At 53.2% G+C, this 64,158-nt stretch overlaps 3 protein-coding genes across 4 annotated transcripts; all 3 read left to right on the top strand.

Annotated features, from left to right (window-relative positions):
- Positions 1-4,211: 4,211 nt before the first annotated feature.
- On the top strand, positions 4,212-8,951 carry CYP2D82 (cytochrome P450 family 2 subfamily D member 82). The gene is made up of 9 exons (XM_023631038.2): positions 4,212-4,611; positions 5,322-5,493; positions 6,296-6,448; positions 6,540-6,700; positions 7,029-7,205; positions 7,391-7,532; positions 7,757-7,944; positions 8,460-8,601; positions 8,699-8,951. The coding sequence occupies exons 1-9, from the start codon at positions 4,423-4,425 to the stop codon at positions 8,875-8,877; spliced, it is 1,503 nt and encodes a 500-aa protein (XP_023486806.2). The 5' UTR covers positions 4,212-4,422; the 3' UTR covers positions 8,878-8,951.
- A 20,157-nt stretch (positions 8,952-29,108) lies between these two features.
- Positions 29,109-33,934, top strand: CYP2D84 (cytochrome P450 family 2 subfamily D member 84). The gene is made up of 9 exons (XM_023631032.2): positions 29,109-29,774; positions 30,472-30,643; positions 31,312-31,464; positions 31,556-31,716; positions 32,063-32,239; positions 32,420-32,561; positions 32,788-32,975; positions 33,444-33,585; positions 33,683-33,934. The coding sequence occupies exons 1-9, from the start codon at positions 29,586-29,588 to the stop codon at positions 33,859-33,861; spliced, it is 1,503 nt and encodes a 500-aa protein (XP_023486800.1). The 5' UTR covers positions 29,109-29,585; the 3' UTR covers positions 33,862-33,934.
- Positions 33,935-46,649: 12,715 nt separating this feature from the next.
- On the top strand, positions 46,650-54,485 carry CYP2D86 (cytochrome P450 family 2 subfamily D member 86). Of its 2 annotated transcripts, none has more exons than XM_070253759.1 (10): positions 46,650-46,846; positions 47,717-49,158; positions 49,869-50,040; positions 50,843-50,995; positions 51,087-51,247; positions 51,599-51,775; positions 51,946-52,087; positions 52,314-52,501; positions 53,017-53,158; positions 53,256-54,485. In XM_070253759.1, the coding sequence occupies exons 2-10, from the start codon at positions 48,970-48,972 to the stop codon at positions 53,432-53,434; spliced, it is 1,503 nt and encodes a 500-aa protein (XP_070109860.1). In that variant the 5' UTR covers positions 46,650-46,846; positions 47,717-48,969; the 3' UTR covers positions 53,435-54,485. The 2 variants fall into 2 exon arrangements, 1 of the variants encoding a protein (XP_070109860.1); XR_011433473.1 differs by lacking the exon at positions 46,650-46,846 and adding an exon at positions 52,793-52,917 and having other exon boundaries at positions 48,855-49,158.
- Positions 54,486-64,158: the final 9,673 nt, after the last annotated feature.

Genomic DNA, 64,158 nt, shown 5'->3' with positions numbered 1-64,158 from the left:
CATCCACGTCTTTTCAAGGCTTGATGTCTCATTTCTTTGGGTCCTGAAGAATAGTCCATTGTCGGGATGTGCCACAGTTTATCCATTCACCTCCTGAAAGGCGTCTTGGTTCCTTCCGAGGTCTGGCGATTATGAGCACAGCTGCTGTCAACATCCGTGTGCAGGTTTTCTGTGGACAGAAGTTCTGAGCTCCTTTGAGTCAATATCAAGGAGCCTGGTTGCTGGGTCACGTGGTGACAGCGTCGAGTTTGTAAGGAACCGCCAAACCGACTCCAGAGGGCTGTGCGGGTTTGCGTTCTCACAGGCGATGTATGACACTTCCTGTTGCTCCAGGTTCTACTCAGCACTCGGTGTTCTCAGTGTGCTGGATTTTGACCATTCTCATAGGTCAAATGTAGGGCAGATGTATATTGTTTTAGTAATTCTTATATCATGGTATAAAAAAACACAACAAAATTTGCCATCTCAACCACTGAGTTACTCGTTCAGTAGTAAGTAGATTCACATTGTTGCGCGGCGGGTCCCCACAACCTTTTCATCCCACCAAGCCCAAGCCCAGGACCCATTAAGCAGCTCGGGGAGGCGGGCCCCGCCCAGCGCCCTCCCGCCCCCGTTCCCTCCTCGGCCGCGGCCCCCGGCGCCCCCCGGCGCCCGCCTGCGGAACTGCAGCCGCGGCCGCCCCGCCGGCGCCTCCGCCTGGATCCTGCGCTGCGAGGGCGGGTCCGCACGGAGCCAGGCGGGGCGGCCAGGCCCGGGGCCCGCAAGCTGCGCTCGGCTTCCGCTCTTCCTCTCGGTCCCCAAGGAGGAGCGGGAATGGGGGTTTCCCCAGGGCGCTGCATGCCGCGGGGGGAGGGGCAAGGCCAACAAAATGCCCCCGACTTTCCCAGCGCCCGGGCTGGGGCTGCAGCTCCCTACCTGATTCTAGGGCGCTCGCCCGGGGTTTGCCCCGCATCGCGTTGGGGACCCCGGGCCCCGGTTCCGTGCTTGGGGGACCAGGGCCAGGCGTTTCGTAGTTCCCCAGCGTGCTGACGTCTCCCCTGGATCCTAAGTCCCAGGTCGCAGTGTCCAGAGGACCCTTCCGGGCACGGGTGAACATCTGTGACACGGGTGGACCCTGGGGGCGCTCACCCCTCCACCCCAGCAGCTTCACCAGAGCACAAGCCCCGGGAGGGCGGGCTGAGTGTGTTTCTGAGACGATAAATCTCAGTAACTTACACGGACAGCAGTAGCTCAGAGCCTGCGTTTTGAAATGGCCCCAACTACTCCTCTGTGACTTTGACCTCCTGACGTGACCCCTGAGACTCAGTCTCCTCCATGCCTTTGGGACCATAAAGCCACCTGCCTTCCAGGGCTGTGGGGGGACACGCAGAGTGAGCAGCAGTGCCTGGCACACAAGTGCCTCGTCAGTGGGAGCTGCAATTGCACAATGATTGCAAAGGCTGTTGGCCTCACAGTTGTTCCATGTGCTCATTGTACTCATGAGGTTTCCTCAAGGCTGCTCCGTCCTGGACAACAGGCCCCTAGTGTCAGGGGCCTCTGCCTGAATTACAGGCATGTCGGTCCCTGCCCTTCGTGTCCACATTAGGGTAACTGCTTGGGAGGGCATGACACATCCAAAACAAAGGGTGGATAAAGACACTTTATCCAGAGCCACTGTGTGACCAACACTCACACCATCCTGCCTCCCCCCCTCCCCCGCTAACACCACCTGATTCTCTGACAGTCCTGGGTAGAGAGGTGCTGCCCACAGGACAGGACACTCAACTGGCCAATGACCCAGAGGCCAATGAGAGGCCACAGGCTGAATCCAGGAAGGCCCCACAGTGCCCATGGGTCTTCCTTCTGGTCTGTTTTGATGTCAAAAATGATCTCCCTGCCTCCTGGAGGCCCAGGGACCCCAGCTCCCCACAGTCCAGTCCTCAGCCAGACTTGCAAAGCTGCCTCCTCCCGCTGCCCCTCACCCTCATGCACAGGACTCTGTTGTGGCCCTTTGGTCCCACTGCCACATCACCTTCAACTGTGGTGCCAAGTCAGTCAAAGTCCTCCAGGTTGGTTTCCCAGAGAGTCCTGCTGCAGCCTGGGGCAGTGTCCCCACGACCCTCAGAGCAGTCCCCGCACTGCTGGCCTGGCCTGTCAGCTCTCTGCCTTCCTGCTCCTCCTCTTGGCATGAGCACCTTGGAGCAGGGGCACACCATTGTGTCCCCGCCAGGCTGCGAGTGCCCCGCCAGCACCCAGCACGTGGGACGTCCAGCGGGGCTGGAACACAGTCCAAGGCCTGAGCAAGGAAAGATGCAGGGAAAGCCAGGTAAACTGAGGAAGGCCCACTGGGCCCCAGCCCGCTACACCCTCTGGCCCTGGGCCCTGCAGGAGAGTGGGGCTGCGGGCATTCAGAAGGGGAGGAGCAGCTTTCACAGGCCAAGCAGGAACTGCAAACCTTGAAAGCCAAGAGCAAGAGGCCCCGGCCCCAGGGAGCCATCTCTGGGTGGGGGATATCCAGAGGCTCCCTGGGAAGAAGCTGGTCCTCTTACTCTTGGGGAGGGAGGGAGGGAGAGAACTAGGGGGAGATGGGCGTGAGGAGTGCCCCCTGCAGGCCCTGCTCCATCTGGGGGAGAGAATTCTCCAGCTGGTTCCAGGATGAGAGCTGGCCTCACATACCCCTGGGATGGGGGAGGGGGCCTGACCCCTCCCAGGAAATGCCCCTTCCCCACCCTCTGGGCTCCTGCCCCTTCCCACCTGAGTGGGTTTTGGCTTCAGAGTTCCCATCAGCATCACCGATTTAAAAACTCAGCCTCAAATCCCACCCCTCTTCCTGTTGACGAAGGAGGGTACAGAGGCCGGTGGGCAGCAGCCCTGCCCTGGCATCATGTGGTCACACCCCTGCTTGGAGGGGGCGAGAGGATGAGCAAGAGGGAGGGCCTGGGAGCCACAGTTCCAGCCACGAGGTGGCACACAAAGGGGCAGGGTGGTGCTGAGGTTCGCATCTTTCCTTGAGGGACCACAGAGCCAGAGTGGGAAGGGATGGGGCTGGAAGAGAAAGGACGTGGCCCAGGGAGAGGGAGGTGGCTGGCTAAGGGGAGGCCCTGGAATCCATTCCGTGTGGTCCTCAGCAGGCCTGTGAGGGTGTAAAGAAATTACATCCGCCCCACTTGTTTCTATCCCCTTGTCTTTCCAGAAAGAGTTTCAGCAGCTGATGTTCAAGGACAAACTATACTGAGGAAGAAGCAGGCCCACTCCTCTGGGGACAGGGTGACATCCTATGCTAGGACACCCTGGTACGCTGAGCTTCCTGGCAGCTCAGTCAAGAAGAGCAAGGGATCACCCCGCATTTCTCTGAGTCAGGAAAGTGGACACAGGCTCGAGGAGATTCATCACCTGGGTGGCCTCAGGAGCTGGGAGGTCAAGGACCAGTTTGTAATCCACTTAGGAAGGGTCTCCTGTCCTCTGAACTGGCTGCTTGGGTGAGTAGGGAGCTCAGAAAACAATGCTGCTGCCTCCCCACCCCCAGAGTCAGTCATGCGATGCTCACAACCACGGGGAAACAGCGGAAGCTGAGCCAGCCCGCAGCCAGCTGAGGGTCCTCAGCATCCCTGCCAGCTGCCTTGAGGTGGGGAGGGTGGGGGTCGGGTACAGACCACCAATGAGAACAGGTGCTCTGTGTGTGTGTGTATGTGTGTGTGTCAGTGGTGCAAGTATCAATGTGTGTGTGTCTGTGATTTTGTGGGTGTGTAACTGTGTGTGCAGGTCCTATGTGTCAGTATGTGTGTGGGTAACATCTGATTGTGTGAGTGGTTTGTGAGTGTGTGATCAGTGTCTGTGTGTATATTGAGTGTCACAGTGTGAAGTGAGGGACACGGAGAACTTCATCCCTCGCCCCCACCCAAGGTCCCTCTGATCACGTGACCTCCCTACAGCAAATGCCAGTGACAAACCTCAGAGTTGAAGGTCACTCAGGAGGAGGCAGGTGAGATACGGGGAGGTGAGGATGTGTTCCGGGGATGAGGCTGTGACCCCATTAGGGAGGGTGAGGCTAAGGTGAAAGGTGAGTGACAGGATCAAGTCCAAAGACCCCGGGTTCTTCCTGGGAGCCTGCACAATGCTGGCAGTCAGGCTGGGGTTGGGGACTTCGCTTTTTTCCTTCCCCAGCCAGGGTAAGCACCTGCAGAGGGCAGCAGGGTCAGGAGTTCTGTGCCACCCCTGCACTGACCTTCGCCGTCCCCTCCCTGCACCCTCTGGCAGCACAGTCACGCCAACAGGCAGGCTCAGAGCAGAGGACAAAGGCCAGTCTCAGCTCCTTTATAAAGGGGCCCAGGCTCATCAAACCCTCAGAGTGGGTGAGAGAGCCCTGCCAGGTCTGGTCCTGGTGCCTGGTGTGGTGAGGGGCCCCAGTGTGTCCAGAGGAGCGCAGTGTACACTGAGGCAGCCATGGGACTGCTGACCGGGGAGACACTGGGGCCGCTGGCCGTGGCCGTGGCCATCTTCCTGCTCCTGGTGGACCTGATGCACCGGCGCCAACGCTGGGCCCCACGCTACCCCCCAGGCCCCATGCCCCTGCCTGGGCTGGGCAACCTGCTGCATGTGGACTTCCAGGACACGGTTTGCAGCTTTACTCGGGTGAGGAACGTGGGGGAGGGAGCAGCAGAGGTCCTGGGGACCCCACATAGCAGCAGACGGTGGTGGTGAAGCCACAGGCTGCACAAGGAGCTGGTGGAACGGAGGAGGCAGGCATGAGAGGCCTCCTGGGGGAGGGCAGCTGGGTAGGGCCTGGGGGACAGTTTGAATTTTCCCATCAAAGGTCAGAGAGGGCAAAGGCCTGGAGGGGGTGGGCCTTGGCAGAGGGTTTGGGATGCAGTGGGACCGAGCATAAGTTCTGTGAGCCTGAGTCCCTTCTGAGGACATCAGGAGGAAAGGTCCTGAGATTGGAGAGAGGAGGCTGGGCATGAGCCCCACTGAAATCAGGAAATCGAGGTTGACAGGGGACAGTGACCAGGTTCAAATCTGTTGCTGCTGTGAGATCTTGGGCCTCCCTGCTCACCTCCCTGAACCTGTTTCGTCACTTATAAAATGGGATGCTAACTTGGCCTACTGACAATGTTGGTGACCTTTGCAAAGTCATACCTGGGTGGTCTTATCCAACGTGAGGTCCTCAACCATACAAGTTGTGACCCCCAGCGTCACCAAGCCGGATAAAGTCCTTCCATTCCCCCACTCCCCAATTTCCCCGTCTGGCGGCCCAGGGGTCCCAGAAGGCTAGGACCAGGAGACTGTGGCCAGGAGCCTGGCGAGGGTGGGGCTTGTCGAACGCCTTAACCCCTGGCCTGCAGCTGCGGCGCCGCTTCGGGGACGTGTTCAGCCTGCAGCTGGCCTGGACGCCCGTGGTCGTGCTCAACGGGCTGGCGGCCATGCGCGAGGCGCTGGTGCACCGCGGCGAGGACACCTCCGACCGCCCACCTGCGGTCGTCTATGAGCACCTGGGCTACGGGCCACACGCAGAAGGCAAGCGGACAAGGGGGAACCGCGGCCCAGAGGGGACTGTGCCCACAGTGACCCGAGACTGGGCTGGGCCAAGCTGCGTCGGGGGGCTGTAGGGGGAGATCTGCGGTGCAGGGAAGAGTCAGCGTACTGGAAGGGGCGGCAGGTGGAGGAAGGAGCCTGCGACCAGGGTGCGGAGGTGGACGTGCGCGGGCGGAGGGCGGGGCCTCACAGGGAGTGGGCGGAACACAGGCCACCCGGAGCTGGTAGGGAACGTCTGAGAGGCGGGAATGAGGAGGAGGAGTCAGTGTGGGCGGGGCTGGGGGCGGGCCGAGAGCTTCCTTGAACTGGAAGGCGGTCACAGAGGCTAGAGGTAAGGTTGGGGACAAGACTTGCCCTGAGTGGGGAGGGCTGGCGAACGATGTCTCCGGGCCGAGGGTTGGACGTGTCTCCAGGCAGAAGATGGTGTAAAGTGGGCAGGACTTGGTGGTGTTACTCGTGCAGAAAGAGGTTCGTGTAGGTGAAGCAGGGGGCGTGGCAGTGGGAGCAGGGTAAGGGGCGGGGCCTGTAAGGAGCAGGCGAGGATGTGAGGGAGTAGAGGGTGACCTGTGCTCGCCAGAAGCGGGTGTCAGAGGGGGCGGGGATGGTGGGACTGAGAACCAGCTTAGAGGGAGCAGAACAGGGAGCGGAGCTCCGCGGGCCGGGGGCGGGGCCGGGGCGGGACGCCGGCGTAGACGGAAGGGCGTGCGAGCCTGTGAGCAAGGTGTGCGCGCAGAGGCGGGGCGAGGTCACAGCCGAGCCACGCCCGTGCCCGCCCCGCCCCCAGGGGTGATCCTGGCACGGTATGGGCGCGCTTGGCGGGAGCAGCGGCGCTTCTCCCTGTCCACCCTGCGCAACTTCGGCTTGGGCAAGAAGTCCCTGGAGCAGTGGGTGACCGAGGAGGCCTCGTGCCTCTGTGCCGCCTTCGATGACCAGGCCGGTGAGTGCTGGGCTGAGGGACAGGAGACAGGGGTGGAGGCTGGGGAGGAGGAGCTGGAGGCGACCCCCTGGCCTACACCGTCCCCTCCCAGGACGGCCCTTCAGCCCTGACGCCCTCCTGAATAAAGCGGTGACCAACGTGATCGCCTCCCTGACCTTCGGGCGCCGCTTCGAGTACAACGACCCGCTCTTCCTCAAGCTCCTGGACCTAACAGAGGACTTGGTGAAAGAGGAGTCAGGCTTCCTCCGCCAGGTGCGGGGTGGAGGACGACAAGGAGGGCGCCTCCGCCCTGCACTGGGCCTCCGCGGAGGAGGATTTGTACAGAGGGGTGTTGGGTCAGCGGCCCCCAGGAGGGAGCTAAGGAATCTCTACTTCCTTCATTGGAAGCCTCTGGAACCCGTGAGATGGAGATGTTAGATTTATCCTGCTGTGGCCCAGGCCAGGCGAGAGGGTTGAGGTCTGAAGTTAGGGAGGAACCAGGTCAATGGTGGGGACACCCTGGAGTCGACTGGGACCTGACAGGTGGAGGTGAACACCTGAGCACTGGGAACTGAGGGCCTCACATCTGTGGCCTGCACAGGTGCTGGAAGCGATCCCCGTGCTCCTGCACATCCCGGGGGTGGCTGCCAAGGTCTTTCCTGGGCAGAGGGCCTTCATGGCCCAGCTGGATGAGCTGCTTGCTGAGCACAGGATGACCCGGGACCCGACGCAGCCTCCCCGAGACCTGACTGACGCCTTTCTGGACGAGGTCGCGAAGGTGAGCCCCCAGGGCCAGGGCCAGTGACAGAGGCTGTGGGTTGAGGGCCTTTGATGGAAGCCAAGGCAGGGGGAGCTCTATGTATTCCCCAGTGATCAGGCCCCCGGGCTGATGGGTGCAGAGTGGGAGGCCATTGCGGGGCTTTCTCCTCCTTCCCCTGAGCCCACCCTCTCTGCATGGCACAGGCCAAGGGGAGCCCTGAGAGCAGCTTCAGTGATGACAACCTGCGCCTGGTGGTGGCTGATCTTTTCACTGCCGGGATGGTGACCACCTCGACCACCCTGGCCTGGGCCCTCCTGCTCATGATCCTGCACCCGGATGTGCAGCGTGAGCCCAGCCTGGCAGCCTGGTGGGATGGGCTGGGGTGGAGGGGGACAGGCTGGGGGCCCTGAGCTTGGTTTGGCCACCAGGAGCTCTGAGCAGAGGCTGGGCCCTGCTCACAGGTCAGAGTGACCTTCTCCTCCACATGGGCACAGCCCCTGAACAGGAGTCAGGAGGTTGGGGTGCAACTCCCTATGTTCTGACCACTGTGGGGACGCTTGTCTGTCCAGGCCGTGTCCAACAGGAGGTCGATGAGGTGATAGGGCAGGCGCGGCGACCAGAGATGGGGGACCAGGCCTGCATGCCCTTCACCATGGCCGTGGTCCACGAGGTGCAGCGCTTTGGGGACATCATCCCACTGGGCTTGACCCACATGACATCCCGTGACATTGAAGTGCAGGGCTTCCTCATCCCCAAGGTAGGCCTGCGGCCCTCCTCAGCCCAGCCCAGCTCCACGTGCACCCTGGGAGCCCCAGCATTACCATTGCCAGGTGGGGCCAGGATGGAACCCAAGCCACCTAATCCTCATTTCCACAGGCACTGACTGTAGAGGGTGTGACCTGCCCACAGCCAGAGGGAGTGTCAAAGTGGGCGGGTGTAGGGGTGGGTGTGGGGATGAAGCAGAGGCAGGGCTGGCCCCCCTCCACGCAGAGACCCAGCAGGGAGCCAGAGGGGGAGACAAAATAAAATATGCCCCATCGTGTTGCAGTAGCCCATGCATGGAGTGACAGTTGGTAGGCATGGAACCCAAGAGGCAGGTCACTTGGCCCTGCGATGGGAGCAGGGAGGGTGCCAGGAAGCTCTTTGGGCTGAGACTGACTTGAAAGAGTCCCTGTGTGTGCCAGGCAGAGAGTATGGCCCATGCATGTTTGGTGGCAGGGGTCCAGGGTTCCCCCAGCCTGGATCTCACTCATGCCCGGCGTCTCCTGCCAGGGGACCACGCTCATCACCAACCTGTCGTCGGTGCTCAAGGATGAGACCGTCTGGAAGAAGCCCTTCCGCTTCCACCCCGAGCACTTCCTGGACGCCCAGGGCCGCTTCGTCAAGCAGGAGGCCTTCATGCCCTTCTCAGCAGGTGCCTGTGGGGAGCCCGGCTCGCTGCCCCTCCTGGGGAGTCTTGGAGGCGTGGAGCCCAGGCCCCCAGGCTCGCTGACCCCCATCCCCACCCACAGGCCGCCGCTCGTGCCTCGGGGAGCCCCTGGCCCGCATGGAGCTCTTCCTCTTCTTCACCTGCCTCCTGCAGCGCTTCAGCTTCTCGGTGCCCGCTGGGCAGCCCCGCCCCAGCGATCATGGTGTCTTTGGCGTCCTGGTGACCCCGTCCCCCTACCAGCTCTGCGCTGAGCCCCGCTAGAGGGGGGACACCAAGCCTCGAACCCACTCCTCGTGGAGGCGCTGATGACCAATAAACCAGTCTGATGGCTCCAACCTGGCTTGAGTCCCACCTGAGCCCCCTGAGCAGAGATGCAGCCTCAGCAGCCTCCCCAGGGCAGCCACTTCCCCTGCCTGATCCAGCTCACCAGGCATTTGACCCCATTTGAGAGACAGGTTTACTTAGGCTCAGAAGCTGACAGCTTACCCCCTAGTCACCCATGCAGACCCAACAGTGGCTGCCCTGGTTGGTGACTAAGTCCATGTAGGCCTTGACTCCTGAGTGTCAGGGGGCGGGAGGAGTGTGAATGGGCTTCTGATGGAATCAGCCCAATCCTGGGCTGGGGGAGCGCCCTCAGGTTCAGGGATTCACTGCGAGGACTCAGGGGAGTCAGAACAGCTGTTATACTCACGGTTATGGTTTTCCAGAGAAAGGATCCAGGCAGAATCAGCAGTGGTCAAAGGCACATGGGTGGAGTTCAGGAAGAGCAGGCACAAGCTTCCAGCTGTCGCTCTGAGGACTCGTACAGACAGTGCTCAGTTCTGCCAGCAGTGATGTGTGACACAAGCAGAGAGTTTGCTCACCAGGGAGGCTGCCCCGAGTCTGGGTGTCCAGGGATTTTGTTGGAAGTCAGTCACTTAGACTCGGAGAGCCCCATGGCTCACCCTGACGGCAGTTACTCAGTCCCCAGCCTCTCTCAAGGTCAAACAGTGTGGCCCCTGGTCCCGCCATCAATCACATTGTTGACATCAACTGTGTGGTGTGACCCAGGGCCACAGCTACAGAGACACTTGTCAGGCAGGTCATCCTAAGGGTGAAGGGGGTGTTTCCCAGGAGCTTTCAGGGGCCAGGCAGTTTTCTGGACTGTGTACGGACTGAAATCCCAAACCTGCTGAGTAAACTTTTCACCTCACAGGGCATACCCCTGGTTTTTGTCTCCTACAGCTAAATGGTCATATTTGTGAATATCTTCAATGTGTGTGTGTGGGAGTGAAAATACACACAACATAACACTTGCCATCTCATCATTTTCGAGTGTGCAGTTCAATGCTGTTAAATTCTCGTATCGTGGAACCATCACACCATCCATCCCAGAACTCTTTCATCCTGCAAAACTGAAACTCTGTCCCCGTGAGACAACAACTCCCCATGGCCCCTCCCTGTGGCCCCTGGCAACCACCATTCTACTTTCTGTCTCTGTGAATTTGACTCCCCTAGGGACCTCACATAGGTGGCATCATATGGTATTTGTCTTCTTGTGACTGACTTATTTCGCTAAGCATGGTGTCCTCAAGGTTCATCCATGTTGTGACATGTGTCTGGATGTCCTTCCTTTTTTAGGCTGAATAAGACTGCGTTTTATGTAGAGACCACGTTTTGCTTTTCCTTCATCCATTCACGGACACTTGGGTTCCTTCTCTCTTTGAGCTACTGTGAATAACGCTGCTGTGAACATGGGGTACAAATACCTCTTTGAGACTGTGCTCTCGATTTGTGGATATGGAACCACGGGATTGTTGTCCCACAGCAGCTGCGCCATTTTACACTCCCACCGGCAGTGCGCATGGTTCCGATTCTCCATGTCCTCGCCACCACTTGCCATTTTCTGTTTTGATGCTGGTAGCCATTCTCATGAGTGTGAGGTGGAATTTCACGGTGATTTGGATCTGCGTTTCCCTAGTGATGGGTGACTTTGATATGCAAAAGTCCATTTGTATATCTTCTTTTAGAAATGTCTGTTCAAGTCGTCTTCCCATTCTAAAACTGAGTTGTGTGTCTTGTTATTGTTGTTGTTTTTGAGTTTTAGGTGTTCTCTATATATTCTAGATATTAATCCTCCTCCAATAAGTCATGCGCTGCATCACGACCTTTTGGTGAACAACGGAGCGCACATACAAGGGTGGTCTCCTAAGGTTAGTACCATACAGCCTAGGGGTGCAGCAGGCTATCTCATCTAGGTTTGTGTAAGTGCACTCTGTGATGTTCCCACAACAATGATACTGCCTAACAGCACATTTCTCAGAACGTGTCCCGATGGTTAAGTGAAACGTGACTGTATATGATTTGCAAATATTTTCTCCCCTTGTCTACTTCGTCTTTTGACTCTGTTGATAGCATCTTTTGATATGCAACATTTTCTAATTTGCATGAAGTCCAATTTGTCTACTTTTTCTTTTGTTGCTATGCATTTGGTGTCACATCCAGAAATCACTGCCAAACCCAATGTTGAGAACTTTTTGTCCTATGTTTTCTTCTAAGCATTTTCTAGTTTTAATTCTTACCATTTAAGTCTTTGATCTATTTTGAATTAATTTTTGTATATGGTGCTAGGTGAGGGTCCAGCTTCACTCTTTCGCATTAAGATACCCAGATTTCGGGGCCAGCCTGGTGGCCCAGCGGTTAAGTGCACACGTTCTGCTTTGGTGGCCCTGGTTCGCTGGTTCAGATCCCAGGTGTGGACATGGCACTGCTTGAGAAGCCATGCTGTGGTAGGCATCCCACGTATAAAGTAGAGGCAGATGGGCATGGATGTTAGCTCAGGGCCAGACTTCCTCAGCAAAAAGAGGAGGATTGGCGGCAGTTAGCTCAGGCCTAATCTTCCTCAAAAAGAAAAAAAAACAAAAAAGATATCCAGATTTCCCAGAACCATTGGTTGAAAATGTTTCCAAACCTGAAGTGAGTTTGCTCACCCGTTGGGCAGCAAGCCAATCTCTGACACCGGGGGTGGTGGAAGAAAGCAGGAATTTTATTTTTGCACAGCGCTCAGCAAGGAGAGAGGGCAGCTAACGCTGAAATCCCAAACTCCCCAAAAAGCTAAAAGGAAGGGTTTTTATTTGGGGTTTTAGGTAGGGGAGGGGGAGCATATGGCCTTGCTGGTCGGAGCTTTCCCACCAGCCTGTATCTCTTTGCGGGAGGAGATAGTCCAGGTGCTTGTCCTTGACAGTGTCTGTCTCCATGGAGGATAGTGGATTCTGGAGCCAGGAAGCCAGAGAGTAAGCAGGGAATGAGTGTTTTGGTTTTAACCCCATATATGCTGGGTTTAATGTGGGGAAACTGATATCAGGGTCGGTATCAAAAAGACTGTCCTTTCTCCATTGAATGGTCTTGGCTCCCGTGTCAAAATCATTGGACTGCCTGTTTCTGGGCCTTCTGTTCTCTTCCGTTGGTCTATATCTCTGTCTTTATGCTGCTACCACAGTGTGTTGATTACTATAGCTTTGTAGTAAGTTTTGAAATAAAAACGTGTGAGTTTTGGGGCCGGCCTGGTGGCGCAGTGGTTAAGTCTGCACGTTCTGCTTCGGCGGCCCGGGGTTCGCCAGTTGGGATCCTGGGTGCAGACATGGCACTGCTTGACAAGCCATGCTGTGGTAGGCATCCCACATGTAAAGTAGAGGAAGATGGGCGTGGATGTTAGCTCAGGGCTAGTCTTCCTCAGCAAAAAGAGGAGGATTGGCAGCAGATGTTAGCTCAGGGCTAATCTTCCTCAAAAAAACAAAAAAAAAAGTATGAGTTTTATTCTTCTTTTTTCAACATTGTTTTGGCTATTTGGGGTCTGTTGAGATTCCATATGAATTTTAGGTTGATTTTTGTATTTCTGCATAAAGTCATTGAGATTTTGATAGGAAATGCATTAACTCTGGAGATCACATTGAGTGGTCTTGGCGTCTTTATAATATTAAATCTTCCAATCCATGAACATAGGATGCCTTACAGTTTCCTTGTGTCTTCTTTCCTTTCTTTCAGCAACGTTTTGTTGTTTTCATGGTACGTGTCTTTCACCTCTTTGGTTAGGTTAATTGCTAAGTATATTATTCTTTTTGATGCTATCGTCAATCCAAGTGTTGTCTTAATTTCATTTTTGGATTGTTCATTGTTAGTGTAGAGAAATACAGCTGATTTTTATGCATTGATTTTGTATCCTGATACTTTGCTGAATTTGTTTGTAAGTTCTAACAATTTTTTTTGGCATCTTTAGGTTTTTCTACATAGCAGATCATATCATCTGCAAACAGAGATAATGTTCTTTCTTTCCAAATTGGATGCCCTTTATTTCTTTTTCTTTCCTAGTTGCTCTGACTAGAACTTCCAAAACTATGATGAGTGGAAGTGGGAAAAGTGGGCATCCTTTCTTTGTTTCTGATGTTAAAGGAAAAGTTTTCAGTTTTTTCGCCATTGAGCATCATGGTGGTTGTGGCTTTTTCATATATGGCTTTGGTTGTGTTGAGGTAGTTTCCTTCTATTCCTAGTTTGTTGAGTGTTTTTAACGTGAAAGAGGCTTGAACTTTGTCAAATGCTTTTTCAGCATCAATTGAGATGGTCATGTAGTTTTTGTTCTTCATCTGTTAACGTGGTGTATAACATGGATCAGTTTTCATATGTGGAATCATTCTTGAATTCCATTCATAGACCCCACCTGGCCATAGCACTGTCCCACTTGTATAATCCTTTTAATATGCTGCTCAATTTGGTTTGCTGGTATTTTCTTGAGGATTTTTTGCATCAATGTTCGTAAGAGATACTGGTCTGTAGTTTTCTTTTCCTGTCGTGTCTTTGTCTGGCTTTGAAATCGGGGTGATGGGGGCCTCCTAGAATGCGTTAGGAAGTGTTCCCTCCTCTTCCATTTTGTGGAAATGTTTGAGTAGGATTAGTGTTAGTTCTTTAAATGTTTGGCAGAATTCAACAGAGAAGGCATAAGGTCTAGAGTATTGCTTTTTTCTTTATTAAATTTATTTAATTAATTAATTATTTGATTGAGGTCATATTGGTTTATAACATTGTGAAATTTCAGGTGTACATTATATTTATCAGTCTCTGTATGACTGGATCATGCTCACTGCCAATAGTCTAAGTTTTATCCATCACCATACATATACGCCCCTTTACCCCTTTTGCCCTCCTCCCAAGACCCCTCCCCTCTGGTAACCACTAATCTGTCCTCTTTGTCCGTGTGTTTGTTTATCTTCCACGTATGAGTGAAATCAGGCGGTGTTTGTCTTTTTCTGTCTGACTTATTTTGCTTAACGTAACACCTCTAGGGTATTTCTTTGTCAGGGTATTTTTGATTCTTTATTCCATCTCCTTATTATTTAAAGGTCTATTCAGATTTCCTATTTCTTTATGATTCATTCCTGGTAGGTTTTGTGTTTCTAGGAACGTGTCCATTTCATCAATAGGTTATTCAGTTTGTTGACATACAGTTGTTCACAGTACTCTCTTATAATGCTTTAGATTTCTGTAGCATCAGTAGTAATGTGCCCACTTTCCTTTCTGATGTTAGTAATTTGAGTCTTCTCTCTTTTTTTCTTAGTCCATCTAGGTAAATGTTTGTCAGATTTGTTGATCTTTTTGAGGAAATAACTTTAGGTTTCATTGGTTTTCTCTATTCTTTATCCAGCCTCCACTTCATTTCTCTCTGCTCCATAATATTTCCTGTGTTCTCCTAGCTTTGGGTCTAGTTCACTCTTCTTTTTCTAGTTCTTTAAGGTGTAGAGTTAGGTAATTGATTTGCTATCTGTATTCGTGTAGGCATTTAGACTTCTCTCTGAACATGACTTTTGCTGGATTCCATAAGTTTTGGTATATTGTGCTCATTTTCATTCATCTCAAGCTATTTTCTACTTTCTCTTATGATTTCTTCTTTGACCCGTTGGTTGTTTAAGAGTGTGCTGTTTAGGTTCCACATATATGTGAAATTTCCAGTTTTCCTTCTGGTACTAATTCCTAAGTTGTGGAGGACAAGTGTCCTGATCACTCTCAAGATGGTCCATCATGGCTAGCATGCACAAGCAGCATGTCAACTGCTTCATCTGGAAAGTTCCACATGGCATGTAAAGGAGGGGAAGAATAATCCCCTTTCTCCGGTTAAAGGAAAGTTTTCAGTAGTTTCCTGATTTTGCCCTACCCCCTCTTGGACTATCAGAAGTCATAGAGGTGACCATAACTCAGAACAGATGAAATGCCAGCTTGGTGCAGTGTCAGCATCTACCTACACCCTCTCTTAATGATTGAAATTAGTTCATTTTAGCTAATTACATACCGCAATACTATAGGATTATATATTAGCCTCTTATTTGGAGTTGCCTTTTCTTTTAATTGCATTTCCTTACACATCTAGTGAGCTAACGCCTCGGAGCTTAGCGCTATCATTTCCCAGTTCCATGGGCGACTTCTAACTCCAGTAACAGAGCACAGTGCAGCTGCCGCCTCATGTGATGAGCGATGCAGAAACCATTCAGGTAGAGGGGTGGTCTACCACCATCCCCTATTCTTCATTTTCCCAAGCTCTGCCTTCACCACGTCCAGAGAGTCACGATTATTCTAGAAAATGCCATTGTTGAAGCTAACTGTGTCGGGGGTCCCAAGGACCATCATAGATGCAATATCTGCTGGGGTCCACACAGACCTCAGAAATGCTGTTATATTCACGGTTACTGCCCCAGTCTTTTTGGGATGCTAGCGTAAAATACCATAGAATGAAGAGCTTATAAACAACAAACGTTTATTTCTCACAGCTCTGGAGTCTGAGAAGTCCAAAATCAAGGCTCTTGCCGTTTTGATATCTGCTGAGGGCCCACTTTCTAGTTCATAGACGGTCACCTTTTCACTGTGTCTTCACCAGGCAGAAGGGTCAAGGGATCTCTCTGGCTTCTCTTTTATAAGGGCATCAATCCCATTCATGAGGATTCCATCCTCATGACCTAATCAGCTCCCGAAAGCCCCGCTAACAAATATGATCATGCTGGGGATAAGTTTCCCCATGTGAATTTAGGGGAGACATACACTTTCCATCTACAGCAGCTGTGGTTTATTACAGTGAAAGGAGACAGATTAAATCAACAAAGGCAAAAGACACCTAGGACAGACACACAGGAGAGCCCGGCATAGTTTTCCATTTGTCCTCTTCCAGGGGACTCATAGGGACAGCACTTAATTCCCCAGCAACAATGAGTGACACACACAGAGTATTTCCAGTCAGGGAAGCACAACCGAGCCTCAGTGTCCAGGATTTTATTGGAGTTGGTGTCATAGGCATGGAGCACCTGTGTGGCTGATGGGGTGACTAAGTCATCAGCCCCTCCAGAGGCCAGACTGATGATACAGGGAGATGCAGGGTCCTCACCCCACATGTCACACTGTTGGCATGAATGATCTGGTGTGGCCTGAGGCTCCAGGAAAACAATGACATGGGGATCTGGCGGAATATTCTCAGAGCTTAAAGGTCATCTCCCAAGGGGTGGTCAGGGGCCAGTCACTGCTTTACAAGGTGCAGGATTGGAAGCCTTCAAACCTGCTGACTTTACCCTTTACTGCAAAGGACTCACTCGGCCTGGATGCCCACATCCCAGGCCCAACTCCACCCACCCCACCACGGGCCAGCAGCTCAGCCAGCACCATCAAGTCTGCTGCCCACTTCATCTATGACACTCCAATAAGAGGGGAACTCAGGGATGGCTGCAAAGGCATGTGCCAGGTTAACACGCAGACTCAGTCTTCAGGTGCCAGCGCCCTCCCTGGGAAGCCTGATGGCAGTCCTGGAGTGAGCACCTCCTTGACCCTCTCAGTCACCCCAGGATAAGATGGTCCCCCTTTCCCAGCCCCTCAGAAATGGTAATAGGCAGGTGCCCAGTGGGAGTTCCTCATGGCCAAGCTGTAGCTGCAGGTGGACACTGGTCTGAGCTCCGACACAGGGTATGGTCTTCTGAGTGGCCTGTGAAGGCCAGCCTCTCAGGAGGCTTGGCCAGGGGCAGGGAATAGCCCTGTGGGCCACAGGCATGCCCTCGGGCAGGAGTCAACCTTAAATCCATATGACAGTGAGATGGCCAGAGGATAAGGAGGTTGCATTGGGATCTTGGAGGAGGACACCCTGTCTCTCCTCCTTGCTCTCCCAGGACACTCTGTGACCCTGGGCCACTCCCTCCTTGCCCTGGACTTCTGTTTCCCCTTCAGCCAATGAGATGGTTGTACCAGATGGCAGCTGGGTCCTGTCTTCCTGCTCTAACTCTGCGGCTGTGACCACTTTCGCCTGGAGCCCCAGCTGAGGGCAGACACTGCCATCCTCCACCTGTCCCCAACCCCACAGTTCACTGGCTCAGGACTGAGCACACCAGCACTGCCCAAGGGTTCCTAATGACTGTCTGCTTACCCAAGTCTTGGGCAGACCCCCTGGTACATTTAGGTAACAGCTTGGGAACCACTGACACTCAGGGCAGACTCTCACCCAACAACATCCCTGACAGAGGTCCCACCAGCATCTTCCAGGTGCCCTCATGACAGGCAGCTCCCAGCTCTCAGCACTCAGGGAAGTTCGTGTGTCCCTTGGCACTGAGTCAGAAAGCCAGCAGGGCCTCTTCAGCCTCTCCAGAGTATCTATTGTCGTGTCAGGTCTTGGTGGCACGAGGGGGTGTTTCTGCAGCTTGTCAGGACAGGGAGTGTGGATGGGGCCACACTGGGTTTGTGAAGACATGAAGCCCCAGAGAGGAGGCAGGCGAGTCTGCAGAAGCAGCCACTCTGTGGATTTACTGATACTTCGTCATTCGTGGTTCTGAGTCTCGGGGACGTCAGAGGCTGGGAACCAGCCCAGCCACAGCTTCCTCAGGAGCTGGGGGACCCTACCCACGGGCCTTTCCTGCTTGCTCTCCACCTCAGAGGCCTCTGAAAAGTGTAAGCAGGCAGGCCCTGTGGGTCCCTTGCTGGGAGGACCTTTCCCGAGGGCCCGGGGTCCCTGATGGAAGGGGAGTAGGTCAGCATTGATAAAAGGCTAGGAATTCCTCCAGCCCAAGGGGAGTGGCCTCGAGTTGCTGCCAAGCAGGAAGGAAGCAGGAGGCAAGGGAAGCTCATATAGGAAAGTTGGGGCTTCTGGCTATGTGGGCTTCATCTCCACTCTGAGGTGTTTGATGTTTGACTCTGAGACCTTTTAAGCATCACCTCTGTCTCTTCCTTTGTCCCCCACATCTGGACCAGCTGATCAGACATCCCTGGTGCTCTCTCCTTTGGTCCTTATTAGAGTTTCAAATCATCAGGGTGCTACCCACACAAGTGAGGCCTCACCCCAGCCCATCACCAAACAACAGTAAATATCCAGGCCAGTCTCCTTTCCTGGCTCTTTCAAGCCATTATGGACCTGCTTGAGAGGTCCTGCTCTGCCCAGAGACCTCAATGATGCAAGTAGTAAAGCTTTATACCCTCTTGATGTCATCAGTCAACATCCAAATCAAATTTTGTGTGTGGGATTTCTCTTGCTTTTGCAGGGTGACCATAACAAGAAACTACAGACTTACAGAGTTATAAAGAAGAAAGAAGTCTCAGTTTTAGGAATTCAACTAACATCAGACTTCTCAACCCCAATGCTTGAGGAAGAAGGCAATGAGAAATGTCTTTACAATTCCATGGGAAAGTTATTTCCAATCTAGAATTCTATACCCAGCTGAACTGTTACTCAAGGATGAGTGGAGACATTTTAAGACATCTAAGTTCTCATAAACAATCTCAGGAGAGCAGCGATGTCAGCAAAAATGGCAGAGCTTTGAACATAGGCCACTCCAGAAGAGCAGTGAAAAAACTGGCAAAATGATCAGATACATTTTTCAGAAGTCTGGGAATGAACCAAAAGCTCACAGCTACTCAGGAGCACTTTTGTCAAGGCAGATGGCTGAATCTCAGAATGAGCAGAAAGCTCTGTGGTGCTCCCACTTGTCTGGTCCTATCCCCCACTCTCCAGCTCAGCAGCAGCCTTGAAAAGAAACACCCACACTCCCAGGGAGGCCTCCTGAGGGAGCACTTGGAACTGGAGCATTTTCAAAGTCTTGTTCTGAAAGAATTGTCACTATTTGACCCAGCTGGGGGTTCCCTGGTGGACCCCATGTGGCAGGGCTGTCTGCATTTGCCCTGAGAGCTGCCCTAGTGCAAACAGCATTTTCCTTAGGAGAGTTTGTTGAAAGTAATCAGAGGTCACTGTTGAAAATCAAAGCTGCCAGAGGCAAAGGTTAACAGCTGGAGCAAGTGATACACTAACCACAAACTTTACAAGGAGAAGCTGGAGCATGAGTCATCCACAGGGGCTTTGAAGAGCTCTGTCACATTCCTGGGATCTAAGAGGCCATGCACGTGTGTAGGGCTGTGTGGAGCTATGTGCAGGCTCAGGAAAGACCTCATGGGTCTCTAAGCTCTCCCCTCTGACTGACTTTGAGGTTCTGTGCAAACAGGAAGTGAAGGCAGTGGGGAAGTTGTAAACTCTAAATCCAGCGCCCGGCTGAGTGTTGAAAGACTGGGAGAGTTACTGGTTCCAGACATTTAAGGAAATCTCTAACCCATCATTAGCTGACCAGCAAGCCAACTGAGTAGAGATTTCAGTGGCCACATGCAACAAGGACTAGGGACTTCATAGAATTAGTGCAGAAAAGTCACTCAGTGATGAAATAAATACAATGACAATGAACAACCGTAACAACAAATCCTGGGGAGCAAAGAGTTCTGATTTCCAGAGTTGCCACATTATTTTATTTAAAATGTCCTGTTTTCAATAAGAAGTTAAATGACATGCAAAGGAACAAGGAAGTCTGGCCAATACACAGGAAAAAATGATTCAGTGGAAACTGTCCTTGACAGTGGAGTTGCTGGACAAAGACTGCATATCAGCTAATTCAATATGTTCACAGAAGAAAGAGAAACCATGTCTAAAGAACTAAAGGAAAGTGGGAGTATGACATCTCACTAATTAAAGACTATCCATAATGAGACAGAAGTTATAAAAAGGAGCCAAGGAGGGCCGGCTCCATGGCCGAGTGGTTAAGTTCACGCACTCTGCTTCAGTGGCTTGGGGTTCACCAGTTCGGATCCTGGGTGCAAACCTACACACTGCTCCTCAGTCATGCTGTGGCAGTGTAAACATAGAAAAGCTAAAATCACTTACAACTAGGATATACAATTGTGTACTGGGGCTTTGGGGAGGGGAAAAAAAAGGAGCCTGGTAGAAATTCTGCAGTTGAAAAGTACAATAACTGAAATAAATGGTCACTACAGGAACTCAAGAGCAGATTTGAACAGGCAGAAGAAGAATCAGTGAACATGAGGACAGCTCAGCTGAGCCGATCCAGGCTGAGGAACAGACTCTAGAATGAGAAACAATGAGCAGAGATTCAGAAAACTGTGGGACAGCATGAAGCAGACCGCATATGCATAATAGGAGTCCCAGCAGAAGAAGAGATAATGGACTAGAAGGAATATTGGAAGTAATATTGTAAACTGAATACTCCAAAAATCTGATGAAAAACATTAATCTACGCATCCAAGAAACTCAGTGAACCCCAAGTAGGATGAAATCAGAGATCTTCACTGTCACACAACAGAAGAAAACCACCAAAGACAAAGAATTTTGAAAGCAGCAAGGAACAAGCGAGACACACCTTGTCATGAGCAATGATCCATTGGATCCAATGTTATCCAATCCAATAACATTAACTGCAGATTTCTCATCAGAAACCACAGAGGCCACAAAGCTGTGGATGACAACATCCTTTAGGAAGTGCCTGGAGGATGTGACAAGCTTGGGAAGGGCTTCCAGTCTCCAGCAATCGTCCATCAAGGTAAACAGGGAGCTCAGAGAAGAGCCTTTTTGCCCCCTGACACCCAGATTTAAACTTGCCCCGGCTACACCAGAGTCTGGGAATCTGGGCTGTGCTGCAAGTCGGGTGAGGACCCTGAGCCTCAGGGCAGCCTCTACCAGAAGAGGTCCCGTGCAGGCCCCAGGGGCATCGATGAGAACCAGGGCACTTGGCGCTGGGTCTGCCTCTGTGGGTGTGTGTGTGTGTCAGAGAATCTGTGCACCTTGAGTACAAGTGTGAGTTTGTATGTTCACATGAGCGTTTTCCGAGTGTGGGTGGCTTTGTGGGTGTGCAGATCTCTGTGTGGTGTTTCTGTGTGTGTGTGTGTGTGTGTGTGCATGTTTGAGGGTGAGGGTAAGAGTTTGCGAAAGGATGAGTGGTTTGTGTGTGATTAGTTGTGTCTGTGTCTGTGTGTGTCAAGTGTGCGGGGTGAGGTGAAGGACAAATGGAGAATGCCACCCCCTCTGTCTCCCTGTCACTCCCTGCCAGCGTGGTTCCTCTCATCATCAGGCAAGTGCCAACGACCTCCCAGGGGAAGGCCTCTCAGGAGGAGGCAGGTGAGATATAGGAAGGCAAGGATGTGTTCTGGGGTGGAGGTTGTGACTACACTGGGGAGTGTGAGCCTAAAGTGACAGGTGGGTGGCAAGGTCAAGTCCAAAGACCCCTGCTATTTCCTCGGAGCCGGTACCATGATGGGGCGGTCATCTGAAGGTGGAAACTTGCCTTTTCTCACACTCCACGTAGGGTAAGCAGCAGAAGATGGGGGAGGGTCAGGCCTTCTGTGCCACCCGTGCCCTGACCTTCGTGGCCCCTCCTGCACCCTCTGGCGGCACAGTCATCCCAAAGGTTTGGCTCAGGGCAGAGGGTAAAGGCCAGTCTCAGCTCCTTTATAAAGAGGGCCCTTATTGGTCGAGCCCTCAGGATTGGTGAGAGACCCCTGCTTGGCCTGGTCCTGGTGCCTGGTGTGGTGAGGGACCCCAGTGTGTCCAGAGGAGCCCAGTGTGCACTGAGGCAGCCATGCGGCTGCTGGCCTGGGACATACCGGGGCCCTGGCCGTGGCCGTGGCCATCTTCCTGCTCCTGGTGGACCTGATGCATCGGCGCCAACGCTGGGCCCCATGCTACCCCCCAGGCCCCATCCCCCTGCCTGGGCTGGGCAACCTGCTGCATGTGGACTTCCAGGACTCGGTTTGCAGCTTTACTCGGGTGAGGAACGTGGGGGAGGGAGCAGCAGAGGTGCTGGGGACCCCACATAGCAGCAGACAGTGGGTTGTGGTGAAGCCACAGGCTGGACAAGGAGCTGGTGGAAAGGAGGAGGCAGGTGTGAGAGGCCTCCTGGGGGAGGGCAGCTGGGCAGGGCCTGGGGGACAGTTTGAATTTTCCCATCAAAGGTCAGAGAGGGCAAAGGCCTGGAGGGAGTGGGCCTTGGCAGAGGGTTCGGGATGCAGTGGGACCGAGCATAAGTTCTGTGAGCCTGAGTCCCTTCTGAGGACATCAGGAGGAAAGGTCCTGAGATTGGGGAGAGGAGTCTGGTCATGAGCCCCTTTATAATCAGGAAATCAAGGCTGAGAGGGGACAGTGACCAAGTTCTGGTGTTTTGCTGCTGTGAGACCTTGGGCGTCACTCCTGACCTCAGTGAACCTCAGTTTCTTCATCTGTAAAGTGGGATGCTAATTGGGCCTTCTGAAAATTTTGGTGATTTCTGCAAATTCATAGTTGGGTGGTCTGATCCAACGTGAGGTCCTCGACCATAGAGGATGTGGTCCCCAGGGTCATGAGGCCTGATAAAGTCCAGCGCCCCCACTTCTGGGGGCCCAGGTAGCCCCCAAGTCTAGCACAGGAGACAGGGAGCTGCAGCTGGCTTGAGGCCCATGGTCATGCACAGCGTCTGGCAGCTGTGCTCAGGCGCTGGTGTAGCGTAGTGAGGACTTGCCCACTGGTGTTTGGATCTCACACTCGGGTTGGGGTCGTGCCAGAGGCAAACAGAGGAGGGACAGACTGTGTCCCAATGAGGGCTGGGCCCCCACTGCCCAAAGACCAGACCAGGCCTAACCCACATGAGTGTCACACATGGACAGAGACAATGGCTAGGGAATGGTGGACCCAGGGCACAGAGGAAGGAGCCCGTATCAGGGCTGGGGCAGGAGGAGTGTGGGCCGTCAGAGGACCAGGCCAGTAGGGAAAGGGGGCAGGATTGTGTTAGAAATGACAGGGGCTGGGGTCAGGACTTCTCCACTATAGGAAGGGAAGTCAAAGTGGGTGGGATTGGGGGCGTCGGAAAAGGAGGCATGGGGGGTGGGAGGTTGGCAGTGCATGGGCCTAACCCCAAGAGGCAGGACTGTCCTAGAAGGTGTAGAGGGCATTCCTGTGTCAAAGGGACAGGACTGTGAGATCGGGGGCGGGGGTGGGGGACAGGGCCGAGACCCACATTCACATATTATTATCACCCAGAGTCCATAATTTACATTAGGGCTCACTCTTGCTGGTGCATATTCTATGGGTTTGGATTAATCTATACAGACATATATCCACCAGTACAGGATCCTACAGAGAAGTTTCACTTCCCAAAAACCCTCTACATTCCGCCTATTCCCTCCCCCAGCCCCCGACAAGCACTGATGTTTTTTCTGTCTCCATAGTTTTGCCTTTTCTAGAAGGTGATATAGGTGGAATCATACAGTATGTAGCCTTTCACATTGCCTTCTTTCACTTGGTAATAGGAATTTAACTTTCATCCACACATTTTCAAGGCTTGATGTCTCATTTCTTTTGGACCCTGAAGAATAGTCCATTGTCGGGATGTGACACAGTTTATCCATTCACCTCCTGAAACGCGTCTTGGTTGCTTCCGAGGTCTGGCGAATATGAACAAAGCTGCTGTCAACATCCCTGTGCAGGTTTTCTGTGGACATAAGTTCTGAGCTCCTTTGAGTCAACATCAAGGAGCCTGGTTGCCGGATCACGTGGTGAGAGCGTCGAGTTTGTAAGGAACCGCCAAACCGACTCCAGAGGGCTGTGCGGTTTTGCGTTCTCACAGGCGGTGTATGAGACTTCCTGTTGCTCCACGTCCTCATCGTTAGGTGTTCTCAGTGTGCTGGATTTTGACCATTCTAACAGGGGTGTAGAGGAGATGTATTTTTTTTAATAACTTTAAAATCCTGGTTAAAAACATATAAAATTTAGCATGTTACCCAGTAAGTGGACAGTTCAGTGGCGTCCAGTAGATTCACATTGTTGCGCGGCGGGTCCCCACGACCTTTTCATCCCGCCAAGCCCGAGCCCGGGACCCATTAAGCAGCTCGGGGAGGCGGGCCCCGCCCAGCGCCCTCCCGCCCCCGTTCCCTCCTCGGCCGCGGCCCCCGGCGCCCCCCGGCGCCCGCCTGCGGAACTGCAGCCGCGGCCGCCCCGCCGGCGCCTCCGCCTGGATCCTGCGCTGCGAGGGCGGGTCCGCACGGAGCCAGGCGGGGCGGCCAGGCCCGGGGCCCGCAAGCTGCGCTCGGCTTCCGCTCTATCTCTGTCCCCAGGGAGGGGCGGGAATGGGGGTTTCCCCAGGGCGCTGCATGCCGCGGGGGGAGGGGCAAGGCCAGCAAAATGCCCCCGACTTTCCCAGCGCCCGGGCTGGGGCTGCAGCTCCCTACCTGATTCTAGGGCGCTCACCCAGGGTTTGCTCCGCCTTGGCTTCCTGGGTGGAGCGCTTCCTGTTCTGCCATCTTGCTGACGTCACCCTTGGATTCTAAGTCCCAGGTCACAGTGTCCAGGGGACCCTTCCGTGCTTGGTGAACCCCTGTGACACGCGTGGTCCCTGGGGGCGCTCAGCCCTCTACCCCAGCAGCTTCACCAGAGCAGAAGCCCAGGGCGGCTGGGCTGAGTGTGTTTCCAAAACAATGAATCTCAGTAACTTACACTTAAAGCAGTAGCTCAGAGCCTGCCTTTTTTTTCAAAGTATTTTTAAAAAGTTGTTTTATTGAGGTCATATTGGCTTATAACATTGTGTAAATTTCAACTGTACATTATTATATTTCAGTTTCTGTATAGACTGCATGGTGTTCACCACCAGTAGTCTAGCTTTCAGCCCTCACTATACATATATGTGCCTTTGTCCCTTTTGCCCTCCTCTCTTCCCCCTTTCCCTCTGGTAACCACCAATCTGTTCTCTTTATCTTTGTGTTTGTTTATCTTCCACATATGAGTGAAATCATACAGCGTTTGTCTTTCTCTATCTGACTTATTTCACTTAGCATAATTCCGTCAAAGTCCATGCATGTTGTTGCAAATGGGACAATTTTGTCATTTTTATGGCTGAGTAGTATTCCATCGTATATATACACGACATCTTTATCCAATCATCCGTTGATGGGCACTTAGCTTGCTTCCATGTCTTGGCTATTGTGCATAATGCTGTAGTGAACATGAGGGTGCATATATCTGTTGGAATCATTGATTTCATGTTCTTTGGATAAATATCCAGTAGTGGAATAGCTGGATCATATTGTATTTCTAATTTTAATTGTTTGAGGAATCTCCATACTGTTTTCCATAGTGGCTGCACCAGTTTGCATTCCCACTAGCAGTGCATGAGGGTCCCCTTTTCTCCACATCCTCTCCAACACTTGTTATTTCTTCTCTCGGTGATTATAGCCATTCTGGTGGGTGTGAGGTCATATCTCATTGTAGTTTTGATTTGCATTTCCCTAATGATTAATGATGTTCAACATCTTTTCATGTGCCTGTTGGCCATCTGTATGTCTTCTTTGGAAAAAACGTCTGTTCATATCCTCTGTCCATTTTTTGATGGGGTTATTCACTTTTTGTTGTTGAGTTGTTTGAGTTCTTTGTATATTTTGGAAATTAACGCCTTGTTGGATATACGACTTGCAGGTATTTTTTCCCAGTTGGCGGGTTGTCTTTTCATTTTGCTGATGGTTTCCTTTGCTGTACAGAAGCTTTTTAGTCTGATGTAGTCCCACTTGTTTATTTTTTCTTTTGTTTCCCTTGCCTGAGTAGACATGGTGTTTGAAAACATACTGTAAGACCGATGTCAAAGAGCATACTCCTTATATTTTCTTCTAGGAGTTTTACGGTTTCACGCCTGACATTCAAGTCTGTAATCCATTTTGTGTTAATTTTCGTGTATGTGTAAGCTAATGGTCTCCTTTCATTCTGTTACATGTGACTGTCCAGTTTTCCCAACACCATTTATTGAAGAGACTTTCCTTTCTCCACTGTGTGTTCTCGGCTCCTTTGTCAACGATTAGCTGTCCGTAGATGTGTGGTTTTATTTCTAGGCTCTCAGTTCTGTTCCTTTGATCTGTGTGTCTGTTTTTCTGCCAGTACCATGCTGTTTTGATTACTGTAGCTTTGTAGTGTATTTTGAATTCAGTTAGTGAGATACCTCTAACTTTATTCTTTCTTCTCAGGATTGCTTTGACTTTTCAGGGTCTTTTGTGGCCCCGTATAAACTTTAGGATTCTTTGTTCTATTTCTGTGAAGAATATCATCGGGATTCTGATTGGGATTGCGTTGAATCTGTAGATAGCTTTAGTTAGTAAGGACTTTTTAACTATGTTTTTTCTTTCAATCCATGAGCATGAAATATCCTTCCATTTCTTCAGGGTCTTTGATTTCTTTCAATAATGTCTTATAGTTTTCAGTGTATAGGTCTTTCACCTCCTTGGTTAAATTTATTCCTTGGTATTTTATCCTTTTTGTTGCGATTATGAGTACAATTGTATTCTTGACTTCTCTTTCTCCTAGTTTCTTATTAGTATATAGAAATGCAACTGATTTTTGTATGTTGATTTTGTCCTCTGCAACTTTACTATATTCATTGATTATTTTCAACAGTTCTGGTGAATTCTTTACAGTTTCTATGTGTAGAATCGTGTCATCCACAAATAGTGACAATTTTACTTCTTCCTTTCCAATCTGGATCCCTTTTATTTCCTTTCCTTGCTTAACTGCTCTGGCTCAAACATCCAGGACTGTGGTGAGGAGGAGCAGAAAGACCGGGCAGCCTTGTCTTGTTCCTGTTCTCAGAGGAACAGCTCTCAGTTTAACTGCTGACTATGATCTTGGCTGTGGGTTTGTCACATATGGCCTTTACTATGTTGAGGTAGAGCAGGCGTGTTGAGATGGCCCCAAATGCTGCTCTGTGACTTTGACCTCCTGACATGATCCCTGAGACTCAGTCTCCTCCATGCCTTGGGGACCATAAGGCCACCTGCCTCACAGGGCTGTGGGAGGACACGCAGAGTGAGCAGCAGTGCCTGGCAAAACAAAGGGTGGATAAAGACAGTTTGTCCAGGGCCACTGTGTGACCAACACTCACACCATCCTGCGCCCACCTCCCCAGCACCATCCTGATTCTCTGAGAGTCCTGGGTAGAGAGGTGTCCACAGGACAGGACATTCAACTGAGGCCAATGAGAGGCCACAGGCTGGATCTGGAAAGTACCTAGGATGTCCAAGGGTCTTGCCCTCCCGAACTGTAGGGTGGCCTCAAAGCTTGGCTCCCTGCCTCCTGGAGGCCCACAGACCCCAGCTGCGAATAGTCCAGTCCTCAGCCAGACTTGCAAAGCTGCCTCCTCCTGTGGCCCCTCAACCCCTGCACAGGACGCTGTGGTGGCCCTGTGGTCCTGCTGCCACATCATCTTGGATGCAGTGCCAAGCCAGTCAAAGTCCTCCAGGAAGCCTTCCCAGAAAGTCCTGCTCCAGCCTGGGGCAGTGTCCCCACGACCCTCAGGGCAGTCCCCACACTCCTGGCCTGGCCTGTCAGCTCTCTGCCTTCCTGCTCTTCCTCCTGGCACGAGCACCTTGGACAAGGGGCCCACCATCGTCTCCCCACCAGGCTGCGAGTGTCCCAGGGGCACCCAGCACATGGGACGTCCAGCGGGGCTGGAACACAGTCCAAGGCCTGAGTAAGGCAAGTTGCAGGGAAGGCCCGGTAAACTGAGGAAGGCCCACTGCGCCCCAGCAGGCTACACCCTCTGGCCCTGGGCCATGCAGGAGAGTGGGGCTGCGGGCGTTCAGAAGGGGAGGAGCAGCTCTCGTGGCCCAGCAGGCACTGCAAATGTTGAAAGCCAACAGCAAGAGGCCCCGGCTCCGGGGAGCTATCTCTGGGTGGCCATTTCTGAGTAGGGGATGTCTAGAGGCTCCCTGGGAAGAAGCAGGTCCTCTTACTGTTGGGGAGTGAGGGAGGGAGGGATCTAGGGGACACGGGGGTGAGGGGGGGTGAGGAGTGCCCCCTGCAGGCCCTGCTTCATCTGGGGGAGAGAATTCTCCAGGTGGTTCCAGGATGAGAGCTGGCCTCACACAGCCCTGGGATGGGGAAGGGGGCCTGACCCCTCCCAGGATATGCTCCACCCCCACCCTCTGGGCTCCTGCCCCTTCCCATCTGAGTGGGTTTTGGCCTCAGAGTTCCCATCAGCTTCACTGATTTAAAAACTCAGCCTCAAATCCCACCTCTTTTCTATTTGAAGAACGACTGTGCTGAGGCCAGTCGGCAGCGGCCCTGCCCTGGCATGGTGTGGTCACCCGTCTGCTTGGAGGGGGCGAGAGGATGAGCAAGAGAGAGGACCTGGGAGGCACAGTTCCAGCCTGGAGGCGGCATACACTGGTGCGGGGTGGTGCTGGGGTTCGCATCTTTCCTTGAGGGACCACAGAGTCAGGGTGGGAAGGGATGGGGCTGGAGCAGGGGGACGTGGCCCAGGGAGAGGGAGGTGGCTGGCTAAGCGGAGGCCCTGGAATCCACTCCGTGTGGTCCTCAGCAGGCCTGTGAGGTATAAAGAAATTGCATCTGCCCCACTTGCTTTTCATCCTCTTGTCTTTCCAGAAAGCGTTTGAGTAGCTGATATCCAAGGACAAATGATACTGAGGAGGAGGAAGCAGGCCCACTCCTCTGGGGACAGCCACATATCCTATGCTAAGCCTCCCTGGTACCCTGAGCGCCCTGGCAGCTCAGTCTAGAAGGGAGAGTGCTCACTCCACGTTTCTGTGAGGCAGGAAAGTGGGCACAGGCAGGAGGAGATTCACCACTTGGGTGGCCTCAGGAGCAGGGAGGTCAAGGACCAATTTGTTAGAAACTTAACAGAAGGTCTCCCGGCCATCGAACTGGCTTGTTGGGTGACCAGGGAGCTTTGAAAATAGCCCTGCTGCCTCTGCCCCAGACTCAACGTGAATGGCCCTGAGAGAGCAGCAGCAGAGGAAGCTGAGCCAGCAGAAAGCCATGTGAGGGTGTGCAGCATCCCTGCCAGCCGCCTCCGGGCGGCAAGAGCAGGCGGTTGGGTCCTGGCAACCAATGAGCACTGGTTGCCCTGATGCTTGGTCCGCCTGTGTGTGTGTATAAGTGGCGCATGTATTAATATGTGTGGGTCTGTGGCTCTGTTGGTGTGTAAATGTGTGTGTGCCTGTGCTGTGTGTCAGTTTGTGAGCATGTGGGTAGTGTCTGAATGTGTGAGTGGTTTGTGAGTGTGTGATCAGTGTCTGTGTGTATATTGAGTGTCACAGTGTGAAGTGAGGGACACGGAGAACTTCATCCCTCGCCCCCACCCAAGGTCCCTCTGATCACGTGACCTCCCTACAGCAAATGCCAGTGACAAACCTGAGAGTTGAAGGTCACTGGGGAGGAGGCAGGTGAGATATGGGGAGGTGAGGATGTGTTCTGGGGATGAGACTGTGACCCCATTAGGGAGGGTGAGGCTAAGGTGAAAGGTGAGTGACAGGATCAAGTCCAAAGACCCCGGGTTCTTCCTGGGAGCCTGCACAATGCTGGCAGTCAGGCTGGGGTTGGGGACTTCGCTTTTTTCCTTCCCCAGCCAGGGTAAGCACCTGCAGAGGGCAGCAGGGTCAGGAGTTCTGTGCCACCCCTGCACTGACCTTCGCCGTCCCCTCCCTGCACCCTCTGGCAGCACAGTCACGCCAACAGGCAGGCTCAGAGCAGAGGACAAAGGCCAGTCTCAGCTCCTTTATAAAGGGGCCCAGGCTCATCAAACCCTCAGAGTGGGTGAGAGAGCCCTGCCAGGTCTGGTCCTGGTGCCTGGTGTGGTGAGGGGCCCCAGTGTGTCCAGAGGAGCCCAGTGTGCACTGAGGCAGCCATGGGGCTGCTGACCGGGGAGACACTGGGGCCGCTGGCCGTGGCCGTGGCCATCTTCCTGCTCCTGGTGGACCTGATGCACCGGCGCCAACGCTGGGCCCCACGCTATCCCCCAGGCCCCATGCCCCTGCCTGGGCTGGGCAACCTGCTGCAGGTGGACCTCCAGGACTCGATTTGCAGCTTTACTCAGGTGAGGAAGGTGGGAGGTGGCCACAGAGGTGCTGAGGACCATACATGTCAGCAGACAGTGGGTGGGGGTGATGCCACAGGCTGGACTAGGAGCTGGTGGAAAGGAGGAGGCAGGTGTGGGAGGCCTCCTGGGGGAGGGCAGCTGGGCAGGGCCTGGGGGATGGTTTGAATTTCCCATCAAAGGTCAGAGAGGGCAAAGGCCTGGGGGGGTGGGCCTTGGCAGAGGGTTCGGGATGCAGTGGGACAGAGCTTAAGTTCTGTGAGCCTGAGTCCCTTCTGATGACATAAGGAAGACAGGTCCTGAGGTTGGGGGACAGGACTCTGGTCATGAGCCCCACTGAAATCAGGAAATGGAGGTTGACAGGGGACAGTGACCAGGTTCAAATCTTTTGCTGCTGTGAGACCTTGGGCCTCATTACTCACCTCTCTGAACCTCAGTTTCTTCACCTGTAAAATGGGATGCTCTCTTGGCCTACTGACAATGTTAGTGACCTTTGCAAAGTTACAGCTGTGTGATCTGATCCAACGTGAGGTCATCAACCATACAGGTTGTGACCCTAGCATCAGGAGGCTATATAGTTCCTTGCACTCACTCGCTGCTGGTGGCCCAGGGGTATCCCGGGTCTAGAGCCAGGAGATTGGGTCAGGCATGTGGGGTGGGGCAGGGCTTGTCTAACGCCCTTGACCCTGGCCTGCAGCTGCGCCGCCGCTTCGGGGACGTGTTCAGCCTGCAGCTGGCCTGGACGCCCGTGGTCGTGCTCAACGGGCCGGCGGCCATTCGCGAGGCGCTGGTGAACCGCAGCGAGGACACCTCCGACCGCCCACGTGTGCCGGTCATGGAGCACCTGGGCTTGCAGCCGCACGCGGAAGGCAAGCGGAAGAGGGGGGACCGCGACCCAGCGGGGACTGGACCACAGTGACCCGAGACCCGGCAGAGCCAATTGGAGGCAGGGTGGGGGAGCTGCTGTGCAGGGAAGAGCCAGCGAATTTGGAGGGGCGGCAGGTGGAGGAAAGAGCCTGTGCCCAGGGTGGGGAGGCGGGTGTGGGCGGGCGGAGGGCGGGGCCTTACAGGGAGTGGGCCGGCATCTGGCCACTGAACCGGGAAGGGCATGTCCGAGGTGAGGGAATGAGTCAGGGTGGGCGGGGCAGGGGGCGGGCTGGGACCGTCCCAGAAACACAAGGGTGTTATGACGGGCAGAGCCAAGAGTGGGCCCGAACCTGCCCCCAGTGGGGAGAGCTGGGGAGAAATGTGGGCGGACAGACGGTGGACCTGTCCTCCGCCAGCTGCGCGGGAAGACTGGGAGAGATTTGTTGGGACTGAGAACGAGGTTAGAGCTGACGAACAGGCGCTGGACTGTGAGCAAGGGCAGAGTGCGTGGTCTTCAGTCAAAGGGGCGTGGCTGCGTGTGTATCGCCGGGGGCGGGGCCGGGTCGGACCAGGAGCTGGGGGGAGGGCTGGCCAGCCGAGAGCAGGTGGTTCGCGCAGAGGCGGGGCCAGGACACAGCCGAGCCACGCCCCGTGCCCGCCCCTCCCCCAGGGGTGATCCTGGCACGGTACGGGCGCGCTTGGCGGGAGCAGCGACGCTTCTCCGTGTCCACCCTGCGCAACTTCGGCCTGGGCAAGAAGTCCCTGGAGCAGTGGGTGACCCAGGAGGCCTCGTACCTCTGTGCCGCCTTCGATGACCAGGCCGGTGAGTGCTGGGCTGAGGGACAGGAGACAGGGGTGGAGGCTGGGGAGGAGGAGCTGGAGGCGACCCCCTGACCTGCACCGTCCCCTCCCAGGACGGCCCTTTAGCCCCAACGCCCTCCTGAATAAAGCGGTGAGCAATGTGATCGCCTCCCTGACCTTCGGGCGCCGCTTTGAGTACAACGACCCGCGCTTCCTCAAGATACTGGAGCTAATGGAGGACTTTCTGAAAGAGGCGGCAGGCTTTTTGCCCGAGGTGCGGGCGGGAGGGGGCCAAGGAGTTCTGCAGGCGAGCTCCGTGGAGGGGCCTCCGCCCTGGGCCTCCGCGGAGGAGGATTTGTACAGAGGGGTGTCGGGTCAGCGGGCCCAGGAGGGAGCTAAGGAACCTCTACCTCCTTCATTGGAAGCCTCTGGAACCCTTGAGATGTAGATGTTAGATTTATCCTGCTGTGGCCCAGGCCAGGAGAGAGGGTGGAGGGCTGAACTTACGGAGGAACCAGGTTAATGGTGGGGACATCCTGAAGGTGGCTGGCACTGGACTGATCCAGGTGAACACCTGAGCACAGGGAGGACTCAGAGTCCCTCATCAATGGCCCACACAGGTGCTGGATGCGATCCCTGTGCTCCTGCACATCCCGGGGCTGGTCGCCAAGGTCTTTCCTGGGCAGAGGGCCTTCATGGCCCAGCTGGATGAGCTGGTTGCTGAGCACAGGATGACCCGGGACCGGACCCAGCCCCCTCGAGACCTGACTGATGCCTTCCTGGACGAGGTGCAGAAGGTGAGCCCCCAGGGCCAGGGCCAGGAGTGTAGGTTGAGGGCCCCATGAGGGGAGACCAGACAAGGTGATGCCTGTGTATCCCCTAGTGATAAGGCACCCAGGCTGATGGGCACAGAGTGGGAGGCCACTGAGGGGCTTTCTCTCCCTTCCCCTGAGCCCACCCTCTCTGCATGGCCACAGGCCAAGGGGAACCCGGAGAGCAGCTTCAGTGATGACAACCTGCGCCTGGTGGTGGCTGACCTGTTCTCTGCAGGGATGGTGACCACCTCGACCACGCTGGCCTGGGCCCTCCTGCTCATGATCCTGCACCCGGATGTGCAGCGTGAGCCCAGCCTGGGGGCCCGGTGGGACAGGACAGAGAGGAGAGGGACAGGCTGGGGACCCTGAGCTTGGTTTCACCACTGGGAGCTCTGAGCAGAGCTGGGCCCTGGCTTAGAGGTCAGAGTGACCTTCTCCTCCATGTGGGCTCAGCCCCTACACAGGAGTCAGGAGGAGGGTGGGGGCAGCCCCCTGGGTTCTGACGACTGTGGGGACGCTTGTCTTTCCAGGCCGTGTCCAACAGGAGGTCGATGAGGTGATAGGGCAGGCGCGGCGACCAGAGATGGGGGACCAGGCCCACATGCCCTTCACCATGGCCGTGGTCCACGAGGTGCAGCGCTTTGCAGACATTGTCCCACTGGGTGTACCCCACATGACATCCCGTGACGTTGAAGTGCAGGGCTTCCTCATCCCCAAGGTAGGCCTGCGGCCCTCCTCAGCCCAGCTCAGCTCCACGTGCCCCGTCGTTGCCCCAGGATGGCCATTGCCAGGTGGGGCCAGGACTGGAACCCAAGCCACCTAATTCTCATTTCCACAGACACCAACTGTCCAGCCTTGGGGGCTGTGGGGATGAGGCAGATGTGGGCCTGGCCCTGTCCGTCAAACCCCCCAGTCTGGCGGGCAGGGCAGTAAGAAAAACTAAAATGTGCCCCAGTGTGTCAGAGGAGCCCTGCATGCAGGGACAGGTGGCAGTGACCATTCCCATGGGTAACGGGTCAAGTGGCCCTGCCATGGGGACAGGGAGGGTGCTGGGAAGCTTCTTGGGTTGAGATTGATTTGATTGCCCATGTGTGCCAGGCAGACGGTGTGGCCCATGTGTGTTTGGTGGCAGGGGTCAGGGAGTCATCTAGCCCAGACCACACTCATGCCAGGCATCTCCTGCCAGGGGACCATGCTCATCACCAACCTGTCATCGGTGCTGAAGGACGAGACCGTCTGGAAGAAGCCCTTCCGCTTCCACCCCGAGCACTTCCTGGACGCCCAGGGCCGCTTCGTCAAGCAGGAGGCCTTCATGCCCTTCTCAGCAGGTGCCTGTGGGGAGCCCGGCTCGCTGCCCCTCCTGGGGAGTCTTGGAGGCGTGGAGCCCAGGCCCCCAGGCTCGCTGACCCCCATCCCCACCCACAGGCCGCCGCTCGTGCCTCGGGGAGCCCCTGGCCCGCATGGAGCTCTTCCTCTTCTTCACCTGCCTCCTGCAGCGCTTCAGCTTCTCGGTGCCCGCTGGGCAGCCCCGCCCCAGCGACCACGGTGTCTTTCGCTCCATAATGACCCCGTCCCCCTACCAGCTCTGCGCTGAACCCCGCTAGAGGGGGCACCAAGCCCCCAAGCAGCTCCTTCCTGGGGGCCCTGATGTCCAATAAAGCAGTCTGATGGCTCCAACCTGGCTTGAGTCCCACCTGAGCCCCTGAGCAGCCTCTGGCAGCGATGCAGCCTCAGCAGCCTCCCCAGGGCCAGTTTCTACCCCTCCTTGATCCAGGCTCACCTGGCATTTGACCCTATTTCAGAGATGGGTATCCTGAGACTCAGAAAGTGACAGCTTACCCGCTCGTTACCCATGAGGACCCAACAGTGGCTGCCCTGGTTGGTGACTAAGTCCATGTAAATCTTGACTCCTGGGTGTCGGGGGCGGGAGGAGTGTCAATGGGCTTCTGATGGAATCAGCCCAATCCCGGGCTGGGTGAGCGCCCTCAGGTTCAGGGATTCACTGCAAGGACTCACGGGAGTCAGAACAGCTGTTATACTCACGGTTATGGTCTTTCCAGAGAAAGGATCCAGACAGAATCAGCAGTGGTCAAAGGCACATAGGTGGAGTTCAGGAAAAGTGGACACAAGCTTCCAGCAGTCTCTCTGAGGATTCGTGCAGACAGTGCTCAGTTCTCCCAGCAGTGATGTGTGACACAAGCAGAGAGTTTGCTCACCAGGGAAGCACAGGGTGTCCAGAGATTTTGTCAGGATCACTCACTTAGACTGGGAGAGCCGCATAGCTCAGCTCCATTACTCAGTCTCCAGCCTCTCTCAAGGTCAAACAGTGTGGCCCAAGGTCCCGCCATCAATCACGTTGCTGTCATAAACTATGTGGTGTGACCCATGGCCACAGGTACAGAGACACTCTTGTCACGCAGGACACCCCATGGGCAAAGGGGATTTTTCTGGAAGGTGCAGGGATTGGAAACCCCAAACCTACTGAGTAAACTTTTCACTGCACAGGCCCCCACTCCAGTTTTTGGCTCCTACAGGAAAATGGTCGTATTTGTTTGAGTCTCTCCATTTTGTGTGTGTTGGGGGGGGGTGGGGAGGATGCACACAGCACCATATGTACCATCTCATTTTTGACTGTACAGTTCAATGTGATTGAGTTTCCATATCGTTGTGAAACCATCACACCATCCATCCCAGAACTCTTTTCATCTTGCAAAAGTGATTCTTGTCCCCGTTAGACAATAACTCCCCATGCCCCCTCCCCACAGCCCCTGGCAGCTGACGTTCTTCCTGTTTCTATGAATTCGACTACTCTAGGGACCTCATGTAAGTAGTATCATAGGTCTTTGTCTTTTGTGACTGGCTCATTTCACTTAGTATGATGTCCTCAATGTTCGTCTATATTGTGACGTCTCGGCATGTCCCTCCTTTTTTCGGCTGAATAATATTCCATTGTACATATAGACCACGTTTGCTTGTCCCTTCATCCGTTGATGGACACTTGGGTTGCTTCTCTCTTTGAGCTACTGTGAATAATGCTGCTGTGAACATGGGGTACAAATATCTCTTTGAGACTCTGCTCTTGATTTTGGATATAAAACCACCAGACTGTTTCCCACAGCAGCTGCGCCATTTTGCATTCCCACCAGGAGTGCCCAGGGGTTCCGCTTCTCCACATCCTTTCCAACACTTCCTGTTTTCTCTTATTGTGATAGTGCCATCCCATGGGTGTGAGCTGGTATCTCATTGTGCTTTCGATTTGCACTTCCCGAAAAGTGAGTGATGTTGAGCATCTTTTCATGCCCTTCTTGTCCATTTGTATATCTTCTTTGTAGAAATGTCTATTCAAGTCCTTTGCCCATTATAAAATTCAGTTGAGTGTTTTCTTGTTATTGTTGTTGTTTTGAATTTTAGGAGTTCTCTATATATTCTAGATATTAATCCCTTATCAGATACAGTCATGAGCCACATAATGATGTGTCGCTCACCAACAGACCACATGTAGGACGGTGGTCTCGCAAATTAGTACCATATAGCCTATGTGTGTAGTAGGCTATGCCATCTATTTTTGTGTAAGTACACTGTATGATGTTCACACAAGAATGAAATTGCCTGACGACACATTTCTTAGAGCATGTTCCCGTCGTTAAGCGATGTGTGACTGTATGTGATTTGCAGATATTTCCTCCCACTCTGTAGGTTGCCTTTTTAGGCGGTTGATAGCACCCTTTGATGCACAACATTTTAAAATTTTCATGACGTCCAATTTGTCTATTTTTTCTTTTGTTTCTCGTGCCTTTGGCGTCATAGCCAAGAAGTCACTACCAAGTTCAATGTTGAGAACAGTTTCTCCTGTATTTTCTTCTGAGAATTTTGTAGTTTTAGCTCTTATATTTAAGTCTTTGATCCAAATGAATTAATTTTTGTATGTAGTGGTAGGTGAGGGTTTAATTTCACTCTTTCGCATTAAGATATCCAGATTTCCCAGCAACATTTGCTTAAGAGACTGTCCTTTGCCCATTGAATGGTCTTGGCACCTGTGTTGAAATTATTGGACTCTATTTGAGGGTCTGTTTCTGGGCTTCCTGTTCTCTTCCGTTGGTCTATGGCTCTGTCTTTATGCTGTTACCACAGTGTGTTGATTAGTGTAGCTTTGTAGTGAGTTTGAAATCAGGAAGTATGAGTTTTATTCTTCTTTTTCAAGATTGTTTTGTCTATTTGGAGTCCCTTGAGATTCCATGTGAATTTCAAGATTGATTTTTCTATCTCTGCCAAAAAGTCATTGGGGTTTTGATATGGATTATATTAAACCTGTAGACACTTCAAGGAGTCTTGATGTTGTTCCAATATTCAGTGTTCCATCCATGAACGTAGGATGTCTTTCCATTTCCTTGTGTCTTCTTTAATTTCTCTTTTTTTCTTAGTCCACCTAGCTACACGTTTCTCAGCTTTGTTGATGTTTTTGAAGAACCAACTTTTGCTTTTAACTGATTTTCTCTATTACTGATCTAGTCTCTATTTCATTCATCTCTGCTCTCTATTATTTCCTTCTTTCTGCTCGCGTTGGGTTTGCTTTGCTCTTCTTTTTCTGGTTCTTTAAGGTGTAGAGTTGGGTAGTTAGTTCGAGTTCTGTTTTCATTTTTTTAAAGATTGCCCCTGAGCTAACATCTGTTGCCAATCTTTTATTTTTCTTCTTCTTCTCCCCACAGCTCCCCCAGTAAGTAGTTGTGTATTCTAGCTGTAGGTCCTTCTAGTTGTGCTATGTGGGACGCCGCCCCAGATGGCTTGATGAACAGTGCTAGGTCCGCGCCCAGGATCTGAACCTTTGAAACCCTGGGCCGCCGCAGCAGAGTGCGTGAACTTACCGCTCGGCCATGAGGCTGGCTCCTGAGATCTGTTTCAATGTAAGCATTTACAGTTAGAGACTTGCCTCTGCACATGACTTTTGCTGGAATGCATGGATTTTGGTATATTGTGCTGTTGTTTTCATTCATCTCAAGCTATTTTCTACTTTCTCTCATGATTTCATCTTTGCCCCACAGGTAGTTTAAGAGTATGCTGTTTAATTTCCACATATTTGTGAATTTTCCAGTTTAATTTCTAGGCTGTGGTGGACGAATATCCTGATCACTGTCCAGCTGATCCGGCACAGCTTGCATGCACAGGCAGCGTGTCAGCCCCTTCTTCTGGGGAGGTCCACATGGCATTTAGGAGGGAAGACTAATCCCCCTTCTCAGGTTAAAGAAAAGTTTTTGGTAGTTTCTCTCTTTTTAAAGATTTTATTTTTTTCCTTTTTCTCCCCAAAGCCCCCTGGTACATAGTTGTATATTCTTCGTTGTGGGTCCTTCTAGTTGTGGCATGTGGGACGCCGCCTCAGCATGGTTTGATGAGCAGTGCCATGTCCGCGCCCAGGATTCGAACCAACGAAACACTGGGCCGCCTGCAGCGGAGCGCGTGAACTTAACCACTCGGCCACGGGGCCAGCCCCTCGGTAGTTTCTTAATGTTCCCCTACCCCCACTTGGACTGCATTCTTGGTGGCCAGAGGTCATGGAGGTGGCTTCTGTTGTCCCAGCTTAATTCTTCCCTTTGGGAGCATCCCTGACACAGGTGACCATAACTCGGACCAGGCAAAATCCCCAGCTTGGTGCCGTGTCAGCAGCTAGCCCCACCCTCTCCTTTGTTTTATTTTAGGTAATTACATAGAGCAATAACCACAGGATTGCATATTAGCCTAGTCTTTTTCCTGGTTTTTTTTTTTTTTTTTTTTTTTTTACCTTCACATATCCAGTGAGCCAGTCCCTCAGAAGTGAGCTCTATCATTTCCAAATCCCATGGGTGACTTTTACCCCCAGTAACTGACCACAGCGCAGCTGCTGCTTCGCACCCCAAGTGATGCTGTAGCCACTTAGGATTGAAGGTTCGTCAACCAAAACCCCCCATTCTTCCTTTTCCCAGACTATGCATTCTCCACGTTTCCGTGGGTCGGGGTTATTCTGCTGAATGCCACTTTGGTAGCCATCTGTGTCAGCGGTCCCCAAGACCATGCTCGGCTCTTTCATTTGCTGGAGGGCTCACAGGTTTCAGAAATGCTGTTATGTTCATGGGTACTGTCTACTCAGTTTGGGACGCTAGAACAAAATGCCTTAGGATGAGTGGGTTATAAACAGGAAACATCTATTCCTCACAGCTCTGGAGTCCAGCAAGTCCAAGATCACGGCGCTGGCAGAGTTGGGGTCTGCTGAGGGCCCGCTTTCTTGATCATAGATGGTCACCTTTTCACTGTGTCCTCACCTAGTGGAAGGGTCAAGGGATCTCTCTGGGTTCTCTTTCATAGGTACACCAATCCCATTCATGAGGGCTGCATCTTCATGATCGAATTAGCTCTCAGAGGCTCCCCTAACCAATACCATCAAACTGGGGATTAGGTTTCACCCTATGAATTTAGGGGAGACACGGGTTTTCCATCTGTAGCAGCTATGGGGTCTTACAGTGAAAAGATACAGATTAAATCAGCAAGGGTAAAAGACACAGAGGATACACAGACAGACACATGGGAGAGCCTGGCTCAGGGTTCCAGTGTCCTCTTCCAAGGGAGATATAGGGACAGTGCTTAATTCCCCAGCAACAATGAGTGACACAAGCACAGAATATTGTCAGTCAGGGAAGCACAGCCTTGGCATCCAGAGATTTTATTGGAGTTGGTGTCACAGGCGTGGAGCGCCTGTGTAGCTGACAGGAGTAACTCAGTCTCCAGCCCTTCCAGAGGCCAAAGTCATACAGGGAGCTGTAAGGTCCCCACCACATGTCACATTGACACCATGAATGATCCGCTGTGGCCTGAGGTTCCACGACAACAAAGACGTGGTTATCCAGCAGCATTTCCCAGAGCATAAAGGTCATCTCCGAGGAGCTGGTCAAGGGCCAGTCACTGCTTTACAGGGCACAGGATTGGAACCCTCCAAACCTGCTGGCTTTACCCTTTACTGCAAAGGACTCACTCAGCCTGGATGCCCATGTACCAGGCCCAACTCCACCCACCCCACCACGGGCCAGCAGCTCAGCCAATACCATCAAGTCTGCTGCCCACTTCATCTACAACACCCCAATAGCTGGGGAGCTCAGGGGTGGACGGGAAGGGATGTGTTAGGTTAACACCCAGGCTCAGTTCTTCAGCTTCCAGAGCCCTCCTTGGGAATCCGGATGGCAGTCCAGAGGTGTGCACCTCCTTGACCCTCTCATTCACCCCAAGATAGGATGGTCCCCTTTTCCCAGCCCCTTGGGGATGCTCGTCTCCAGGCCCCTGTCCAGTAGGGCTGCCTCCCAGACAGGCTGGAGCTGGAGGAGGATACTCGTCTGGACACCAACCCATGGCTCCATCCTCTGAGTGGCTGGGTCAGGGCAGGATCTCAGGAGGCTTGGTCAGGGGCAGAGAATGAGCCCTGTGGACTGCAGGCATGCCCAGGGGACAGTTGTCAACCTTGGACCCATGTGACAATGGGATGACCAGGGGAAGAGATGTCGCATGAGGATCTTGGCTCTCGTCCTTGCTCTGCCACAACACTCTGCCCTGGGCCTCTGTTTCCCCTTCAGCCAAAGAGATGGTCCACCAGATGACCGCTGGGTCCTGTCTTCCTGCTCTGACTCTGGAGCCATGATCTTGCTATCCTGGAGCCCTGGCCAAGGGCGGGGACTGCCATCCTCCACCTGTCTCCACCCACACAATTGACTGGCTCTGGACCGAGCACATGTAGAGTGCCCATGGGTTTCTAATGACTGTCTGCTTACCTGAGTCTTGGGTAGACCCCCCGGTGCATTTAGGTAACAGCTTGGGGACCACCGACAGGGCTGAAGCAGCCCCACCAGGCCTCTGTTGCCAGAGGACCCCACCCAACAGCATTTCTGGCAGGGGTCCACCAGCGTCTTCCAGGCGCCCTCATGACAGGGAGCTCCCAGCTCTCAGGGAACTTGATGTGTCCCTTGGCACTGAGTCAGAAAGCCAGCAGGGCCTCTTCAGCCTCTCCAGAGTGTCCACTGTTGTGTCAGGGCTTGGTGGCAGCAGGAGGCGTTTCTGCAGCTTGTCAGGACAGGGAGTGTGGACGGGATCACACTGGGTTTGTGAAGACATGAGGCCCCCGAGAGGAGGCAGATGAGTCTGCAGAAGCAACAACTCTGTGGATTTATTGATACTTTGTCATTCATGGTTCTCAGTCTTGGGGATGTCAGAGGCTGGGAACCAGCCCAGCTACACCTCCCTCAGAAGCTGGAGGACCCTACCCATGGGCCTTTCCTCCTAGCTCTCGACCTCACAGGCTTCTGAAAAGCACAGCAGGCAGGCCCGGTGGGTCCCTTGCAGGGAGGACCTTTCCCCAGGGCCAGGGGTCCCTGATGGCAGGGGATCAGGTCAGCATTGATAAAAGGCTAGGAATTCCCCCAGTCCAAGGGAAGTGGCCTCAAGTTTTTGCCAAGCAGGAAGGAAGCAGGAGGCAGGGGAGGCTCATCCAGGAAGTCAGGGCATCTGCCTGTCTGGCTTCTTCTCCACTCTGAGGGATGTGATTCCTTTTTTTGATATTTGACTTCTGACACCATTCAGCATCACCTCTGTTTCGTCCCCTGTCCCTCACATCTGGACCAGTTGATAAAACACCCCTGGTGCTCGCTCCTTTGCTTTCTACTAGAGATCCATACAAGCAAGCCACTACCCTACAAGTGAGGCCTCACCGCAGCCTGTCACCAAACCACATTAAATATCCAGGCCAGTCTCCTGTTCTGGCTCTTTCAAGCCATTTTGGTCCTGCCTGACAGGCCGGTCCTGCTCTGCCCTGAGGCCTCAATGATGCAAGTAGTAAAGCTTTATACCCTCCTGGTGTGATCAGTCAACATCCAAATCAATCTTTGAGCGGGCGGTCTCTCTTGCCTTTGCAGGAGGACAATAACAAGAACCTAAAGACTTGTGGAGTTGTAAAGAATACAGACATCTCAGTTTCAGGAATTCCAGAGGCCTCAGTCTTCTCAACACCAACCCTTGAGGTAGAAGCCAATGAAAAAAGTCTTTAAAATTCTACACGATATTTATTTCCCATCTAGAATACTATAGCCAGCTGACTGTTACTCCAGTATGAGTGGAGACATTTTAAGACATCGAAGGTCTCATAAACACCCCTCAGGAGTTCAGTGATATCAGCAAAAATGGCAGAGCTCTGAAAATTGGCCACTCCTGAAGAGCAATGAAAAACTGGCAAAATGATCCAACACTTTTTCAGAAGTCTGGAAATTAACCAAAAGCTCGTGACTACTCAGGAGCATTTTTTTTCTGGATGACAAATGGCTGAATCTCAGAATGAACAGCAATCTCTGTGGCATTTCCACTTCCCTGGTCCTATCCACCACTTTCCAGCTCAGCAGTGGCCCTGAAAAGAACCACCCACACTCCCGGGGAGGCCTCCTGAGGGAGCACAGGGCATCCCGCATTTTCAAAGCCTCATTCCCAAAGAATTGTCATTATTTTAGCTGGCTGGGAGGTTCCCTGGTGGACCTCACATGCTGGCATGTCTGCATTTGCCCTGAGAGCTGCCCTAGGGCAAGCAGCCTTTTCCTCAGGAGAGTTTGTTGGAAGTAATCAGAGGCCACTGTTGAAAATGCACGCTGCCTGAGGCAAAGGTTAACAGTTGGAGCAAATGATACACTGACCACAAAGTTTACAAGGAGAAGCTGGATTGTGCGGTGTCCACAGGGGCTATGAAGAGCTCTGTCACATTCCTGGGATCTAAGAGGCCATGCACATGTGCGACTGTGTGCAGGCTCAGGAAAGACCTCATGGGGCCCCTAGCTCTCCCCTCTGACTGACCTTGAGGTTCTGTGCAAACAGGAAGTAAAGGCAGAGGGAAAGTTGTAAACTGTTAATCCAGTGCCCGGCTGAGTGTTGAAATTACATCCCAACACACACAGGGAGCACCTCTGTGCAGCAAAGACTGGGAGAGTTATTGGCTCCAGACATTTAAGGAAATCTCTAACCCATCATTAGCTGACCAGCAAGCTAATTGAGTAGAGACTTCAGTGGCCACATACAACAAGGACTAGGGACTTCATAGAATTAGTTCAGAAAAGTCACTCAGCAAAGAAACATCTACAAGACACAAGGACAACACAAACCCTGAGGAGCACTGAGAATCTGCTTCCGGAGTTGCCACAGTATCTTATTTGAAATGTCCATTTTTCAATAAGAAACTACAAGACATGCAACAGAACAAGAAAATATGGCCCATACACAAGAGAAAGGCAGTCGATGGAAACTGTCCCTCACATTGGCATTGCTGGATGAAGACTGCATGTCACCTAATTCAGTATGCTCACAAGACTTAATGACACTCACAACTAGAATATACAACTGTGTACTGGGGGCAGGAGAGTCATCCCAATGTGCTGCTTCAGGGCAGTGCGCAAGGGCTGGTGTCAGCTCCCTTTTTAAAGAGGGCCCAGGCTGGTCGAGCCCTCAGGGTTGGTGACAGTGTCCTGTCTGGCCTGGTCCTGGTGCCTGGTGTGGTGAGGGGCCCCAGTGTGTCCAGAGGAGCGCAGTGTGCACTGAGGCAGGTATGGGGCTGCTGACCGGGGAGACACTGGGGCTCCTGGCTGTGGCCGTGGCCATCTTCCTGCTCCTGGTGGACCTGATGCACCGGCGCCAACGCTGGGCCCCACGCTATCCCCCAGGCCCCATGCCCCTGCCTGGGCTGGGCAACCTGCTGCAGGTGGACCTCCAGGACTCGCTTCGCAGCTTTACTTGGGTGAGGAAGGTGGGAGGTGGGCACAGGGGTCCTGGGGATGCCACCTAGAAGCTGACAGTGGGTGGTGGTGAAGCCACAGGCTGGACAAGGAGCTGGTGGAAAGGAGGAGGCAGGTGTGAGAGGCCTCCTGGGGGAGGGCAGCTGGGCAGGGCCTGGGGGACAGTTTGAATTTCCTATCAAAGGTCAGAGAGGGCAAAGGCCTGGAGGGGGTGGGCCTTGGCAGAGGGTTTGGGATGCAGTGGGACAGAGCTTAAGTTCTGTGAGCCTGAGTCCCTTCTGAGGACATCAGGAGGAAAGGGCCTGACATTGGGGGATAGGAGGCTGGGCATGAGCCCCACTGAAATCAGAAAATCGAGGTTGAGAGGGGGCAGTGACCAGGTTCAAATCTTTTGCTGCTGTGAGACCTTGGGCCTCACTGCTCACCTCTCTGAACCTCAGTTTCTTGATCTGTAAAATGGGAGGCTAACTTGGCCCACTGACACTTTTGGTAACTTGCAAAGTTATAGCTGGGTGGTCTGACCCAATGTGAGGTCCTCTGACCGCAGAAGATGTGACCCGCAGGAAAACAAGGGCAGTTACAGTCACTGCACTCCCACGCTTCTGGAGGCAGAGGAGTCCCCCAGTGCTAGCGTCAGGAGACTGTGGCCGGCAGCCTGGTGGGGGCCAGGCTTGACCAATGCCCTGGACCCTTGGCCTGCAGCTCCCACGCCACTTCGGGAACGTGTTCAGTCTGCAGCTGCCCTGGATGCCCGTGGTTGTGCTCAACGGGCTGGTGGCTGTGCCCATGCTAGCGTACGGTAGCAAGGACTTGCCCACTGCTCTTTGGTTCCCACACGTGGGCTGAGGGCGGAACCCAAAGCAAGGCCTTCCTCAGACTCATTCTTGCCAGGGCTGGGCCCGTAGTGACCTGAGATGCTACCTGGCCTAACCTGCGCGGGTGTCAACTGTGAGGCAGGGAGAATGGCTAGCGAATAGTGGGCACAAGGCATAGAGGAAGGAGTCTGTACCAAGGCTGGGGCAGGAGGAGTGTGGGTGCCAGTGAGGATCCGTCCTGTACCCAACGTGGGTGGAACCATGTGAGCAGTGACAGGGCACAGGGATGGGACCAGTCCACAGCAGGAAGGGGGGTCATTGTGTGGACCTGGAGGCAGGGTAGGTCAGGGCATTTGGGAGGTTGGTAGGGGTGGGTCTGACGCAAAGAGGGGAAACACTTTGAGCAGGTGTAGAGGGCACGCAGGAACCCACATTCCCACATCATTATCACCCAGAGTCCATAGCTTACACTGGGGCTCACTCTTGCTGTTGTACATTCTATGAGTTTGGACAAATGTATACAGACATATTTCCACCAATATAGGATCCTACAGAGAAGTTTCACTGTCTAAACATCAGCTATGTTCCGCCTGTTCCTTCCCCCAGCCCAAGGCAACTTCTGATCTGTTTTCTGTCTCCATAGTTCTGCCTTTTCTAGAAGGTCATATAGGTGGAATCATACAGTATGTAGCCTTTCCAGATTGCCTCCTGTCACCTGGTGATAGGAATTTAAACTTCATCCACGCATTTTCATGGATTGATGTCTCATTTCTTTTGGACCCTGAAGAATCGTCCATTGTCGGGATGTGCCACAGTTTATCCATTCACCTCCTGAAAGGCGTCTTAGTTGCTTCCGAGGTCTGGCGATTATGAGCACAGCTGCTGTCAACATCCCTGTGCAGGTTTTCTGTGGACATAAGTTCTGAGCTCCTTTGAGTGAACATCAAGGAGCCTGGTTGCTCGGTCACGTGGTGACAGCGTCGAGTTTGTAAGGAACCGCCAAACCAACTCCAGAGGGCTGTGCGGGTTTGCGTTCTCACAGGCGGTGTATGAGACTTCCTGTTGCTCCACGTCCTGCTCAGCTCTCGGTGTTCTCAGTGTGCTGGATTTTGACCATTCTAACAGGGGTGTAGAGGAGATGTATTTTTTTAAATAACTTTAAAATCCTGGTTAAAAACATATAAAATTTAGCATGTTACCCAGTAAGTGGACAGTTCAGTAGCGTCCAGTAGGTTCACATTGTTGCGCGGCGGGTCTCCAGAACCTTTTCATCCCGCCAAGCCCGAGCCCGGGACCCATTAAGCAGCTCGGGGAGGCGGGCCCCGCCCAGCGCCCTCCCGCCCCCGTTCCCTCCTCGGCCGCGGCCCCCGGCGCCCCCCGGCGCCCGCCTGCGGAACTGCAGCCGCGGCCGCCCCGCCGGCGCCTCCGCCTGGATCCTGCGCTGCGAGGGCGGGTCCGCACGGAGCCAGGCGGGGCGGCCAGGCCCGGGGCCCGCAAGCTGCGCTCGGCTTCCGCTCTTCCTCTCGGTCCCCAAGGAGGAGCGGGAATGGGGGTTTCCCCAGGGCGCTCCATGCCTCTGGGGGAGGGGCATGGCGAGCAAAATGCCACCAAGTTTACCAGCGCCCGGGCTGGGCTGCAGCTCCCTACCTGATTCTAGGGCGCTCGCCCGGGGTTTTCCCTGCATCGTGTTGGAGACCCAGGGCCACGGTTCCGTGCTTCGGGGAACAGGGCCAGGCTATTCGTAGTTCCCCAGCGTGCTGACGTCTCCCCTGGATTCTATGTCCCAGGTCGCAGTGTCCAGAGGACCCTTCCGGGCACGGGTGAACATCTGTGACACGGGTGGTCCCTGGGGGCGCTCACCCCTCCACCCCAGCAGCTTCACCAGGGCACAAGCCCCGGGAGGGCGGGCTGAGTGTGTTTCTGAGACATAAATCTCAGTAACTTACACGGACAGCAGTAGCTCAGAGCCTGCGTTTTGAAATGGCCCAACTACTCCTCTGTGACTTTGACCTCCTGACGTGACCCCTGAGACCCAGTCTCCTCCATGCCTTGGGGACCATAAAGCCACCTGCCTTCCAGGGCTGTGGGGGGACACGCAGAGTGAGCAGCAGTGCCTGGCACACAAGTGCCTGATCAATGGGAGCTGCAATTGCACAATGATTGCAAAGGCCATCACCCTCACGGTAGTACTGTGTGCTCATTGTACTCATGAGGTTTCCTCAAGGCTGCGGCGTCCTGGACCACAGGCCTCTAGTGTCGGGGGGCACTGCCTGAATTACAGGCATGTCGGTCCCTGCCCTTCATGTCCACATTAGGGTGACTGCTTGGGAGGGCGTGACACATCCAAAACAAAGGGTAGATAAAGACACTTTATCCAGAGCCACTGTGTGACCAACACTCAGACCATCCTGCCTCCCCCTCTCCCCCGCTAGCACCACCTGATTCTCTGACAGTCCTGGGTAGAAAGGTGCTGCCCACAGGACAGGACACTCAACTGAGGCCAATGAGAGGCCACAGGCTGAATCCAGGAAGGCCCCACAGTGCCCATGGGTCTTCCTTCTGGTCTGTTTTGATGTCAAAAATGATCTCCCTGCCTCCTGGAGGCCCAGGGACCCAGCTCCCCACAGTCCAGTCCTCAGCCAGACTTGCAAAGCTGCCTCCTCCCGCTGCCCCTCACCCCCTGCACAGGACTCTGCTGTGGCCCTTTGGTCCCACTGCCAGGTCACCTTCAACTGTGGTGCCAAGTCAGTCAAAGTCCTCCAGGTAGGCTTCCCAGAGAGTCCTGCTGCAGCCTGGGGCAGTGTCCCCATGACCCTCAGAGCAGTCCCCACACTGCTGGCCTGGCCTGTCAGCTCTCTGCCTTCCTGCTCCTCCTCTTGGCATGAGCACCTTGGAGCAGGGACCCGCCATCGTCTACCCGCCAGGCTGTGAGTGCCCCGACAGCACCCAGCACGTGGGACGTCCAGCGGAGCTGGAACACAGTCCAAGGCCTGAGCAAGGCAAGATGCAGGGAAAGCCAGGTAAACTGAGGAAGGCCCGCTGGGCCCCAGCAGGCTACACCCTCTGGCCCTGGGCCCTGCAGGAGAGTGGGGCTGCGGGCATTCAGAAGGGGAGGAGCAGCTTTCACAGGCCAAGCAGGAACTGTAAAGGTCGAAAGCCAATAGCAAGAGGCCCCTGCCCCCCGGGGAGCCATCTCTGTGTGGGGGATGTCCAGAGGCTCCCTGGGAAGAAGCTGTTAGGGGTGAGGGAGGGAGGGAACTAATGGGACACAGGCGTGAGCAGTGCCTCCTGCAGGCCCTGCTCCATCTGGGGGAGAGAATTCTCCAGCTGGTTCCAGGATGAGAACTCACTACCCCTGGGATGGGGGAGGGGGCCTGACCCCTCCCAGGAAATGCCCCTCCCCTACCCTCTGGGCTCCTGCCCCTTCCCATCTGAGTGGGTTTTGGCTTCAGAGTTCCCATCAGCTTCACTGAATTAAAAACTCAGCCTCAAATCCCACCCCTCTTCCTGTTGATGAAGGAGGGTACAGAGGCCGGTGGGCAGCAGCCCTGCCCTGGCATCATGTGGTCACACCCCTGCTTGGAGGGGGCGAGAGGATGAGCAATAGGGAGGGCTGGGAGCCACAGTTCCAGCCACGAGGTGGCACACAAAGGGGCAGGGTGGTGCTGGGGTTCGCATCTTTCCTTGAGGGACCACAGAGCCAGAGTGGGAAGGGACGGGGCTGGAAGAGAAAGGACGTGGCCCAGGGAGAGGGAGGTGGCTGGCTAAGGGGAGGCCCTGGAATCCATTCCGTGTGGTCCTCAGCAGGCCTGTGAGGGTGTAAAGAAATTACATCCGCCCCACTTGTTTCTATCCCCTTGTCTTTCCAGAAAGAGTTTCAGCAGCTGATGTTCAAGGACAAACTATACTGAGGAAGAAGCAGGCCCACTCCTCTGGGGACAGGGTGACATCCTATGCTAGGACACCCTGGTACGCTGAGCTTCCTGGCAGCTCAGTCAAGAAGAGCAAGGGATCACCCCGCATTTCTCTGAGTCAGGAAAGTGGACACAGGCTCGAGGAGATTCATCACCTGGGTGGCCTCAGGAGCTGGGAGGTCAAGGACCAGTTTGTAATCCACTTAGGAAGGGTCTCCTGTCCTCTGAACTGGCTGCTTGGGTGAGTAGGGAGCTCAGAAAACAATGCTGCTGCCTCCCCACCCCCAGAGTCAGTCATGCGATGCTCACAACCACGGGGAAACAGCGGAAGCTGAGCCAGCCCGCAGCCAGCTGAGGGTCCTCAGCATCCCTGCCAGCTGCCTTGAGGTGGGGAGGGTGGGGGTCGGGTACAGACCACCAATGAGAACAGGTGCTCTGTGTGTGTGTGTATGTGTGTGTGTCAGTGGTGCAAGTATCAATGTGTGTGTGTCTGTGATTTTGTGGGTGTGTAACTGTTTGTGCAGGTCCTATGTGTCAGTATGTGTGTGGGTAACATCTGATTGTGTGAGTGGTTTGTGAGTGTGTGATCAGTGTCTGTGTGTATATTGAGTGTCACAGTGTGAAGTGAGGGACACGGAGAACTTCATCCCTCGCCCCCACCCAAGGTCCCTCTGATCACGTGACCTCCCTACAGCAAATGCCAGTGACAAACCTCAGAGTTGAAGGTCACTGGGGAGGAGGCAGGTGAGATACGGGGAGGTGAGGATGTGTTCTCCGGACGAGGCTGTGACCCCATTAGGGAGGGTGAGGCTAAGGTGAAAGGTGGGTGGCAGGATCAAGTCCAAAGACCCCGGGTTCTCCCTGGGAGCCTGCACAATGCTGGGAGTCAAGCTGGGGGTGGGGACATATTGTCTGCCCCCCACGCCCACCCAGGGTAAGCACGTGCAGAGGGCAGCAGGGTCAGGAGTTCTGTGCCACCCCTGCACTGACCTTCGCCGTCCCCTCCCTGCACCCTCTGGCAGCACAGTCACGCCAACAGGCAGGCTCAGAGCAGAGGACAAAGGCCAGTCTCAGCTCCTTTATAAAGGGGCCCAGGCTCATCAAACCCTCAGAGTGGGTGAGAGAGCCCTGCCAGGTCTGGTCCTGGTGCCTGGTGTGGTGAGGGGCCCCAGTGTGTCCAGAGGAGCGCAGTGTACACTGAGGCAGCCATGGGACTGCTGACCGGGGAGACACTGGGGCCGCTGGCCGTGGCCGTGGCCATCTTCCTGCTCCTGGTGGACCTGATGCACCGGCGCCAACGCTGGGCCCCACGCTACCCCCCAGGCCCCATGCCCCTGCCTGGGCTGGGCAACCTGCTGCATGTGGACTTCCAGGACACGGTTTGCAGCTTTACTCGGGTGAGGAACGTGGGGGAGGGAGCAGCAGAGGTCCTGGGGACCCCACATAGCAGCAGACGGTGGTGGTGAAGCCACAGGCTGCACAAGGAGCTGGTGGAACGGAGGAGGCAGGCATGAGAGGCCTCCTGGGGGAGGGCAGCTGGGTAGGGCCTGGGGGACAGTTTGAATTTTCCCATCAAAGGTCAGAGAGGGCAAAGGCCTGGAGGGGGTGGGCCTTGGCAGAGGGTTTGGGATGCAGTGGGACCGAGCATAAGTTCTGTGAGCCTGAGTCCCTTCTGAGGACATCAGGAGGAAAGGTCCTGAGATTGGAGAGAGGAGGCTGGGCATGAGCCCCACTGAAATCAGGAAATCGAGGTTGACAGGGGACAGTGACCAGGTTCAAATCTGTTGCTGCTGTGAGATCTTGGGCCTCCCTGCTCACCTCCCTGAACCTGTTTCGTCACTTATAAAATGGGATGCTAACTTGGCCTACTGACAATGTTGGTGACCTTTGCAAAGTCATACCTGGGTGGTCTTATCCAACGTGAGGTCCTCAACCATACAAGTTGTGACCCCCAGCGTCACCAAGCCGGATAAAGTCCTTCCATTCCCCCACTCCCCAATTTCCCCGTCTGGCGGCCCAGGGGTCCCAGAAGGCTAGGACCAGGAGACTGTGGCCAGGAGCCTGGCGAGGGTGGGGCTTGTCGAACGCCTTAACCCCTGGCCTGCAGCTGCGGCGCCGCTTCGGGGACGTGTTCAGCCTGCAGCTGGCCTGGACGCCCGTGGTCGTGCTCAACGGGCTGGCGGCCATGCGCGAGGCGCTGGTGCACCGCGGCGAGGACACCTCCGACCGCCCACCTGCGGTCGTCTATGAGCACCTGGGCTACGGGCCACACGCAGAAGGCAAGCGGACAAGGGGGAACCGCGGCCCAGAGGGGACTGTGCCCACAGTGACCCGAGACTGGGCTGGGCCAAGCTGCGTCGGGGGGCTGTAGGGGGAGATCTGCGGTGCAGGGAAGAGTCAGCGTACTGGAAGGGGCGGCAGGTGGAGGAAGGAGCCTGCGACCAGGGTAGGGGGGTGCCTGTGAGCGGGCGGAGGGAGGGGCCTTAGAGGGAGTGGGCGGAACACAGGCCACCCGGAGCTGGTAGGGGACGTCTGAGAGGCGGGAATGAGGAGGCGGAGTCAGTGTGGGCGGGGCTGGGGGCGGGCCGAGAGCTTCCTTGAACTGGAAGGCGGTCACAGAGGGTAGAGGTAAGGTTGGGGACAAGACTTGCCCTGAGTGGGGTGGGCTGGCGAACGATGTCTCCGGGCCGAGGGTTGGACGTGTCCCCAGGCGGAAGATGGTGTAAAGTGGGCAGGACTTGGTGGTGTTACTCGTGCAGAAAGAGGTTAGTGTAGGCGAAGCAGGGGGCGTGGCAGTGGGAGCAGGGTAAGGGGAGGGGCCTGTAAGGAGCAGGCGAGGATGTGAGGGAGTAGAGGGTGACCTGTGCTCGCCAGAAGCGGGTGTCAGAGGGGGCGGGGATGGTGGGACTGAGAACCAGCTTAGAGGGAGCAGAACAGGGAGCGGAGCTCCGCGGGCCGGGGGCGGGGCCGGGGCGGGACGCCGGCGTAGACGGAAGGGCGTGCGAGCCTGTGAGCAAGGTGTGCGCGCAGAGGCGGGGCGAGGTCACAGCCGAGCCACGCCCGTGCCCGCCCCGCCCCCAGGGGTGATCCTGACACGGTACGGGCGCGCGTGGCGGGAGCAGCGACGCTTCTCCCTGTCCACCCTGCGCAACTTCGGCCTGGGCAAGAAGTCCCTGGAGCAGTGGGTGACCGAGGAGGCCTCGTACCTCTGTGCCGCGTTCGCCGACCAGGCCGGTGAGTGCTGGGCTGAGGGCCAGGAGACAGGGATGGAGGCTGGGGAAGAGGAGCTGTAGGCGACCCCGTGACCTGCACCGTCCCCTTCTAGGAAGACCCTTTAGCCCCGACGCCCTCCTGAATAAAGCTGTGAGCAACGTGATCGCCTCCCTGACCTTCGGGCGCCGCTTCGACTACAACGACTCGCGCTTCCTCAAGCTCTTGGACCTCACGGAAGAGGGAGTGAAGGAGGAGTCAGGCTTCTTCCGCCAGGTGCTGGGTGGAGGGCGACAAGGAGCCCTGCAGGCGAACTCCAAGAAAGGGCCTCTGTCCCTGCACTGGGCCTCCGCGGAGCAGGATTTGTACAGAGGGGTGTTGGGTCATCGGGTCCAAAGAGAGCGCTAAGGAACCTCTACCTCCTTCTTTGGAAGCCTCTGGAACCAGTGAGATGTAGATGTTAGATTTATCCTGATGTGGCCCAGGCCAGGCGAGAGGGTTGAGGTCTGAAGTTAGGGAGGAACCAGGTCAATGGTGGGGACACCCTGGAAGCAAGCGGGACCTGAAAGGTGGAGGTGAACACCTGAGCACTGGGAACTGAGGGCCTCACATCTGTGGCCTGCACAGGTGCTGGAAGCGATCCCCGTGCTCCTGCACATCCCGGGGGTGGCTGCCAAGGTCTTTCCTGGGCAGGGAGCCTTCATGGCCCAGGTGGATGAGCTGCTTGCTGAGCACAGGATGACCCGGGACCCGACCCAGCCTCCTCGAGACCTGACTGACGCCTTTCTGGACGAGGTCGCGAAGGTGAGCCCCCAGGGCCAGGGCCAGTGGTTGAGGGCCTTTGATGGAAGCCAAGGCAGGGGGCTCTATGTATCCCCCAGTGATAAGGTATCCAGGCTGATGGGTGCAGAGTGGCAGGGGATTTGGGGGCTTCCTCCCCCTTTCCCTGAGCCCACCCTCTCTGCATGACCCAGGCCAAGGGGAACCCAGAGAGCAGCTTCAATGATGATAACCTGCGCCTGGTGGTGGCTGATCTTTTCTCTGCTGGGATGGTGACCACCTCGACCACGCTGGCCTGGGCCCTCCTGCTCATGATCCTGCACCCGGATGTGCAGCGTGAGCCCAGCATGGGGGCCAGTGGGATGGGCCAGGGAGGAGGGGGACAGGCTGGGGGCCCTGAGCTTGGTTTGGCCACCAGGAGCTCTGAGCAGAGGGTGGGCCCAGGCTCAGAGGTCAGGTGACCTTCTCCTCCATGTGGGCGCAGCCCCTGCACAGGAGTCAGGAGGAGGGTGGGGTGCAGCCCCCTGGGTTCTGACCACTGTGGGGACGCTTGTCTGTGCAGGCCGTGTCCAACAGGAGATCGATGAGGTGATAGGGCAGACGCGGCGACCAGAGATGGGGGACCAGGCCCGCATGCCCTTCACCATGGCCGTGGTTCACGAGGTGCAGCGCTTTGGGGACATCATCCCACTGGGCGTGGCCCACATGACATCCCGTGACTTTGAAGTGCAGGGCTTCCTCATTCCCAAGGTAGGCCTGCGGCCCTCCTCACCCCAGCTCAGCTCCACCTGTCCCCTGGGAGCCCCAGGATGGCCATTGCCAGGTGGGGCCAGGATGGAACCCAAGCCACCTAATCCCCATTTCCACAGGCACTGACTGTAGAGGGTGCAACCTGCCCACAGCCAGAGGGAGAGTCAAAGTGGGCGGGTGTAGGGGTGGGTGTGGGGATGAAGCAGAGGCAGGGCTGGCCCCCCTCCACGCAGAGACCCAGCAGGGAGCCAGAGGGGGAGACAAAATAAAATATGCCCCATTGTGTTGCAGTAGCCCATGCATGGAGTGACAGTTGGTAGGCATGGAGCCCAAGAGGCAGGTCACTTGACCCTGCGATGGGAGCAGGGAGGGTACCAGGAAGCTCCTTGGGCTGAGACTGACTTGAAAGAGTCCAGGTGTGTGCCAGGTAGAGAGTGTGTCCCATGTGTGTTTGGTGGCAGGGGTCCAGGTTTCCCCCAGCCTGGATCTCACTCATGCCCGGCGTCTCCTGCCAGGGGACCACGCTCATCACCAACCTGTCATCGGTGCTGAAGGATGAGACCGTCTGGAAGAAGCCCTTCCGCTTCCACCCCGAGCACTTCCTGGACGCCCAGGGCCGCTTCGTCAAGCAGGAGGCCTTCATGCCCTTCTCAGCAGGTGCCTGTGGGGAGCCCGGCTCGCTGCCCCTCCTGGGGAGTCTTGGAGGCGTGGAGCCCAGGCCCCCAGGCTCGCTGACCCCCATCCCCACCCACAGGCCGCCGCTCGTGCCTCGGGGAGCCCCTGGCCCGCATGGAGCTCTTCCTCTTCTTCACCTGCCTCCTGCAGCGCTTCAGCCTCTCGGTGCCCGCTGGGCAGCCCCGCCCCAGCGACCACGGTGTCTTTGGCTTCCTGGTGACCCCGTCCCCCTACCAGCTCTGCGCTGAATCCCGCTAGAGGGTGCACCAAGCCCCCAACCGTGTCCTTCATGGGGGCCCTGATGTCCAATAAACCATTCTGATGGCTCCAACCTGGCTTGAGTCCCACCTGAGCCCCCTGAACAACCCCTGGCAGAGATGCAGCCTCAGCAGCCTCCCCAGGGCAGCCACTTCCCCTGCCTGATCCAGCTCACCAGGCATTTGACCCCATTTGAGAGACAGGCATACTGAGGCTCAGAAGCTGACAGCTTACCCCCTAGTCACCCATGCAGACCCAACAGTGGCTGCCCTGGTTGGTGACTAAGTCCATGTAAGTCTTGACTCCTGGGTGTCAGGGGGCGGGAGGAGTGTGAATGGGCTTCTGATGGAATCAGCCCAATCCCGGGCTGGGTGGGCGCCCTCAGGTTCAGGGATTCACTGCGAGGACTCAGGGGAGTCAGAACAGCTGTTATACTCACGGTTATGGTTTTCCAGAGAAAGGATCCAGGCAGAATCAGCAGTGGTCAAACGCACATGGGTGGAGTTCAGGAAGAGCAGGCACAAGCTTCCAGCTGTCGCTCTGAGGACTCATACAGACAGTGCTCAGTTCTGCCAGCAGTGATGTGTGACACAAGCAGAGAGTTTGCTCACCAGGGAGGCTGCCCCGAGTCTGGGTGTCCAGGGATTTTGTTGGAAGTCAGTCACTTAGACTGGGAGAGCCGCATGGCTGACCTCAGTTACTCAGTCTCCAGCCTCTTTCAAGGTCAAACAGTGTGGCCTAAGGCCTCGCCATCAATTATGTTGTTGGCATAAACCGTGTGGTGTGACCCAGCGCCCCAGGTACAGAGACACTTGTCAGGCAGGTCATCCTAAGGGCGAAGGGGGTGTTGCCCAGGAGCTGTCAGGGGCCAGCCATTTTTCTGAACTGTGTACGGACTGAAATCCCAAACCTACAGAGTAAACTTTTCACTGCACAGGCCCCCACCCTGGTTTTTGTCTCCTACAACAAAATGGTCATATTTGTTTGAATATCTTCATTTTGTGGGTGTGGGAGTGAAAATACACACAATATTACACTTGCCATCTCATCATTTTCGAGTGTGCAGTTCAATGCTGTTAAGTTCTCGTATCGTCGAACCATCACACCATCCATCCCAGAACTCTTTCTTCTTGCAAAACTGAAACTCCGTCCCCGTGAGACAATATCTCCCCATGGCCCCTCCCTGTGGCCCCTGGCAACCACCATTCTACTTTCTGTCTCTGTGAATTTGACTCCTTAGGGACCTCACATAGGTGGAATCATACAGCGTTTGTCTTTTTGTAACTGACTTATTTCACTCAGCATAATGTCCTCCGGGTCCACCCACATTGTAGCGTATTGCAGAATTTCCTTCCTTTTTTAGGCTGAATAATATTCCACCGTATGTTCAGACCACATTTGCTTTCCCTTCATCCATGGATAGACATTTGGGTTGCCTCTACCTTTGAGCTACGGTGAATAATGCTCCTATGAACACTGGGGACAAATACCTCTTTGAGACTCTGCTTTCGGTTTGTGGATGTGTAACCATGGGACTGTTGTCCCACAGCAGCTGCACTGTTTTACACTCCCGCCGGCAGTGCACATTGTTCCAATTCTCCACGTCCTTGCCACCACTTGCTATTTTCTGTTTTGGTCATAGCAGCCATTTGAATGAGTGTGAGGTGCTATCTCATTGTGGTTTTGATTTGCATTTCCCTAACGACGAGTGATGTTGAGCTTTTTTCATGTGTTTATTGTCCATTTGTATATCTTCTTTGTAGAAATGTCTATTCAAGTCCTCTCCCCATTCTAAAATCGGGTTGTGTGTTTTGTTGTTATTCTTGTTTTTGAGTTTTAGGAGTTCTCTAGCTATTCTAGATATTAATCCCTTATCAGATACAGTTATGCGCTGCCCAGTGACGTGTCTGTCAAGGAAGACCGCATGTACGACAGTGGTGCCATACGATTAAGACCACATAGCCTAGGTGTGTAGCAGGGTATAGCATCTAGGTTTGTGTAAGTACGCTCTATGATGTTTGCAAAATGATGAAATCCCCCTAACCACACGTTTCTCAGCACATATCCCCCTCTTTAAGTGACATGTGACTGCATATGATTTGCAGATATTTTCTCCCATTCTTTAGGTTGCCTTTTTATTTGGTTGATAGTATCTTTTGATGGGCAATATTTTTTTAATTTTCATGAGATCCAATTTGTGTATTTTTTCTTTTGTTACCTGTGCCTTTGGTGTCATATTGAAGATCACTGCCAAATCCACTGTTGAGAACCTTTTGTCCTGTTTTCTTCTAAGAACTTTCCAGTTTTAGCTCTAACATTTAAGTCTTTGATCCCTTTTGAGTTAACTTATGTATACGGTGGTAGGTGAAGGTTTAATTTTATTCTTTTGCATTAAGATATTCAGATTTCCCAGCAACATTTGTTGAAAAACTATCCTTCCCCCATTGAATGGTCTTGAGGCCTGTGTTGAAACCATTGAACTCTACCTGAGGGTTTATTTCTGGGCCTTCTAATCTCTTCCGTTAGTCTGTATCTCTGTCTTATTGCTGGTACCACAGTGTGTTGATTACTGTAGTTTTGTATTAATTTTTGAAATCAGGAAGTAAGAGTTTTATTCTTCTTTTTCAAGATTGTTTTGTCTATTTGGGGTCCCTTGAGATTCCACATGAATTTAAGGATTGGTTTTTTAATTTCTGCAGAAGTCATTGGGATTTTGATGGGGATTGCATTAAATCTGTACATCACTCTGAGTTGTCCTGACCTCTTTACAATATCAAGTCTTCCAATCCATGAACATAGGATGTCTTTCCACTTCCTTGTGTCTTTTCTTCTTTCAGCAGTGTTTTGTAGTTTTCATGGTACCAGTCTTTCACCTCTTTGGTTAAGTTAATTCCTACATATTTTGTTCTTTTTGGTCCTAGTGTAAATCAAATTATTTTCTTAACTTCATTTTAGGATTGTTCGTTGTTATTGTGTAGAAATACAGATGATTTTTGTGCATTGATTTTGTATCCTGCTACTTTACTGAATTTGTTTATCAGTTCTATCATGGTTTTTTGTGGAATCATTAGGTTTTTCTACATAGAAGATCATATCATCTGCAAACAGAGATAATGTTACTTCTTCTCTTCCAGTTGGGTGCCTTTTATTTCTTTTTCTTTCCTAATTGCTTTGGCTAGAACTTCTAGTACTCTGAAGAATGGAAGTGGCTAAAGTGGGTATCCTTTCTTTGTTCCTGATGTCAAAAGAAAAGCTTTCAGTTTTCACCATTGACTATCATGATTACTGTGGGTTTTTCATATATGGCTTATGTTATGTTGAGGTAGTTTCCTTCTATTCCTAGTTTGTTCAGTGTTTTTAACTTGAAAAGGTGTTGAATTTTGTCAGATGCTTTTCTGTATCAGTTGAGATGATCATGTGTTTTTTGTCCTTCATTCTCTTAATGTGGTATATAACATTGATCAATTTTCATATGTTGAATCATTCTTGAGTCCATTAATAAACCCCACGTGGTCGTAATCCTTTCCTACTTGTATAATCCTTTTAATATGATGCTCAGTTTTGTTTGCTAATATTTTCTTGAGGAATTTTTGCATCAATGTTCGTAGGGGATATTGATCTGTCATTTTCTTTTCCTGTAGTGTCTTTCTCTGGCTTTGAAATCAGGGTGATGCTGGCCTCATTGAATGGGTTAGCAAGTGTTCCCTCTTCTTCCGTTTTGTGGAAATGTTTGAGTAGGATTGGTGTTAGTTCCTCTTTAAGTGTTTGGTAGAACTCAACAGTGAGGTCATCAGGTGCAGGGTATTTCTTTGTGAAGAGACTTTTTATTACTTTGTCAATCTCCTTATTAATTAAAGGTCTATTCAGATTTTCTGTTTCTTTAAGATTCAGTCTTCGTAGCTTTTGTGTTTCTAGGAATTTGTCCATTTTATCAGTAGGTTTTTCAATTTGTTGGCATACAACTGTTTACAGTACTCTCTTATAATGCTTTTTATTTCTGTAGAATCAGTAGTAATGTCCCCACTTTCATTTCTGATGTTAGTAGTTTGAGTCTTCTCTCTTTTTTTCTTAGTCCATCTAGCTAAATGTTTGTCAGCTTCATTGATCTCTTTGAAGAACCAATTTTTGCTTGAACTGATTTTGGCTGTTATTTATCTGGTCTCCATTTCATTTATCCCTGCTCTATATTATTTCCTCCTTTATGCTAGCATTGGGTTTAGTTTGCCCTTCTTTTTCTAATTCTTTAAGGTGTAGAGTTAGGAAATTTATTTGAGATCTATTTTAATTGGGAATTTACAGTTATAGATGTCCCTCTGAACATGACTTTTGCTGGATTCCATAAGTTTGGATATATTGTGCTGTCGTTTTCATTCATTTCAAGCTATTTTCTACTTTCTCTTGTGGTTTCTTCTTTGACCTACATTCATTGTGTATGAATGTGTTGTTTAATTTTCATGTATTTGTGAATTTCCAGTTTTCCTTCTGTTAATGATTTCTAGGTTGTGCAGGATGAATATCCCGATCATTCTCAAGCCAATCTAGCATGATTTCCGTGCAAAGTTAGTATATCAGCCACTTCATCTGGAAAGTTCCACATGGCATTTAAAGGAGGGGAAGAATAATCCCCTTTCTCAGGTTCAAGGAAACTCTTCAGTACTTTCCTGACTTTGCCCTACCCCTACTTGGACTACATTCTTGGTGACCAGAAGTCATAGAGGTGCCTTCTATTGTCACAGCATAAACTTTCCCTTAGGGAGCATCCCTGATGCAAATGATCATATCTCAGACCAGGTGAAATCTCAGCTTGGTGCAGTGTCAGCATCTCCTCCCACCCTCTCCTTTATTTTCACTTTAGCTAATTATGTATAGAAATAACCATAGAACTGTATATTAGCCTGTTTCTTGGGTTTCATTTGTTTGTTTTTTTATTTGCATTTCCTTACATATTCATTGAATCAACCCCTTGGAGGTTAGCCCTATCGTTTACAAATTCAGTAGGTAAATTTTACCTCCAATAACTGAGCACAGTGCAGCTGTTGCATCACACCACGAGTGATGCAGAAACCATTCAGGAATGAAGGTTCATCATGCACCCTGTCCCCTATTCTTCCTTTTGCCAAGCTGTGCCTTCAGGGTTATTCTAGTGAATGCCACTGTTGAAGTCAACTGTGTCACGAGGTCCCCAAGACCATCCTAGGTTCAGTGATTTGCTGGAGGACAAACAGACTTCACAAATGCTGTTATACAGGTTATTGTTTTAGTCTGTTCAAGATGGTGAAACACAATATCATAGAATGAGTGGGTTATAAACAGCAAACATTTATTCCTCACACTTCTGGAGTCTGGGAAGTCCAGGACCAAGACTCTGGCAGATGTGATGTCTGGTGAGGGCCTCTGTTCTGGTTCATAGATGGTCACCTTTTCACTGTGTTTTCACCAGGCAAAAGGGGCAAGGTATCTCTCTGGGTTCTCTTTTATAAGGGCATCAATCCCATTCATGAGGATTCCATCCTCATGACCTAATCAGCTCCCCAAAGCCCCACGAACAAATACCATCACACTGGGGATTAGGTTTCACCATATGAATTTGGGGAAGACACAGAGATTCTGTCTATAGTAGCTATGGTTAATTACAGTGAATGGAGGCAAATTAAATCAACAAAGGTAAAAGACACATAGGACAGACAGACAGAAACACAAGAGAACCTGGCACAGGCTTCCATATGTCCTCTTCCAGGGGAGTCATACAGACAGCACTTAATATCCCAGGAACGAAGTGTGACACACACACAGAATATTGTCAGAGAAGCAGAAGTGAGCCTAGATTTCCAGGGAATTTTTTGGAGTTGGTGTCGCAGGCATGGAGCACCTGTGTGACTGACAGGAGTGACTAAGTCTCCAGCCCCTCCAGAGGCCAGAATGATACAGGGAGATGCAGGGTCCTCACCACATGTCACATTGACAGCATGAATGATCTGGTGTGGCCTGAGGCTCCAGAAAAACAAGGACATGGTGATCTGGCAGAATATTCCCAGAACCTAAAGGTCATCTCCCAAGGGCTGGTCAAGGGCCAGTCACTGCTTTACAGGGCACAGGATTGGAACCCTCCAAACCTGCTGACTTTACCCTTTACTGCAAGGGACTCACTCAGCCTGGATGCCCACATCCCAGGCCCAACTCCACCCACCCCACCATGGGCCAGCAGCTCAACCAGCACCATCAAGTCTGCTGCCCACTTCATCTACAACACCCCAATAGGTGGGGAACTCAGAGATGGCTGCGAAGGGATGTGCTAGGTTAACACCCAGGCTCAGTCCTCAGGTGTCATAGCCCTCCCTGGGAACGCTGATGCCAGTCCAGGAGTGAGCACTTCCCTGAGCCACTCAGACACCTCAAGATGGAACGGTCCCCCTTTCCCAGTCTCACGGGGATGCTCATGTCCAGGTCCCTGCAGAGTAGGGGTCACCTCATGGACAGGCTGGAACTGGAGGAGGACACTTGTCAGGGCTCCAACCCAGGGCACCGTCCTCAGGGTGGCTGGGTTCAGCCAGGTTCTCAGGAGGTTTGGCCAGGAGCAGGGAATGAGCGCTGTGGGCCGCAGGCATGCCCTAAGGACAGGGGTCAGCCTTGGACCCATGTGACAGTGGGGTGGCCAGAGGAGAAGGAGGCTGCATGGGGACCTTGGAGGAGGACACCCTGTCTCTCCTGCTTGCACTGTCAGGAAACTCTTTGACCCTGGGCCACTCCCACCCTGCCCTGGGCTTCTGTTTCCCCTTCAGCCAATGAGATGTTTGCAGCAGATGGCCGCTGGGTCCTGTCTTCCTGCTCTGACTCTGCACCTGTGACTTTGTTATCCTGGAGCCCTGGCATGCTCCCCCTGTCCTCACCCCCACAATTGGCTGGCCCTGGACTGAGCACATGGGCAGTGTCCAAGGGTTTCTAATGACTGGTTGCTTACCCGAGTCTTGGGCAGACCCTGTGGTGCATTTAGGCAACAGCTTGGGGAACAACAGACACTCAGGGCAGAAGCAGCCGCTCCAGGCCTTTGTTGCCAGAGGACCCCACCCAACAGCATCCCTGACAGGAGTCCCACCAGCGTCTTCCAGTTGCCCTCGTGACAGGGAGCTCCCAGCTCTCAGAACTCAGGGAACTTGGTGTGTCCCTTGGAAGTGAGGGTCCCCTTCCAGCAGGGTCCCCTTCAGCCTCTCCAGAGTGTCTACTGTCGTGTGAGGCCTTGGTGGCAGGAGCGGGTGTTCCTGCAGCTTGTCAGGACAGGGAGTGTGGATGGGGCTACACTGGGTTTGTGAAGACGTGAGGCCCCTGAGAGGAAGCAGGGGAGTCTCCAGAAGCAGCCACTCTGTGGATTTATTGATACTTCATCATTCGTGCTTCTGAGTGTTGGGCATGTCAGATCCTGGGAACCAGCCCAGCCACAGCTTCCTCAGGAGCTAGGGCACGCAGCCCCCAGGTCTTTCCTCCTTGCTCTCCACCTCAGAGGCCTCTAAAAAGCACAAGCAGGCATGCCTTGTGGGTCCCTCGCAGGGAGGACCTTTCCCCAGGGCCAGAGGCCTCCTGATGGCAGGGGATCAGGTCAGCATTGATAAAAGGCTAGGAATTCCTCCAGCCCAAGGGGAGTAGCCTCAAGTTCCTGCCAAGCAGAAAGGAAGCAGGAGGCAGGGGAGGCTCATTCTGGAAGGTCGGGGCCTCTGGCTATCTGGGCTGCTTCTCCACAATGAGGAGTGTTTGATGTTTGACTTCTGACAGCTTTAAAGCATCACCTCTGTCTCCTCCTTTGTCTCCACATCTGCACCAGCTGATAATAAATCCCTGGTGCTCTCTCCTTTGGTCCCTGTGAGAGTTTCAACTACCAAGCCACTACCCCACACAAAAGAGCCCTCAGCCCAGCCCGTCACCAAACCACAGTAAATATCCAGGCGAGTCGCCTTTCCTGGCTCTCTCCAGCCACTTGGGGCATGCTTGAGAGGCTTGCTCTGTCCAGAGATCTCAATGATTCAAAAAGTGAAGTCTTTCATGACCTCCTGGTTAGGTAGCAGTGTCATCAGCCCACATTCTAGTCAAATTTTGACTGGGGGTTTCTCCTGGTTTGCAGAGCGACCACAACAAGAACCCAAAGACTTGCAGAGTTATAAAGCAGTAAGAAGTCTCAGTTTTAGGAATTCAAGGACCATCAGACTTTCCAACACCACCCCTTGAGGTGGAAGACAATGAGAAAGGTCTATAAAATTCTGCGAGAAAGTTATTTCCAATCTAGAATTCTACACCCTGCTCAACTATTAGCATGAGTGGAGACATTTTGAGACATCTCAGGTCTCATAAACACCTCTCAAAGAGCATGATATCAGCAAAAATGGCAGAGCTCTTAAAATTGGCCATTTCAGATGAGCAATGAAAAAACTGGCAAAATGATCAGATACTTTTTAAGAAGTCTGGGAATTAACCAAAATGTCATAGCTATTCAGGAGCACTTTTTTCAAGATGAACAGCTGAATCTCCAAGCAAACAGCAACCTCTGTGGCATTTCCACTTATCTGGTCCTATCCCCCACTCTCCAGCTCAGCAGCGGCCTTGAAAAGAACCACCCACACTCCCAGGGAGGCCTCCTGTGGGAGCACAGGACATGGAGCATTTTTAAAGTCTCATATCCAAAGAATTGTCATTATTTTACCTGGCTGGGGGCTCCCTGGTGGGACTCCCATGCTGGGCTGTCTGCATTTGCCCTGAGAGCTGCCCTAGTGCAAACAGTCTTTTCCTCAGGAGAGTTTGTTGAAAGTAATCAGAGGTCACTGTTGAAAATGCACACTGCCCGAGGCAAACGTTAACAATTGGGACAAATGATAGACTAACCACAAAATTTACAAGGCGAAGCTGGGGCATGAGGCGTCCACAGGGGCTTTGAAGAGCTCTGTCACATTCCTGGGATCTAAGAGGCCATGCACATGTGTAGGGTTGTGTGTGACTATGTGCATGCTCAGGAAAGAACGCATGGGGACCCTAAGCTCTCCCCTCTGACTGGCCTTGAGGTTCTGCCCAAATAGGAAGTGAGGTCAGAGGGAAAATTGTAAACTGTTAATCCAGTGCCTGGCTGAGTGTTGAAAGCATGTCCCATCACACATAGAGCAGCTTGTGCAGCAAAGATTGGGCGAGTTATTGGTTCCAGACATTTAAGGAAATCTTCATTAGCTGACCCATCATTATTAACCCATCATTAGCTGACCAGCAAGCTAATTGAGTAGAGACTTCAGTGGCCACATACAACAAGGAATACAGACTTTGTAGAATTAGTTCAGAAAAGCCACTCAGCTAAGACACAACTACAATGACAACAAACAACCACAACAACAAACCCTGGGGGCAAGAGAATATGATTTGGAGGGTTGGCACATTATCTTATTTGAAATGTGCAGTTTTCAACAAGAAACTACATGACACACAAAGGAGCAAGAAAGTATGGCCCATACACAAGAGAAAGGAATCAACAGAAACTGTCCCTGATGTTGGTGTTGCTGGACAAAGATTGCATGTCAGCAAATTCAATATGTTCACAGAACTAAAAGAAACTGTGTCTAAAGAACAAAAAGAAAGTGATAGCATGATGTGTCATCAATTAAAGAATATCTGTAATGAGACACAAATTTCAAAAAGGAACCATGTAGAAATTCCAGAGTTGAAAAGAATAATAGAAATGAAAGTTCACTACAGGAACTCAAGAGCAGATTTGAACAGGCAGAAGAAAAATCAGCAAACATGAGGACAGCTCAGCTGAGCTGATCCACGCTGAAGGACAGAAACAAGGATGAAGAACAATGAGCAGAGACTCAGAAACTTGTGGGGCAGCATGAAGCAGACCGCATACGCATAATAAGAGTCCCAGCAGAAGAAGAGATAAAGGACTAGAAGGGATATTTGAAGAAATATTGAAAACTGAATACTCCCCAAATTTGATGAAAACATTAATCTACAACATCCAGGAGGCTGAGTGGACTCCAAGTAGGATACAGTCAGGGACCTACACCTACAAGCATCACAATCAAGCCATCAAAACACAGAGAGCTGCTTTCTTGCTTAGAAAGCAACAAGAAAGATGTGAGATGCGCGTCATCATAAACAGAGGATCCGTCCTCAATAACATCGACACCAGATTCCTGATCAGAAGCCATAGAGGCCAGAAAGCAGTGGGATGAGAATATCCCTCAGAAAGCGACTGGAGGATGTGCCAAGCTTGGGAAAGGGCCTCCGGGCTCCAGCAATTGACCCATTAGGGACCCAATGGGGAGCTCAGAGGAGAACACTGGTGCCCCCGCACCCCCACCCCGAGTTAAACTTGTCACAGCCCAGTCAGAGTCTGGGAATCTGGGCTGTGTTGCAAGTCGGGTGAAGACCCTGAGCCTCGCAGGGAGAAGCCTCCACCAGAAGAGGTCCCGGCAGGCACCAGGGGCATCGAGCACCAGGGCACTTGGTGCTGGGTCTGTGTGTGAGAATCTGTGCACCTCGAGTTCAAGTGTGAGTTTGTGTTTTCAGATGAGTTTTGTCTGCTGTGGGTGGCATGTGGGTGTGTAGATTTCTGTGTGGTGGTTCTGTGTGTGTGTGTGTGTGTGCGCGCATGTGTGAGCATGAGAGTACAAGCCAAAGCCCTGGACCCATAAACCAGCTCGGGGAGGCGGGCCCCGCCCAGCGCCCTCCCGCCCCCGTTCCCTCCTCGGCCG

The sequence above is a fragment of the Equus caballus genome, chromosome 28 (genome assembly GCF_041296265.1).
Source record: "Equus caballus isolate H_3958 breed thoroughbred chromosome 28, TB-T2T, whole genome shotgun sequence".
Classification (NCBI taxonomy): Eukaryota; Metazoa; Chordata; class Mammalia; order Perissodactyla; family Equidae; genus Equus; species Equus caballus.
The sequence above is the reverse complement of the archived record's forward strand: the minus strand, read 5'-3'. Positions and strand labels throughout refer to the sequence as shown.

Bases quoted from the DNA above. Each gene is read 5' to 3' on its own strand.
- CYP2D86 (XM_070253759.1), top strand. From the start codon at position 48,970: ATGGGACTGCTGACCGGGGAGACACTGGGGCCGCTGGCCGTGGCCGTG. The intron at 51,248-51,598 runs GTGCTGGGTGGA...TGGCCTGCACAG, and splicing joins AGTCAGGCTTCTTCCGCCAG to GTGCTGGAAGCGATCCCCGT. The intron at 52,088-52,313 runs GTGAGCCCAGCA...TTGTCTGTGCAG, and splicing joins CCTGCACCCGGATGTGCAGC to GCCGTGTCCAACAGGAGATC.
- CYP2D84 (XM_023631032.2), top strand. From the start codon at position 29,586: ATGGGGCTGCTGACCGGGGAGACACTGGGGCCGCTGGCCGTGGCCGTG. The intron at 32,240-32,419 runs GTGAGCCCCCAG...GCATGGCCACAG, and splicing joins TCCTGGACGAGGTGCAGAAG to GCCAAGGGGAACCCGGAGAG. The intron at 32,976-33,443 runs GTAGGCCTGCGG...ATCTCCTGCCAG, and splicing joins AGGGCTTCCTCATCCCCAAG to GGGACCATGCTCATCACCAA.
- CYP2D82 (XM_023631038.2), top strand. From the start codon at position 4,423: ATGGGACTGCTGACCGGGGAGACACTGGGGCCGCTGGCCGTGGCCGTG. The intron at 4,612-5,321 runs GTGAGGAACGTG...CCTGGCCTGCAG, and splicing joins CGGTTTGCAGCTTTACTCGG to CTGCGGCGCCGCTTCGGGGA. The intron at 6,701-7,028 runs GTGCGGGGTGGA...TGGCCTGCACAG, and splicing joins AGTCAGGCTTCCTCCGCCAG to GTGCTGGAAGCGATCCCCGT.